This window comes from Scyliorhinus canicula, chromosome 3 (assembly GCF_902713615.1).
Source record: "Scyliorhinus canicula chromosome 3, sScyCan1.1, whole genome shotgun sequence".
Taxonomy (NCBI): Eukaryota; Metazoa; Chordata; class Chondrichthyes; order Carcharhiniformes; family Scyliorhinidae; genus Scyliorhinus; species Scyliorhinus canicula.
In genome coordinates this window covers 1,299,020-1,371,108 of record NC_052148.1, presented here as the reverse complement: position 1 = coordinate 1,371,108, position 72,089 = coordinate 1,299,020, and positions in this window count along the sequence as shown.

Genomic DNA, 72,089 nt, shown 5'->3' with positions numbered 1-72,089 from the left:
AGGTCGCACCGTCGGAGTGGATATTGAACAGACTGTCCTTGGGCTGAGGTCACACTGTCGGGGGGGGATATTGAACAGACTGTCCTGGGGCTGAGGCCACACTGTCGGGGAGGGGATATTGAACAGACTGTCCTGGGGCTGAGGTCACACTGTCGGGGAGGATATTGAACAGACTGCCCTGGGGCTGCGATCACAATGTCGGGGGGGATATTGAACAGACTGTCCTGGGGCTGCTATCACACTGTCGGGGAGGGGATATTGAACAGACTGTCCTGGGGCTGAGGTCCCACTGTCGGGTGGGATATTGAACAGCCTGTCCCGGGACTGAGGTCACATGTGGGGGACGGGATATTGAATAGACGGTCCTGGGGCTGCGATCACACTGTCGGGGAGGGGATATTGAACAGACTGTTCTGGGGCTGAGGTCACACTGTGGGGGAGGGGATATTGAACAGACTGTCCTGGGACTGAGGTCACACCGTCAGGGGGGATATTGAACAGACTGTTCTGCGGCTGAGGTCACACCGTCGGGGGGGATATTGAACAGACTGTCCTGTGGCTGAGGTCACACCGTCGGGTGGGATATTGAACAGACTGTCCTGGGACTGAGGTCACACCGTTGGGGAGGGGATATTGAGCAGACTGTTCTGGGGCTGAGCTCACACTGTCTGGGAGGATATTGAACAGACTGTCCTGGGACTGATGTCACACTGTCAGGGACATACTGAACAGACTGTCCTGGGGCTGAGGTCACACTGTCGGGTGGGATATTGAACAGACTGTCCTGGGGCTGCGATCACACTGTCGGGAAGGGGATATTGAACAGACTGTTCTGGGGCTGAGATCACACTGTCGGGGAGGGGATATTGAACAGACTGTCCTGGGGCTACAATCACACCGTCGGGGGGGATATTGAACAGACTGTCCTGGGGCTGAGGTCACACTGTCGGGGAGGGGATATTGAACAGACTGTCCTGGTGCTGAGGTCACACTGTCGGGGAGGGGATATTGAACAGACTGTCCTGGGGCTGAGGTCTCACTGTCGGGGGGGATATTGAACAGACTGTCCTGGGGCTGTGATCACAATGTCGGGTGGGATATTGAACAGACTGTCCCGGGACTGAGGTCACACTGTCGGGGAGGGGATATTGAACAGACTGTCCTGGAACTGAGGTCACACCGTCGGGGAGGATATTGAACAGACTGTCCTGGGGCTGAGGTCACACTGTCAGGGAGGGGATATTGAACAGACTGTCCTGTGGCTGAGGTCACACTGTCGTGGAGGGGATATTGAACAGACTGTCCTGGGGCTGCGATCACACTGTCGGGGGGGATATTGAACAGACTGTCCTGGGGCTGCGATCACACTGTCGGGGGGGATATTGAACAGACTGTCCTGGGGCTGCGATCACAATGTCGGGGGGGATATTGAACAGACTGTCCTGGGGCTGCGTTCACACTGTCGGGGAGGGGATATTGAACAGACTGTCCTGGGGTTGCGATCACACTGTCGGGGAGGGGATATTGAACAGACTGTCCTGGGGCTGAGGTCACACTGTCGGGGAGGGTATATTGAACAGACTGTCCTGGGTCTGCGATCACACTGTCAGGGAGGGGATATTGAACAGACTGTTCTGGGGCTGAGGTCACACTGTCGGGTGGGATATTGAACAGACTGTCCTGGGGCTGAGGTCACACTGTCGGGGAGGATATTGAACAGACTGCCCTGGGGCTGCGATCACAATGTCGGGGGGGATATTGAACAGACTGTCCTGGGGCTGCTATCACACTGTCGGGGAGGGGTTATTGAACAGACTGTCCTGGGGCTGAGGTCCCACTGTCGGGTGGGATATTGAACAGCCTGTCCCGGGACTGAGGTCACATGTGGGGTCAGGATATTGAATAGACGGTCCTGGGGCTGCGATCACACTGTCGGGGAGGGGATATTGAACAGACTGTTCTGGGGCTGAGGTCTCACTGTCGGGGGGGATATTGAACAGACTGTCCTGGGGCTGAGGTCACACTGTTGGGGGGGATATTGAACAGACTGTCCTGGGGCTGAGGTCACACTGTCGGGTGGGATATTGAACAGACTGTCCTGGGATTGAGATAACACTGTCAGGGACGGGATATTGAACAGACTGTCCTGGGACTGAGGCACACTGTTGGGGAGGGGATATTGAACAGACTGTCCTGGTGCTGAGGTCACACTGTCGGGGAGGATATTGAACAGACTGTCCTGGGACTGAGGTCACACTGTCGGGGAGGGATATTGAACAGACTGTCCTGGTGCTGAGGTCACACTGTCGGGGAGGGGATATTGAACAGACTGTCCTGGGGCTGAGGTCTCACTGTCGGGGGGGATATTGAACAGACTGTCCTGGGGCTGAGGTCACACTGTTGGGGGGGATATTGAACAGACTGTCCTGGGACTGAGGTCACACTGTCGGGGAGGGGATATTGAACAGACTGTCCTGGAACTGAGGTCACACCGTCGGGGAGGATATTGAACAGACTGTCCTGGGGCTGAGGTCACACTGTCGGGGGTGATATTGAACAGAGTGTCCTGGGACTGAGGTCACACCGTCGGGGTGGATATTGAACAGACTGTCCTGGGGCTGAGGTCACACTGTCAGGGAGGGGATATTGAACAGACTGTCCTGGGGCTGAGGCCACACTGTCGGGTGGGATATTGAACAGACTGTCCTGGGGCTGAGGTCACACTGTCGGGGGGGATATTGAACAGACTGTCCTGGGGCTGCGATCAAAATGTCGGGGGGGATATTGAACAGACTGTCCTGGGGCTGAGGTCACACTGTCAGGGAGGGGATATTGAACAGACTGCCCTGGGGCTGCAATCACACTGTCGGGGAGGGGATATTGAACAGACTGTCCTGGGACTGAGGTGACACTGTCGGGGAGGATATTGAACAGACTGTCCTGGGGCTGAGGTCACACTGTCGGGGGGGATATTGAACAGACTGTCCCTGGACTGAGGTCACACTGTCGGGGGGGATATTGAACAGACTGTCCTGGGGCTGAGGTCACACTGTCGGGTGGGATGTTGAACAGACTGTCCTGGGACTGAGGTCGCACCGTCGGAGTGGATATTGAACAGACTGTCCTTGGGCTGAGGTCACACTGTCGGGGGGGATATTGAACAGACTGTCCTGGGGCTGAGGCCACACTGTCGGGGAGGGGATATTGAACAGACTGTCCTGGAGCTGAGGTCACACTGTCGGGGAGGATATTGAACAGACTGCCCTGGGGCTGCGATCACAATGTCGGGGGGGATATTGAACAGACTGTCCTGGGGCTGCTATCACACTGTCGGGGAGGGGATATTGAACAGACTGTCCTGGGGCTGAGGTCCCACTGTCGGGTGGGATATTGAACAGCCTGTCCCGGGACTGAGGTCACATGTGGGGGACGGGATATTGAATAGACGGTCCTGGGGCTGCGATCACACTGTCGGGGAGGGGATATTGAACAGACTGTTCTGGGGCTGAGGTCACACTGTGGGGGAGGGGATATTGAACAGACTGTCCTGGGACTGAGGTCACACCGTCAGGGGGGATATTGAACAGACTGTTCTGCGGCTGAGGTCACACCGTCGGGGGGGATATTGAACAGACTGTCCTGTGGCTGAGGTCACACCGTCGGGTGGGATATTGAACAGACTGTCCTGGGACTGAGGTCACACCGTCGGGGAGGGGATATTGAGCAGACTGTTCTGGGGCTGAGCTCACACTGTCTGGGAGGATATTGAACAGACTGTCCTGGGACTGATGTCACACTGTCAGGGACATACTGAACAGACTGTCCTGGGGCTGAGGTCACACTGTCGGGTGGGATATTGAACAGACTGTCCTGGGGCTGCGATCACACTGTCGGGAAGGGGATATTGAACAGACTGTTCTGGGGCTGAGATCACACTGTCGGGGAGGGGATATTGAACAGACTGTCCTTTGGCTACAATCACACCGTCGGGGGGGATATTGAACAGACTGTCCTGGGGCTGAGGTCACACTGTCGGGGAGGGGATATTGAACAGACTGTCCTGGTGCTGAGGTCACACTGTCGGGGAGGGGATATTGAACAGACTGTCCTGGGGCTGAGGTCTCACTGTCGGGGGGGATATTGAACAGACTGTCCTGGGGCTGCGATCACAATGTCGGGTGGGATATTGAACAGACTGTCCCGGGACTGAGGTCACACTGTCGGGGAGGGGATATTGAACAGACTGTCCTGGAACTGAGGTCACACCGTCGGGGAGGATATTGAACAGACTGTCCTGGGGCTGAGGTCACACTGTCAGGGAGGGGATATTGAACAGACTGTCCTGTGGCTGAGGTCACACTGTCGTGGAGGGGATATTGAACAGACTGTCCTGGGGCTGCGATCACACTGTCGGGGGGGATATTGAACAGACTGTCCTGGGGCTGCGATCACACTGTCGGGGGGGATATTGAACAGACTGTCCTGGGGCTGCGATCACAATGTCGGGGGGGATATTGAACAGACTGTCCTGGGGCTGCGTTCACACTGTCGGGGAGGGGATATTGAACAGACTGTCCTGGGGTTGCGATCACACTGTCGGGGAGGGGATATTGAACAGACTGTCCTGGGGCTGAGGTCACACTGTCGGGGAGGGTATATTGAACAGACTGTCCTGGGGCTGCGATCACACTGTCAGGGAGGGGATATTGAACAGACTGTTCTGGGGCTGAGGTCACACTGTCGGGTGGGATATTGAACAGACTGTCCTGGGGCTGAGGTCACACTGTCGGGGAGGATATTGAACAGACTGCCCTGGGCCTGATGTCACACTGTCAGGGACATACTGAACAGACTGTCCTGGGGCTGAGGTCACACTGTCGGGTGGGATATTGAACAGACTGTCCTGGGACTGAGGTCACACTGTCGGGGAGGGGATATTGAACAGACTGTCCTGGGGCTGAGGTCACACTGTCGGGGGGGATATTGAACAGACTGTCCTGGGGCTGAGGTCACACTGTCGGGTGGGATATTGAACAGACTGTCCTGGGATTGAGATAACACTGTCAGGGACGGGATATTGAACAGACTGTCCTGGGGCTGAGGTCACACTGTCGGGGAGGATATTGAACAGACTGTCCTGGGACTGAGGTCACACTGTCGGGGAGGGGATATTGAACAGACTGTCCTGGTGCTGAGGTCACACTGTCGGGGAGGGGATATTGAACAGACTGTCCTGGGGCTGAGGTCTCACTGTCGGGGGGGATATTGAACAGACTGTCCTGGGGCTGAGGTCACACTGTTGGGGGGGATATTGAACAGACTGTCCTGGGACTGAGGTCACACTGTCGGGGAGGGGATATTGAACAGACTGTCCTGGAACTGAGGTCACACCGTCGGGGAGGATATTGAACAGACTGTCCTGGGGCTGAGGTCACACTGTCGGGGGGGATATTGAACAGAGTGTCCTGGGACTGAGGTCACACCGTCGGGGTGGATATTGAACAGACTGTCCTGGGGCTGAGGTCACACTGTCAGGGAGGGGATATTGAACAGACTGTCCTGGGGCTGAGGTCACACTGTCGGGGGGGATATTGAACAGACTGTCCTGGGGCTGCGATCACACTGTCGGGGGGGATATTGAACAGACTGTCCTGGGACTGAGGTCACACTGTCGGGTGGGATATTGAACAGACTGTCCTGGGGCTGAGGTCACACTGTCGGGGAGGGGATATTGAACAGACTGTCCTGGGACTGAGGTCACACTGTCGGGGAGGGGATATTGAACAGACTGTCCTGGGGCTGCGATCACACTGTCGGGGGTGATATTGAACAGACTGTCCTGGGCCTGAGGTCACACTGCCAGGGAGGGTATTGAACAGACTGTCCTGGGACTGAGGTCACACTGTCAGGGAGGGGATATTGAACAGACTGTCCTGGGACTGAGGTCACACTGTCGGGGGGGATATTGAACAGACTGTCCTGGGGACTGAGGTCACACCTGTCGGGGAGGGATATTGAACAGACTGTTCTGGGACTGATGTCACACTGTCAGGGGGACATATTGAACAGACTGTCCTGTGGCTGATGCTCACACTGTCGGGGGGATATTGAACAGACTGTCCTGGGGCTGAGGCTCACACTGTCGGGGACATACTGAACAGACTGTCCTGGGGCTGAGGTCACACTGTCGGGGGATATTGAATAGACTGTCCTGGGGCTGCGATCACACCGTCGGGGGGGATATTGAACAGACTGTCCCTGGGATGAGGTCACACTGTCGGGTGGGATGTTGAACAGACTGTCCTGGGACTGAGGTCGCACCGTCGGGGGGGATATTGAACAGACTGTCCTTGGGCTGAGGTCACACTGTCGGGGGGGATATTGAACAGACTGTACTGGGGCTGAGGCCACACTGTCAGGGAGGGGATATTGAACAGACTGTCCTGGGGCTGAGGTCACACTGTCGGGTGGGATATTGAACAGACTGTCCTGGGGCTGCGATCACAATGTCGGGGGGGATATTGAACAGACTGTCCTGGGGCTGCTATCACACTGTCGGGGAGGGGATATTGAACAGACTGTCCTGGGGCTGAGGTCCCACTGTCGGGTGGGATATTGAACAGACTGTCCCGGGACTGAGGTCACATGTGGGGGACGGTATATTGAACAGACTGTCCTGGGGCTGCGATCACACTGTCGGGGAGGGGATATTGAACAGACTGTTCTGGGGCTGAGGTCACACTGTGGGGGAGGGGATATTGAACAGACTGTCCTGGGACTGAGGTCACACCGTCAGGGGGGATATTGAACAGACTGTCCTGGGGCTGAGGTCACACTGTCGGGTGGGATGTTGAACAGACTGTCCTGGGGCTGAGGTCACACTGTCGGGTGGGATATTGAACAGACTGTCCTGGGGCTGAGGTCACACTGTTGGGGAGGATATTGAACAGACTGTCCTGGGGCTGCGATCACAATGTCGGGGGGGATATTGAACAGACTGTCCTGGGGCTGAGGTCACACTGTCGGGGAGGGGATATTGAACAGACTGTCCTGGGGCTGAGGTCACATGTGGGGGACGGGATATTGAACAGACTGTCCTGGGACTGAGGTCACACCGTCAGGGGGGATATTGAACAGACTGTCCTGGGGCTGCGATCACACTGTCGGGGGGGATATTGAACAGACTGTCCTGGGGCTGCGATCACACTGTCGGGGAGGGGATATTGAACAGACTGTTCTGGGGCTGAGGTCACACTGTGGGGGAGGGGATATTGAACAGACTGTTCTGGGGCTGAGGTCACACCATCGGGGGGGATATGTCGTGGTTCCCCAGGACGACAATTTGTTTGTACCTATTCAAATATTAAAACACAGAGAGTCTGAGGAGCGATCTTCCAAGCAGTGAACTTTATTTTTCTTAGCATGAGAAAAACAGAGCTGAGATTGTCCGGAGCAATCTAAAAAAGCTTCAGGGCTTACCGCCTTTTATGTGCATTTTAACTCCATGATTCAAACTCTTATCTTAATTTACAGCCCTCTTATCTTGCTTTCCTTACTTTGGCCACCACTGTTTATAGTGAGCCTCTATCTGTCTCAGTCAAGACTGGTCGTTTCTCTCTCTGCTTCGTCAACCATGGTAGCCATAAGTCAGTCCTTATCTTGTCTCTGTAAACTTTCCTGCTTGTGTCGTGGTTTTTGCTGACCAAGGCCGAATGTATACAAAAACAGGCTTCCTTCATTCCTGTCTTTTTATGGCCCTTATTTATGGCCAACCATTTTAGTTAAGCCCTGAGCCGTGTTCATTGTTTTCCCAAGTGACTGTTGTATTTTAAATGTTAGGTAAAGCTATACTCTTTTTCTGGGTCTTCTGCTTTAATCATATTAACTATACTTGATTACATTAGCTATACTTGATTACCTTAGCTATACTTGATTACATTAGCTATACTTGATTACATTAGGTCACACAAAGTTACCCTGGGTTACACACTCATCTCAATACTCACCTAAATCTACTTTATCATTTCACTAAAACCTATGATTCTAAACTTGGTACCTAACTCATACAATATCCAGTACAAATTCCCTTACAGATATTGAACAGACTGTCCTGGGGCTGAGGTCACACCGTCGGGTGGGATATTGAACAGACTGTCCTGGGACTGAGGTTACACCGTCGGGGAGGGGATATTGAACAGACTGTTCTGGGGCTGAGGTCACACTGTCAGGGACATATTGAACAGACTGTCCTGGGACTGATGTCACACTGTCAGGGACATACTGAACAGACTGTCCTGGGGCTGAGGTCACACTGTCGGGTGGGATATTGAACAGACTGTCCTGGGGCTGCGATCACACTGTCGGGGAGGGGATATTGAACAGACTGTCCTGGGGCTGAGATCACACTGTCGGGGAGGATATTGAACAGACTGTCCTGGGACTGAGGTCACACTGTCGGGGAGGGGATATTGAACAGACTGTCCTGGGGCTGCGGTCACACTGTCGGGGAGGGGATATTGAACAGACTGTCCTGGGGCTACAATCACACCGTCGGGGGGGGATATTGAACAGACTGTCCTGGGGCTGAGGTCACACTGTCGGGTGGGATATTGAACAGACTGTCCTGGGATTGAGATAACACTGTCGGGGAGGGGATATTGAACAGACTGTCCTGGGGCTGAGGCCACACTGTCGGGGGGGATATTGAACAGACTGTTCTGGGGCTGCGGTCACACTGTCGGGGGGGATATTGAACAGACTGTCCTGGGACTGAGGTCACACTGTCGGGTGGGATATTGAACAGACTGTCCTGGGGCTGAGGTCACACTGTCAGGGAGGGTATTGAACAGACTGTCCTGGGGCTGAGGTCACACTGTCAGGGAGGATATTGAACAGACTGTACTGGGACTGAGGTCACACTGTCGGGGGGGATATTGAACAGACTGTCCTGGGACTGAGGTCACACCGTCGGGGAGGGGATATTGAACAGACTGTTCTGGGGCTGAGGTCACACTGTCAGGGACATATTGAACAGACTGTCCTGGGACTGATGTCACACTGTTGGGTGGGATATTGAACAGACTGTCCTGGGGCTGAGGTCACACTGTCTGGGAGGATATTGAACAGACTGTCCTGGGGCTGAGGTCACACTGTTGGGGACATACTGAACAGACTGTCCTGGGGCTGAGGTCACACTGTCGGGGGGATATTGAACAGACTGTCCTGGGGCTGCGATCACAATGTCGGGGGGATATTGAACAGACTGTCCTGGGACTGAGGTCACACCGTCGGGGAGGGGATATTGAACAGACTGTTCTGGGGCTGAGGTCACACTGTCAGGGACATATTGAACAGACTGTCCTGGGACTGATGTCACACTGTCAGGGACATACTGAACAGACTGTCCTGGGGCTGAGGTCACACTGTCGGGTGGGATATTGAACAGACTGTCCTGGGACTGAGGTCACACTGTCGGGGAGGGGATATTGAACAGACTGTCCTGGGGCTGAGGTCACACTGTCGGGGGGGATATTGAACAGACTGTCCTGGGGCTGAGGTCACACTGTCGGGTGGGATATTGAACAGACTGTCCTGGGATTGAGATAACACTGTCAGGGACGGGATATTGAACAGACTGTCCTGGGACTGAGGCACACTGTTGGGGAGGGGATATTGAACAGACTGTCCTGGTGCTGAGGTCACACTGTCGGGGAGGATATTGAACAGACTGTCCTGGGACTGAGGTCACACTGTCGGGGAGGGGATATTGAACAGACTGTCCTGGTGCTGAGGTCACACTGTCGGGGAGGGGATATTGAACAGACTGTCCTGGGGCTGAGGTCTCACTGTCGGGGGGGATATTGAACAGACTGTCCTGGGGCTGAGGTCACACTGTCGGGGAGGATATTGAACAGACTGTCCTGGGACTGAGGTCACACTGTCGGGGAGGGGATATTGAACAGACTGTCCTGGTGCTGAGGTCACACTGTCGGGGAGGGGATATTGAACAGACTGTCCTGGGGCTGAGGTCTCACTGTCGGGGGGGATATTGAACAGACTGTCCTGGGGCTGAGGTCACACTGTTGGGGGGGATATTGAACAGACTGTCCTGGGACTGAGGTCACACTGTCGGGGAGGGGATATTGAACAGACTGTCCTGGAACTGAGGTCACACCGTCGGGGAGGATATTGAACAGACTGTCCTGGGGCTGAGGTCACACTGTCGGGGGGGATATTGAACAGAGTGTCCTGGGACTGAGGTCACACCGTCGGGGTGGATATTGAACAGACTGTCCTGGGGCTGAGGTCACACTGTCAGGGAGGGGATATTGAACAGACTGTCCTGGGGCTGAGGTCACACTGTCGGGGGGGATATTGAACAGACTGTCCTGGGGCTGCGATCACACTGTCGGGGGGGATATTGAACAGACTGTCCTGGGACTGAGGTCACACTGTCGGGGAGGGGATATTGAACAGACTGTCCTGGGGTTGCGATCACACTGTCGGGGAGGGGATATTGAACAGACTGTCCTGGGGCTGAGGTCACACTGTCGGGGAGGGGATATTGAACAGACTGTCCTGGGACTGAGGTCACACTGTCGGGGAGGGGATATTGAACAGACTGTCCTGGGGCTGCGATCACACTGTCGGGGGTGATATTGAACAGACTGTCCTGGGCCTGAGGTCACACTGCCAGGGAGGGTATTGAACAGACTGTCCTGGGACTGAGGTCACACTGTCAGGGAGGGGATATTGAACAGACTGTCCTGGGACTGAGGTCACACCGTCGGGGAGGGGATATTGAACAGACTGTTCTGGGGCTGAGGTCACACTGTCAGGGACATATTGAACAGACTGTCCTGGGACTGATGTCACACTGTCGGGTGGGATATTGAACAGACTGTCCTGTGGCTGAGCTCACACTGTCTGGGAGGATATTGAACAGACTGTCCTGTGGCTGAGGTCACACCGTCGGGGAGGGGATATTGAACAGACTGTCCTGGGGCTGAGGTCACACTGTCGGGGACATACTGAACAGACTGTCCTGGGGCTGAGGTCACACTGTCGGGGGGATATTGAATAGACTGTCCTGGGGCTGCGATCACACCGTCGGGGGGGATATTGAACAGACTGTCCCTGGGATGAGGTCACACTGTCGGGTGGGATGTTGAACAGACTGTCCTGGGACTGAGGTCGCACCGTCGGGGGGGATATTGAACAGACTGTCCTTGGGCTGAGGTCACACTGTCGGGGGGGATATTGAACAGACTGTACTGGGGCTGAGGCCACACTGTCAGGGAGGGGATATTGAACAGACTGTCCTGGGGCTGAGGTCACACTGTCGGGTGGGATATTGAACAGACTGTCCTGGGGCTGCGATCACACTGTCGGGGGGGATATTGAACAGACTGTCCTGGGGCTGCTATCACACTGTCGGGGAGGGGATATTGAACAGACTGTCCTGGGGCTGAGGTCCCACTGTCGGGTGGGATATTGAACAGACTGTCCCGGGACTGAGGTCACATGTGGGGGACGGTATATTGAACAGACTGTCCTGGGGCTGCGATCACACTGTCGGGGAGGGGATATTGAACAGACTGTTCTGGGGCTGAGGTCACACTGTGGGGGAGGGGATATTGAACAGACTGTCCTGGGACTGAGGTCACACCGTCAGGGGGGATATTGAACAGACTGTCCTGGGGCTGAGGTCACACTGTCGGGTGGGATGTTGAACAGACTGTCCTGGGGCTGAGGTCACACTGTCGGGTGGGATATTGAACAGACTGTCCTGGGGCTGAGGTCACACTGTTGGGGAGGATATTGAACAGACTGTCCTGGGGCTGCGATCACAATGTCGGGGGGGATATTGAACAGACTGTCCTGGGGCTGAGGTCACACTGTCGGGGAGGGGATATTGAACAGACTGTCCTGGGGCTGAGGTCACATGTGGGGGACGGGATATTGAACAGACTGTCCTGGGACTGAGGTCACACCGTCAGGGGGGATATTGAACAGACTGTCCTGGGGCTGCGATCACACTGTCGGGGGGGATATTGAACAGACTGTCCTGGGGCTGCGATCACACTGTCGGGGAGGGGATATTGAACAGACTGTTCTGGGGCTGAGGTCACACTGTGGGGGAGGGGATATTGAACAGACTGTTCTGGGGCTGAGGTCACACCATCGGGGGGGATATTGAACAGACTGTCCTGGGGCTGAGGTCACACCGTCGGGGGGGATATTGAACAGACTGCCCTGGGGCTGCGATCACACTGTCGGGGGGGATATTGAACAGACTGTTCCTGGGGCTGCGATCACACTGTCGGGGAGGGGATATTGAACAGACTGTTCTGGGGCTGAGGTCACACTGTGGGGAGGGGATATTGAACAGACTGTTCCTGGGGCTGAGGTCACACATCGGGGGGGATATTGAACAGACTGTCCTGGGGCTGCGGTCACACTGTCGGGGGGGATATTGAACAGACTGTCCTGGGGCTGCGATCACACTGTCGGGGGGGATATTGAACAGACTGTCCTGGGGCTGCGATCACACTGTCGGGGAGGGGATATTGAACAGACTGTTCTGGGGCTGAGGTCACACTGTGGGGGAGGGGATATTGAACAGACTGTTCTGGGGCTGAGGTCACACCATCGGGGGGGATATTGAACAGACTGTCCTGGGGCTGAGGTCACACCGTCGGGTGGGATATTGAACAGACTGTCCTGGGACTGAGGTTACACCGTCGGGGAGGGGATATTGAACAGACTGTTCTGGGGCTGAGGTCACACTGTCAGGGACATATTGAACAGACTGTCCTGGGACTGATGTCACACTGTCAGGGACATACTGAACAGACTGTCCTGGGGCTGAGGTCACACTGTCGGGTGGGATATTGAACAGACTGTCCTGGGGCTGAGATCACACTGTCGGGGAGGATATTGAACAGACTGTCCTGGGACTGAGGTCACACTGTCGGGGAGGGGATATTGAACAGACTGTCCTGGGGCTGCGGTCACACTGTCGGGGAGGGGATATTGAACAGACTGTCCTGGGACTGAGGTCACACTGTCGGGGAGGGGATATTGAACAGACTGTCCTGGGGCTACAATCACACCGTCGGGGGGGGATATTGAACAGACTGTCCTGGGGCTGCGTTCACACTGTCGGGGAGGGGATATTGAACAGACTGTCCTGGGATTGAGATAACACTGTCGGGGAGGGGATATTGAACAGACTGTCCTGGGGCTGAGGCCACACTGTCGGGGGGGATATTGAACAGACTGTTCTGGGGCTGCGGTCACACTGTCGGGGGGGATATTGAACAGACTGTCCTGGGACTGAGGTCACACTGTCAGGGAGGGTATTGAACAGACTGTCCTGGGGCTGAGGTCACACTGTCAGGGAGGATATTGAACAGACTGTACTGGGACTGAGGTCACACTGTCGGGGGGATATTGAACAGACTGTCCTGGGACTGAGGTCACACCGTCGGGGAGGGGATATTGAACAGACTGTCCTGGGACTGAGGTCACACCGTCGGGGAGGGGATATTGAACAGACTGTCCTGGGACTGATGTCACACTGTTGGGTGGGATATTGAACAGACTGTCCTGTGGCTGAGCTCACACTGTCTGGGAGGATATTGAACAGACTGCCCTGGGGCTGAGGTCACACTGTTGGGGACATACTGAACAGACTGTCCTGGGGCTGAGGTCACACTGTCGGGGGGATATTGAACAGGCTGTCCTGGGGCTGAGGTCACATTGTCAGTGGGAATATTGAACAGACTGTCCTGGGGCTAAGGTCACACCGTCAGGGGGGATATTGAACAGACTGTCCTGGGGCTGAGGTCACATTGTCAGTGGGATATTGAACAGACTGTCCTGGGGCTGAGGTCACATTGTCAGTGGGAATATTGAACAGACTGTCCTGGGGCTGAGGTCACATTGTCAGTGGGAATATTGAACAGACTGTCCTGGGGCTAAGGTCACACCGTCAGGGGGGATATTGAACAGACTGTCCTGGGGCTGAGGTCACATTGTCAGTGGGAATATTGAACAGACTCCTGGGGCTGAGGTCACATTTTCAGTGGGAATATTGAACAGACTCCTGGGGCTGAGGTCACATTGTCAGTGGGATATTAAACAGACTGTCCTGGGGCTGAGGTCACACTGTCGGGGAGGGGATATTGAACAGACTGTCCTGGGGCTGCGATCACACTGTCGGGGGTGATATTGAACAGACTGTCCTGGGCCTGAGGTCACACTGCCAGGGAGGGTATTGAACAGACTGTCCTGGGACTGAGGTCACACTGTCAGGGAGGGGATATTGAACAGACTGTCCTGGGACTGAGGTCACACTGTCGGGGAGGGGATATTGAACAGACTGTCCTGGGGCTGCGATCACACTGTCGGGGGTGATATTGAACAGACTGTCCTGGGCCTGAGGTCACACTGCCAGGGAGGGTATTGAACAGACTGTCCTGGGACTGAGGTCACACCGTCGGGGAGGGGATATTGAACAGACTGTCCTGGGGCTGAGGTCACACTGTCGGGGACATACTGAACAGACTGTCCTGGGGCTGAGGTCACACTGTCGGGGGGATATTGAATAGACTGTCCTGGGGCTGCGATCACACCGTCGGGGGGGATATTGAACAGACTGTCCTTGGGCTGAGGTCACACTGTCGGGGGGGATATTGAACAGACTGTACTGGGGCTGAGGCCACACTGTCAGGGAGGGGATATTGAACAGACTGTCCTGGGGCTGAGGTCACACTGTCGGGTGGGATATTGAACAGACTGTCCTGGGGCTGCGATCACAATGTCGGGGGGGATATTGAACAGACTGTCCTGGGGCTGCTATCACACTGTCGGGGAGGGGATATTGAACAGACTGTCCTGGGGCTGAGGTCCCACTGTCGGGTGGGATATTGAACAGACTGTCCCGGGACTGAGGTCACATGTGGGGGACGGTATATTGAACAGACTGTCCTGGGGCTGCGATCACACTGTCGGGGAGGGGATATTGAACAGACTGTTCTGGGGCTGAGGTCACACTGTGGGGGAGGGGATATTGAACAGACTGTCCTGGGACTGAGGTCACACCGTCAGGGGGGATATTGAACAGACTGTCCTGGGGCTGAGGTCACACTGTCGGGTGGGATGTTGAACAGACTGTCCTGGGGCTGAGGTCACACTGTCGGGTGGGATATTGAACAGACTGTCCTGGGGCTGAGGTCACACTGTTGGGGAGGATATTGAACAGACTGTCCTGGGGCTGCGATCACAATGTCGGGGGGGATATTGAACAGACTGTCCTGGGGCTGAGGTCACACTGTCGGGGAGGGGATATTGAACAGACTGTCCTGGGGCTGAGGTCACATGTGGGGGACGGGATATTGAACAGACTGTCCTGGGACTGAGGTCACACCGTCAGGGGGGATATTGAACAGACTGTCCTGGGGCTGCGATCACACTGTCGGGGGGGATATTGAACAGACTGTCCTGGGGCTGCGATCACACTGTCGGGGAGGGGATATTGAACAGACTGTTCTGGGGCTGAGGTCACACTGTGGGGGAGGGGATATTGAACAGACTGTTCTGGGGCTGAGGTCACACCATCGGGGGGGATATTGAACAGACTGTCCTGGGGCTGAGGTCACACCGTCGCGTGGGATATTGAACAGACTGTCCTGGGACTGAGGTTACACCGTCGGGGAGGGGATATTGAACAGACTGTTCTGGGGCTGAGGTCACACTGTCAGGGACATATTGAACAGACTGTCCTGGGACTGATGTCACACTGTCAGGGACATACTGAACAGACTGTCCTGGGGCTGAGGTCACACTGTCGGGTGGGATATTGAACAGACTGTCCTGGGGCTGCGATCACACTGTCGGGGAGGGGATATTGAACAGACTGTCCTGGGGCTGAGATCACACTGTCGGGGAGGATATTGAACAGACTGTCCTGGGACTGAGGTCACACTGTCGGGGAGGGGATATTGAACAGACTGTCCTGGGGCTGCGGTCACACTGTCGGGGAGGGGATATTGAACAGACTGTCCTGGGACTGAGGTCACACTGTCGGGGAGGGGATATTGAACAGACTGTCCTGGGGCTACAATCACACCGTCGGGGGGGGATATTGAACAGACTGTCCTGGGGCTGAGGTCACACTGTCGGGTGGGATATTGAACAGACTGTCCTGGGATTGAGATAACACTGTCGGGGAGGGGATATTGAACAGACTGTCCTGGGGCTGAGGCCACACTGTCGGGGGGATATTGAACAGACTGTTCTGGGGCTGCGGTCACACTGTCGGGGGGGATATTGAACAGACTGTCCTGGGACTGAGGTCACACTGTCAGGGAGGGTATTGAACAGACTGTCCTGGGGCTGAGGTCACACTGTCAGGGAGGATATTGAACAGACTGTACTGGGACTGAGGTCACACTGTCGGGGGGGATATTGAACAGACTGTCCTGGGACTGAGGTCACACCGTCGGGGAGGGGATATTGAACAGACTGTCCTGGGACTGAGGTCACACCGTCGGGGAGGGGATATTGAACAGACTGTCCTGGGACTGAGGTCACACCGTCGGGGAGGGGATATTGAACAGACTGTTCTGGGACTGATGTCACACTGTTGGGTGGGATATTGAACAGACTGTCCTGGGGTTGCGATCACACTGTCGGGGAGGGGGATATTGAACAGACTGTCCTGTGGCTGAGCTCACACTGTCTGGGAGGATATTGAACAGACTGTCCTGGGGCTGAGGTCACACTGTTGGGGACATACTGAACAGACTGTCCTGGGGCTGAGGTCACACTGTCGGGGGGATATTGAACAGGCTGTCCTGGGGCTGAGGTCACATTTTCAGTGGGAATATTGAACAGACTGTCCTGGGGCTGAGGTCACATTGTCAGTGGGAATATTGAACAGACTGTCCTGGGGCTGAGGTCACATTGTCAGTGGGAATATTGAACAGACTGTCCTGGGGCTAAGGTCACACCGTCAGGGGGGATATTGAACAGACTGTCCTGGGGCTGCGATCACAATGTCAGTGGGAATATTGAACAGACTCCTGGGGCTGAGGTCACATTTTCAGTGGGAATATTGAACAGACTCCTGGGGCTGAGGTCACATTGTCAGTGGGATATTAAACAGACTGTCCTGGGGCTGAGGTCACACTGTCGGGGTGGATATTGAACAGACTGTCCTGGATTCAAATCACACTGTCATGCTCATTTTGAACATATGTCATTGCTCTCACTGAGAGCTGGTTAAGAGCTACATAACGGGCTACAAAGCGAAGCCGTGCAGTATCTCCGGCAGCTGCGTACCGCCCCCCACCTCCCTTTTCGATGAACTCAATGCATTCTGTACTCAGTTCCTGCAGGAAACCAACAATCCGCTGTCGAGTGCCCCAGCAGCCCATAAGTCACCCATACTCACCATCACAGCTTCCGAAGTCAGATCGGCCTTCCTGAAAGCGAACCCTCGGCCCGGACAGGATCCCTGATCGTGCACTCAGAGCCTGCGCGAACCAGCTGGCAGAGGTGTTCGCGGGCATCTTTAACTTGTGTCTACTCCACTCCGAGGTCCCCATCTGCTTCAAGAAGACCACCATCATACTGGTGTCAAAGAAGAACCAGGAAACGTGCTTCAATGACTACCATCAGGTAGCTCTGACTTGTAATGAAGTGCTTCGAGAGGTTGGTCATGATGCGCATACCTCCATCCTCCCAGAACGCCTTGATCCACTGCCATTCGCATACCGTCGCATCTGGTACACAGCAGACGCCATTTCCCTGGCCCTACACTCATTACTAGAGCATCTCGAAAACAAGGAATCCGACATAACACTTATTTATTGACTACAGCTCTGCCTTCAACACCATAATCCCAGCCAAGCTCATGTCAAAGCTTCAAAACTTAGGACTTGGCTCCACACCTTGCAACTGGACCTTCGACTTTCTGACCCACAGACCACAATCAGTAAGAATAAACACCTCCTCCACAATAGTCCTCAATACCGGGGCCTCGCAAGGCTGTGTACTTTTACTTAGCCCCTACTCTACTCCCTGTACACACACGACTGCGTGGAAAAATTTGGTTCCAACTCCATCTACAAGTTTTCTAACGATGCGACCATAGTGGGCCGGATCTCAAATAACGACGAGTCAGAATACAGGAGGGAGATAGAGAACCTGGTGGAGTTGTGTAACGACAACAATCTCTCCCTCAATGCCAGCAAAACTAAAGAGCTGGTCATTGACTTCAGGAAGCAAAGTACTGTACACACCCCTGTCAGCATCAATGGGGCCGAGGTGGAGATGGTTCGCAGTTTCAAATTCCTAGTGGTGTACATCTCTAAAAATCTGTCTTGGTCCACCCACGTCGACGCTACCACCGAGAAAGCACAACAGCGCCTATACTTCCTCAGGAAACTAAGGAGATTCGGCATGTCCACATTAACCCTTACCAACTTTTACAGATGCACCATAGAAAGCATCCTATCGGGCTGCATCACAGCCTGGTATGGCAACTGCTCGGCCCAGGACCGCGATAAACTTCAGAGAGTTGTGAACACAGCCCAGTCCACGAACCTGCCTCCCATCCATGGACTCCATCTACTCCTCGCGCTGCCTGGGGAGAGCGGGCAGCAGAATCAAGGATCCCTCCCACCCGGCTTACTCACTTTTCCAACTTCTTCCATCGGGCAGGAGATACAGAAGTCTGAGAACACGCATGAACAGACTCAAAAACAGCTTCTTCCCCACTGTCACCAGACTCCAAAACGACCCTCTTATTGACTGACCTCATTGACACTACCCCTGTGTGCTTCACGCGATGCCGGTGTTATGTAGTTACATTGTGTATCTTGTGTTGCCCTATTGTGTATTTTCTTTTATTTCCTTTTCATTTCATGTACTTAATGATCTGTTAAGCTGCTCGCAGAAAAATACTTTTCATTGTACTTCGGTACACGTGACAATAAATAAAATCCAATCCAAGCGAGGGCAGGGTTGGCAAGTCAATATTCCCAGATACCGGAGCTTCAGGCAAGATAGGGAAGGAGGTAAAAGAGGAGGGGTGTCGCAATTTTGATCAGGGAAACAATTGCAGCAGTGAGATGGGACGACATCTTAGAAGGCTCTTTAACTGATGCCATCTGGGTAAAAGGTTAAATCCAGAAAGGTGTGATCACATTGCTAGCGGTGTTCTACAGGTCCCCGAACAATGTGAGAGAACATAGAACATAGAACATAGAACATAGAACGATACAGCGCAGTACAGGCCCTTCGGCCCTCGATGTTGCACCGACATGGAAAAAATCTAAAGGCCATCTAACCTACACTATGCCCTTATCATCCATATGCTTATCCAATAAACTTTTAAATGCCCCCAATGTTGGCGAGTTCACTACTGTTGAGGAACAGATGTGTCGGCAAATCTCAGTTTCGTGAAAAACGAATAGGGTAGTGATAGTGGGGGATTTCAACTTTCCCAATATGCCCAATGCATCCAGGAGAACATCTTAAGCCAGTATGTAGAAAGTCCTGTAAAATCGGGGCAGTCCTGAACCACATGTTCAGTAACAAAGCTGGGCAAGTTGCACAAGTTCCTGGTTCCCGTACCAGCCTCCCCGGACAGGCGCCAGAATGTGGCGACTAGGGGCTTTTCGCAGTAACTTAATTGAAGCCTACTCGTGACAATAAGCGATTTTCATTTAATTTCATAAGGAGAAGATCCTAAGGTGGGCCAGGGCGAAGCGAGTCTGTGATTGCGATTTACCAGGACATTGGCGTGGAGCTGGCAAAAAGGCGAGCGGGTTTCAATAAGGCGAAGGCGGTATTGTACAGATGACAGATTCTGTTTGGGGTGCTGTACCTGGTAAGACTCTGGGTAATGCATGATGGCTGGGAGTATTATTTTGAGACGCCAGAGGAGGCGAATGACTTTATCAGGGGCCATACGTTGGGGGAGAACTGAGAGGTGGTGTGGGATGGAGGAGTTAAGTTCCCAATAGTTGGGAGTTTCTGTTGTTTTGTGTTGCCAAAGGGGGGGTATTTTCAAAGCTGTAAGTTCGTCAGAAAGGGCGATCGATTGTTTTTTGGGAGGAGGTTATTTGTGAATTCTGGCGTTTTTCCATGTAAGGGGTATGTTGAATGGGGCCCTTTGTATCTAGTTGATGGTTTTGTCGATATTCAGGGGGTTAGACCATAAGACATAGGAGCAGAATTAGGCCACTTGGCCCATCGAGTCTGCTCCGCCATTCAATTATGCCTGATATTTTTCTCATCCCCATTCTCCTGCCTTTTCCCCATAGCCCCTGATCCCCTTAATAATCAAGACCTATCCATCTCTGTCATAAAGACACTCAGTGATTTGGCCTCCACAGTCTCCTGCGGCAAAGAGTTCCACAGATTCACCACCCTCTAGCTGAAGTAATTCCTCCTCATCTGTGTTTTAAAGGATCGTCCCTTTAGCCTGAGATGGTGTCCTCTGCTTCTAGTTTTTCCTACAAGTGGAAACATTCTCTCCACGTCCACTCTGTCCAGGCCTCGCAGTACCCTGTAAGTTTCAATAAGATCCCCCCTCATCCTTCTAAACTCCAACGAATACAGACCCAGAGTCCTCAACCGTTCCTCATACGACAATCTCTTCATTCCAGGGATCATTCTTGTGAACCTCCTCTGGACCCTTTCTATGTCCAACACATCCTTCCTTATGGAGCCTAAAACTGCTCACAATACTCCAAATGGGCTCTGACTATCTCTGGGGCTGGTTTAGCACAGTGGGCTAAACAGCTGGCTTGTAATGCAGAACAATGCCAGCAGCGCAGGTTCAATTCCCATACCAGCCTCCTCAAACAGGCGCCGGAATGTGGCGACTCGGGGCTTTTCTTTCTTTTTTTAAAATAAATTTAGATTACCCAATTATTTTTTCCAATTAAGGGGCAATTTTAGCGTGGCCAATCCACCTACTCTGCACATTTTTGGGTTGTGGGGGCGAAACCCACGCAGACACGGGGAGAATGTGCAAACTCCACACGGACAGTGACCCAGAGCCGGTATCGAACCATGGACCTCAGCGCCGTGAGGCGGTTGTGCTAACCACTAGGCCACCGTGCTGCCCCCTCGGGACTTTTCTCAGTAACTTCATTGAAGCCTACTTGTGACAATAAGCGATTATTATTATTATTATGACCAAGCCTTATACAGCCTCAGAAGTACATCCCTGGTCTTGTATTCTAGTCCTCTTGACATGAATGCTAACATTGCATTTGCCTTGTTAACTGCCAACTGAAACTGCACGTTAACCTTAGACAATCGTGAACAAGGACTTCCAAGTCCCTTTGTGCTTCTGATTTACTAAATATCTCTCCATTTAGAAAATAGTCTATGCCTAAATTCCTCCTTCCAAAGTGCATAACCTCACACTTTTCCACATTGTATTCCATCTGCCACTTCATTGCCCACTCTCCTAGCCTGTCCAAGTCCTTCTGCAGCCCCCTTGCTTCCTCAATACTACCTGTCCCTCTACAGATCTTTGTATCATCTGCAAACTTAGCAACAGTGGCTTCAGTACCTTCTTCCAGATCATTAATCTATATTGTGAAAAGTTGTGGTCCCAGCACCGACCCCTGAGGCACACTGCTAGTCTCCAGCTGATGTGTTGACAGCCACGTTTTGGGAAACTTTGAAGGCAGTGGTTCGAGGTGAGATTATTTTGTTTCAGGCTCATAGGTATAGGAGGAGGAGGGAGGAGCACAGGCAGTTGTTAGGCGAGATAGAGGAGGTGGCTTGAAGATACTTGGTGGCCCCCACAAAGGAGTTGTTGGCGGAGAGTTTGCAGAGGCAGTTTGACAGGCTGACGATGGGCAAGGTGGTGGGGCAGCTGTGGAGGGCGAGAGGAATGGAGTTTGAGTACAGTGAGAAGGCAAGTCATATGCTAGCCCGCCAATTGCGGCAGCCGGCATCTAGGGAGATTTTAAAGGGAAGGGCGGAGAAGAGGGAGCTGGTATCCGAGCCGGGGACGATAAATGAAGTATTGAGGGCGCACTACGAGAAGTTACATAAGGCCGAGCCAGGTGGAAAGGTGGGGGATATGGGACGGTTTCTGGATGGTTGAAGTTCCCAGAGTTGGAGGAGAGGAAGAGGCAGGCATCGGAGGAGCCGTTGGGGGAGGGAGGTGAAGGATAGTATCAAGAAAATGCAGTCGGGGCAGGCCATGGGGCCAGAGGGCTTTCAGGCAAAGTTTTACAAGCAGTTTGCAATAAAGTTACATAAGAACATAAGAACTAGGAGCAGGAGTAGGCCATCTGGCCCCTTGAGCCTGCTCCGCCATTCAATGAGATCATGGCTGATCTTTTTGTGGACTCAGCTCCACTTACCCGCCCGCTCACCATAACCCTGAATTCCTTTACTGTTCAAAAATCTATCTATCTTTGCCTTAAAACATTGAACAAGGTAGCCTCAACTACTTCACTGGGCAGGGGATTCCACAGATTCTCAACCCTTTGGGTAGAGAAGTTCCGCCTCAACTCAGTCCTAAATCTACTCCCCCTTATTTTGAGGCTGTGCCCCCTTGTTCTAGTTTCACCCACCAGTGGAAATAACCTCCCTGCTAATATCCTATCTATTCCCTTCACAATTTTATATGTTTCTATCAGATCACCCTCATTGTTCTGAATTTCAGTGAGTATAGTCTGAGTCGACCTCGTCTCTCCTCATAAGCCAATCCTCAACTCCGGAATCAACCGAGTGAATCTCCTCTGCACCCCCTCCAGTGGCAGTACATCCTTTGTCAAGTAAAGAGACCAAAACTGTACACAGTACTCCAGGTGTGGCCTCACCAGCACCCTATGCAGCTACAAAATAACCTCCCGGCTTTTAAAATCCATCCCTCTCGCAATGAAGGACACAATTCCATTTGCCTTCTTAATTACTTAATTCTTTTTTAAAATTTGTTTTTATTCAAAATTTTTCAATAATTTTTACAAGCCACTACAAAAAGAAAAACAACAAAAAGAAAACATAACAGTAAAACAGAAAACAACGTAACCATTTAACAGTTTAACAATTTAACAAAATAAGGTGGGGTATTTGCCCTTTACAAATGAAATCCATCCTCCGCCCAAACCCCCCGTCTATTCTACCGGAAACGAACCTGTGATTATTCTGTATCGGGGCCCAGACTGAAGCCATTAACCCTCCCCCCTGTGCCGTCTCCACTGCCCCCAGATCCTCAATGTCGCCGCCACCGCCGGGCTCGTGGTATACCGCTCGGTGGAAGCGGCAACGGTGCCGTTATCAGTGCCCCCAAGCCAGTATCTTTACAAGACGCCGCTTCCATGCCACCCCTTCTCCCTTCCCTACCCATTTCGCTGCCCAGTAATAGCTGCAAAAGTTCGGCAGCACCAACCCCCGCCCCCCCGACTGCGCTCCAAGAACAGCCTCTTAACACGCGGGGTCTTATTTGCCCACACAAATCCCGCAATAATCCTATTTACCCGCTTGAAAAAGGACTTGGGGATGAGGATGGGAAGGCACTGGAAGACAAACAGGAACCTGGGGAGGACCGTCATCTTAACGGACTGCACCCTGCCCGCCAGGGAAAGCGGTAGCATGTCCCACCTCTTAAAAGTCCTCCTCCATCTTATCCACCAGCCGCGCTAAATTGAGCTTGTGCAGGGCACCCCAGCTCTTAGCCACCTGAATGCCCAAGAAGCGAAAGCTACTCGCCACCATCTTAAGCGGTAACTCTTTCAGTCTCTTTTCCTGGCCCCTCGCCTGTATCACAAAGAGCTCGCTTTTTCCAACATTCAGCTTATACCCCGAAAAGTCTCCAAAATTCCTAAGAATCTGCATGACCTCCCCCAGCCCCTCCACCAGATCCGCAATATACAGGAGCAGGTCATCCGCATACAGTGAAACACGATGCTCCTCCCACCCCCGAACCAGCCCCCTCCAGTTTCTGGACTCCCTCAACGCCATGGCCAGCGGCTCAATTGCCAGGGAAAACAGCAGGGGGGCTGGGGGCACCCCTGCTTCGTCCCTCAATGTAATCTGAAGTACCCTGACCGCAACCGGTTCGTCGATACACTCGGAGCACGATACAACAATTTGACCCATCCTATAAATTCCTCTCCAAACCCAAATCTGCCTAACACTTCCCACAGGTACTCCCACTCCACCTGATCGAAAGCTTTCTCCGTGTCCATTGTCGCCACCACGTCTGCATCCTCCCCTTCCGAGGGTATCATGATCACATTCAGGAGCCTCCGTACATTCGTATTCAACTGCCTGCCCTTCAAAACCCTGTCTGATCCTCATTAATCACTCCCGGGACACAGTCCTCAATCCTAGTGGCCAAAATCTTGGCCAACAGCTTGGCATCCACATTAAGGAGCGAAATCGGCCTATAGGAGCCACATTGCAACGGGTCCTTGTCTCGCTTGAGGATAAGCGAGATCAGAACCTGCGACATCGTCGGGGGAAGGGTTCCCTTTTCCTTAGCCTCATTGAAAGTCCTCAACAACAGCGGACCCAGCAGCTCCGAGAATTTCCTATAAAACTCTACGGGATACCCATCCAGTCCCAGGCCTTGCTCGCCTGCATGCCCTCTGGCCCCTTAACCAGTTCCTCCATCTCGATCGGGGCCCCCAATCCCTCTACTCGTCCCTCCTCCACCTGTGGAAACCTCAGTTGGTCCAGGAACTGCCTCACACCCTCACACACACCCCCCCCCTCCCCCCCAGGGGGGCGCTGACTCGTACAGTTTGCCATAAAAGTCCTTGAAGACCTTGTTAATCCTTCCCAAGCTCAGTCGATTTTCCCTCTTTCTACCGTCCTGCCTTTTTGTTGGTATAAACCTTTGCTGAGCACTGTGAAAAATTGCTTGGAAGGTTCTCCACTGTTCCTCAACTGTTCCATAAAGTCTTTGCTCCCAGTGTACCTTAGCTAGTTCTTCTCTCATCCCATTGTAATCTCCTTTGTTTAAACACAAAACACTAGTATTTGATTTTACTTTCTCACCCTCCATCTGTATTTTAAATTCCACCATATTGTGATCGCTCCTTCAGAGGATCCCTAACTATGAGATCTTGAATTTGAAGAATAAAGGGAGTAAGGGTTACGGTGTTTGGGCCGGAGAGTGGAGCTGAGTCCACAAAAGATCAGCCATGATCTCATTGAATGGCGGAGCAGGCTCGAGGGGCCAGATGGCCTACTCCTGCTCTTAGTTCTTATGTTCTTATGTTCTTATTACACAGGACAAGATCTAGGACCGTTTGTTCCCTCGTAGGTTCCATTACATACTGTTCTGGGAAACTATCGCGGATACATTCTATAAACTCCTCCTCAAGGTTGCCTTGACCGACCTGGTTAAACCAATCGACATGTAGATTAAAATCCCCCATGATAACTGCTGTACCATTTCTACATGCATCAGTTATTTATTTGTTTATTGCCTGCCCCACCATAACGTTACTATTTGGTGGCCGATAGACTACTCCTATCAGTGACTTTTTCGCCTTACTATTCCTGATTTCCACCCAAATGGATTCAACCTTATCCTCCATAGCCCCGATGTCATCCCTTACTATTGCCCGGATGTCATCCTTAAATAACAGAGCAACACCACCTCCCTTACCATCCACTCTGTCCTTCCGAATCGTTTGATACCCTCGGATATTTAACTCCCAATCGTGACCATCCTTTAACTATGTTTCAGTAATGCCCACTAAATCATAGCCATTCACGATGATTTGTGCCATCAACTCATTTACTTTATTCCGAATACTACGAGTATTCAGGTAAAGTACCCTTATGTTGGTTTTTTTTCCCCTCTGTTTTGAACCTGAACATCTCCAGTTTTATTCCTTTTAGTATTACTGGGCCTATTCACTGAGCTCCCCTCAGTCACTGTACCTTGTACTGTCGCCCTTTTTGATTTTTGACTATGTCTTCTCTGCCTTGCACTTTTCCCTTTACTTCCTTTTGCTTCTGTCCCTGTTTTACTACCTTCCAACTTCCTTCATCGGTTCCCATCCCCCTGCCACATTAGTTTAAACCCTCCCCAACAGTTCTAACAAACACCCCCCCAGGACATCGGTTCCAGTCCTGCCCAGGTGTAGACCGTCCGGTTTGTACTGGTCCCACCTCCCCCAGAACCGGTCCCAATGCGCCAGGAATTTGAATCCCTCCCTCTTGCACCATCTCTCGAGCCACGCATTGATCCTATCTATCCTGACATTCCTACTCTGACTAGCTCATGGCACTGGTAACAATCCTGAGATTACTACCTTTGAGGTCCTACTTTTTAGTTTAACTCCTAACTCCCTGAATTCCACTTGTAGGACCTCATCCTGTTTTTTACCTATATCGTTTGTGCCTATGTGCACCATGACAGCTGGCTGTTCACCCTCCCCCCCAGAATGTCCTGCAGCCGCTCCGAGACATCCTTGACCCTTGCACCAGGGAGGCAACATACCATCCTGGAGTCTCGATTGCGTCCACAGAACCGCCTGTCTATTCCCCTTACGATCGAGTCCCCTATCACTATAGCCCTGCCATTTTTCGTCCTGCCCTGCTGTGCAGCAGAGCCAGCCATGGTGCCATGATCCTTGCTGCTGCCTTCCCCTGGTGAGCTATCTCCCCCAACAGTATCCAAAGCGGTATATCTGTTTTGCAGGGAGATGACCGCATGGGATACCTGCACTGCCTTCCTACTCTTGCTCTGTCTTTTGGTCGCCCATTTTCTATCTCCCTCAGTAACTTTCACCTGCGGTGTGACCAACTCGCTAAACGTGCTATCCACGACCTCCTCAGCATCGCGGATGCTCCAAAGTGAGTCCATCCGCAGCTCCAGAGCCGTCAAGCGGTCTAACAGGAGCTACAACTGAACACACTTCTTGCACGTGAAAGAGCCAGGGACAGTGGACGTGTCCCTGAGCTCCCACATCGCACACGAGGAGCATGACACGGGTCTGGGATCTCCTGCCATATCTTAAACCTTAGGTAAACTTATACAACTACAATTTCAAAATAAAAATGAATAAATTAGACAATGAAAAGGAAGAAAAAGAAAAAACTACTTACCAGTCACTTAGAAGGGTTAAAAAGCACCTCCAAAAAAGCACCTTCTCTCATTCTGCACCAAATTACCTCACTGTACCAAATTACCAAGTTGCAATTCCCACTCTGGATGTACCTTACTCCGGCTGTGTCTCCTTGACAAGCGCAGAAGGAAGAGGGTACCAGTAGAAGGGTGTTTTTCTGAATGGAAGGTTGTGACTAGTGGTGTTCCACGGCCTCGGTGCTGGAGCCTCTGTCGTTTGTAGTATACATAAACGATTTGGAGGAAAATGTTGTTTGCCTGATTAGTAAGTTTGTGGATGACACCAAAGTTTGTGGATTGGCAGATAGTGTTGAGGATTGTCACGATACAGCAGGACATAGATAGGTTGGGGACTTGGGCAGGGAAATGGCAAATGGAGTTTAATCGGACAAAGGTGAGGTTATGCATTTCGGTAGGTCAAACATCGAGGGGAAATATACCATAAATGGCAAAACTCTTAGGAATATAGAAAGTCAGAGAGATCTGGGTGTGCAGGTCCACAGATCCTTGACGGTGGCAACACAAGTGGACAAGGTAGTCACAAAAGCACATTGGATGGCCATGATGTGGAGATGCCGGCATTGTTGGACTGGGTGGGCAGAGTAAGAAGTCTTACAATACCAGGTAAAAGTCCAACAGGTTTATTTTAATCCCTAGCTTTCCGAGCGTCACTCCTTCATCAGGTGAGTGAAGAGGTAGGTTACACAAACACATATATAGACAAAGCCAATGATGCAAGATGATACTTTGAATGTGAGTCTTTGCAGGCAATTAAGTCTTTACAGGTCCAGACGGTGCGACTGGAGAGAGGGATAATCACAGGTTAAAGAGATGTGAATTGACTCAAGCCAGGGCAGTTGGTAGGATTTTGCAAGCTCAGGCCAGATGGAGGGGGGGGGGGGGGGGGGTTAATGTAGTGAGATATGAATGCAAAGTCCCAGTTGAGGCCGTACTCATGGGTGCGGAACTTGGCTATCAGTTTCTGCTCGGCGATTCTGCGCTGTTGTGCGTCCTGAAAGTGGCCTTGGAGAACGCTTTGTCATGTGAGAGTACCTTTAAGAAATAGGAGTTTGTTACTGCAGTGATGTCAGAGAGTGGGTGGAGCTGGGCTGTCTGTCAGCTTTTTACTTTCGTTTTTGGCTGTTTGCCGCAGGGTGTGTTTTAGTTTTGTTTTCAGAGCTGGATAGCTACAGTCACAGTCAGAAGATGTATTAGAGTCTCTCTCTGTAATCTAAAGACTGTAAATCGATGCTGGCAATTAAAAACTATTTACAGTCGTGACATTAACCTGTCTTATGGATGTTGAAAGAAAAGCTTAAAGGATTACCTAGTGTTGTATTTTTTGGGGGTTGTATTTGAATTAATGGTTGCTAAGATGTTCACTGTACGTTTTAAAAAGGTTACCTTGAGCTCATAGAATAAACATTGTTTTGTTTTAAAAAAAATACTTATCCATTTCTGCTCTGCCACATCTGTAGAGTGGGCCGTGTTCTGCCCACACCACAATCGAGTAAAAGTTGTGGGTCAGGTGAACTCCATGATGCACTTTGGGATTCTCTAAACACTAGCCAATAACAAATTGGTGGCTCGTCCGGGATAAGAGTCTATCTATTGGATTGGCTTAAACACAGTGAACTTAAACACAGTGAGGGGTGAGCATATTTTAGTTGCTTTTCAGGTGTGGTATTTTAGTTTAAGTAGGGAGTCTGTTGTGGACAATGGCTCTTGCAGAGGCTCAGAGGCTTTTGGAATTGGAGAATGTCACATGCAGTACCTTAAGGACAGAGTCAAAAAGCAGACGTTAGATTTGGCAAAAACATTGCAGTTAACATTATCTGACAAAATGCGAAAAGATGAGGTAATTATGGCGGGGGTTAAGCATTTAAAGTTGCCTGAGATACAGTTTGACTCATTGGAAATGGCAAACATTCAGTTACAAATTAAACAAATGGAACATGAAAAAGAATTAAGGCAGGTTGAATATGAAAGAGAGAGAGAGGAAAAAGAGAGAGAAAGAGGAAAAAGAGAGAGAAGAAAGGAAAACAGAAAGAATAGTCTGAGCAGAACAAAAAGACAGAGAAAGGGAAATACAGATCAGGGAAAAATATAAAGAGAGAGAGTTTGAACTTCAGAAAATGGCCATGAAACATGGGAGTCAGTTAAAATTGGCAGACGTAAAGGGATATGTACAGTTGGTGGATAGTGATAAGGATAATGAGAAAGTGTGTCATAGTCGAAGGCTTGGTAGGAATCTAAATATGTTCAAGCATTGCCAATGTTTGACGAGAAGGAGGTAGAAGCCTTTTTCATTTCATTTGAGAAGGTGGCTGAACAAATGAAATGGCCACAGGACATGTGGGTATTACTGATTCAAACAAAGCTGGTAGGAAGGACGAGTGAAGTGTTTGCATCACTACCGGAGGAGGTATCTGGAACGTATGAGGAGGTGAAAAAATCCAGCTTAGATGCATATGAACTAGTGCCTGAAGCCTGCAGACAAAGGTTTAGAAATTTAAGTCATTTTGTAAGTAATTTTGGTCAAACATACATGGAGTTTGAAAGGATCAAACAGATTAATTTTGATAGGTGGATAAGGCTTTGAAAATCGACTTCTGGAGGAGTTTAAAAATTCAATTCCTGATGGAGTGAGAACTCGTGTGGAAGAGCAGAGGGTTAAAACCGCGAGATTAGCTGCAGAAATGGCAGATGATTATAAATTAGTTCATAAATAAAAGCTTGTTTTCCAACATCAGTTTCAGTCTGTGAGGGATAGAAACTGGGGGCATGAGAAATATTCAAGTGGTTAAGGTAAAGGTGATCTGATGGGAGATAATAAGGAGAGTGTACCTCAGGTTAAAAAAGAAATCCAGGAGGGTGGAAAAGAAATGAAAAGTTTCAAATGTTTTCACTGTAATAAACTAGGCCATGTAAAGTCACAGTGTTGGTGGTTGAAGAAAAGCACTGGGAAGACTGATGTGGTAAAACAGGATAAGACAGCAGGGTTTGTTAAAGTGGTAAAGGAAAGCCCAAGGGAAGCGAAGGAGGTGCAAAAGACTGTACAGCTTGATCAAAAGGGATTGATAAGAAGGTGCCAGATCTCATCAAAGAATTTACTTGTGTGGGTAAAGTTTACTCATGTGTATCAGGAGGAGCAGGTAAAGAAGTCATAGTTTTAAGAGATACGGGAGCTAGTCAATCTTTAATGGTAAGAGATGAGGAGTTATGTAGTTTGGGAAGAATGTTGCCAGAAAAGGTGGTACTGTAATATGTGGAATTTAGGGTGAGAAGAGTAGTCTTCAATTATATATAAGGTAAGGTTGGAAAGTCCAGTCAAGAGTGGTGAAGTGATAGTAGGAGTAATAAAGAAACTATCTTATCCAGGAATACAGTTTATCTTGGGGAATGATATAGTTGGATCGCAGGTGGGAGTGATGCCGACTGTGGTTGATAAGCCAGTGGAAAATCAGACAACTGAATTGTTGAAGGACGAATATCCTGGGATTTTTCCGGATTGTGTAGTAACAAGGTCGCAAAGTCATAGGTTAAGACAAGAGGAGAAATCAAAGAGTGAAGATGAGGTTGAAGTGCAATTATCAGAAACGATTTTTGATCAGATGGTTGAAAAAGAACAAGAACAGATGGAGGATGAGGCGGATATTTTTAGTTCAGGAAAATTGGCAGAGTTACAACAGAAACATATATAAATAAAACAGATGTATCAGAAAGCATACACGGAAGAGGAATCTGCGTGTATACCAAAGTGTTATTACCATAAAAGTAATGTCTTGATGAGAAAATGGAGACCTTTACATATGCAGGCGGATGAAAAGTGGGCAGAAGTTCATCAAGTAGTATTGCCAGTAGGGTATAGAAAGGAGGTGTTGCGAGTTGCACATGAGGTAGCAGTGGGAGGTCATTTGGGAATAAGGAAAACTGGGAATCAATATCTTTTGACGATAATGGATGTGTCTACTAGGTTTCCAGAGGCCATTCCAGTATGTAATATTACAGCTAAAAAGTTTGTGGAGGAGTTACTTAAATTCTTTATTAGATATGGACTACCCACAGAAATACAATCGGATCAAGGATCAAATTTTACCTCCAGGTTATTCAAAGAAGTTATGGATAGTTTAGGAATAAAAATCTTTAAATCCAGAATCGCAGGGAGCGTTATAAAGGTGGCATCAGACATTAAAGACAATGTTGAGGGCTTATTGTCAAGATTGTCCAGAGGATTGGGATAAAGGAATTCCATTCATACTGTTTGCAATTAGGGATGCACCTAATGAATCAACCAAATTTAGTCCTTTTGAACAAATTTTTGGTCATGAGGTAAGAGGACCAGTTAAATAGATTAAGGAAAAATTGGTGAGTGAAAAATCGGAAATTACATTATTGGATTACATGTCAAATTTCAGGGAACGATTAAATAGAGCAGGTAAATTGGCTTGACAACATTGAAAAGTCGCACAAAATGTGATAAACGGGTAGCGGACAAGAAATCCAAAGTTCGTAGTTTTGCCAGTGGAGATAAAGTTTTAGTGTTGTTGCCAGTGGTAGGTGAACCTTTAAAAACAAAGTTTTGTGGACCTTATCAGATTGAAAGGAAATTAAGTGAGGTGAATTATGTGGTGAAAATACCAGTTAGAAGGAAAACTCACCGAGTGTGTCATGTGAATATGCTTAAAAGGTACTTTGAAAGGGAAGGAGAGAAAAGGAGGTGGTTTTAATGATTCTAACTCAAAGTGACAAACCAAATCCAGATGACTGTAAATTTGACATACTTCAAATTCAATTGGAAAACGAGGATGTTCTTAAAAATTGGGATAAATTGTTGAGTTACCTTCCAGAAGAAAAACAAACCGACCTGAAAGTTATTGATATCACATGGGCAAGTTTGTGGAGATAAATTTGGAAGTACTAAAATGGCTATACATGATGTAGATGTGGGAAATGCTGTTCCAATCAAACAACATCCATACAGACTTAACCCGTTGGAATTGGCACAGGTTAACAAAGAGATTGTGAGTATGCTTAAAGATGGCATAATTGAAGTTGGTTGCAGCCAATGGAGCTCACCTTTAATAAAAAAGAAAAATTACAGCACAGGAACAGGCCCTTAGTCCTTCCAAGCCTGCGCCGATCCAGATCCTATATCTAAAACTGTCACCTATTTTCTAAGCATCTCTATCCCTCTGCTCCCTGCCCATTCACGTATCTATCTAGATACATCTTAAATGACGCTACCGTGCCCACCTCTACCACCTCCGCCGGCAATACGTTCCAGGCACCCACCACCCTTTGCGTAAAGAACTTTCCACGCATATCTCCCTTAAACTTTTCCCCTCTCACCTTGAACTCGTGACCCCTAGTAATTGACCTGGGACTTGTCCACCTTAATGCCTTTTAGAATACCCAACACATCCTCCCTCTTTATGCCAACTTGACCTAGAGTAATCAAACATCTATCCCTAACCTCAACATCCGTCATGTCCCTCTCCTTGGTGAATACCGATGCTAAGAACTCGTTAAGAATCTCACCCATTTTCTCTGACTCCACGCATAATTTTCCTCCTTTGTCCTTGAGTGGGCCAACCCTTTCTCTCGTTACCCTCTTGCTCCTTACATGTGAATAAAAGGCTTTGGGATTTTCCTTAACCATGTTTGCTAAAGATATTTCATGACCCCTTTTAGCCCTCTTGATTCCTCGTTTCAGATTGGTCCTACATTCCCGATATTCTTCCAAAGCTTCGTCTGTCTTCAGTCGCCCATACCTTATCTATGCTTCCTTTTTCCTCTTAGCTAGTATCACAATTACACCTGTTATCCATGGTTCCCTAATCTTGCCATTTTATCCCTAATTTTCACAGGGACATGTCTGTCCTGCACTCTAATCAACCTCTTTAAAAGCCTCCCACATATCAAATGTGGATTTACCTTCAAACAGCTGCTCCCAATCCACATTCCGCAGCTCCTGCCGAATTTTGGTATAGTTGGCCTTCCCCCAATTTAGCACTGTTCCTTTAGGACCACTCTCGTCTTTGTCCATGAGTATTCTAAAACTTACGGAATTGTGATCACTATTCCTAAAGTAATCCCGGACTGAAACTTCAACCACCTGGCCGGGCTCATTCCCCAACACCAGGTCCAGTATGGCCCCTTCCCGAGTTGGACTATTTACATACTGCTCCAGAAAACCCTCCTGGATGCTCCTTACAAATTCTGCTGCATCTAGCCCTCTGACACTAAGTGTATCCCAATCAATGTTGGGAAAATTAAAATCTCCTATCACCACCACCCTGTTGCTCCTCCATCTTTCCATAATCTGTTTACATATTTGTACCTCTGTCTCACGCTCGCTGTTGGGAGGTCTGTAGTACAGCCCCAACATTGTTACCGCACCCTTCCTATTTCTGAGCTCTGCCCATATCGCCTTACTGCTCGAGTCCTCCATAATGCCCTCCTTCAGCACAGCTGTGATATCCTCTCTGACCAGTAATACTACTCCTCCACCCGTTTTATCTCCCCCTCTATCCCGTCTCAAGCATCAATATCCTGGGATATTTAGTTGCCAATCATGCCCTTCCCTCAACCAAGTCTCAGTAATAGCAATAACATCATACTCCCAGGTACTAATCCAAGCCCTAAATTAATCTGCCTTACCTACTACACTTAGAACATAAGAACATAAGAACTAGGAGCAGGAGTAGGCCATCTGGCCCCTCGAGCCTGCTCCGCCATTCAATTAGATCATGGCTGATCTTTTGTGGACTCAGCTCCACTTTCCGGCCCGAACACCATAACCCTTAATCCCTTTATTCTTCAAAAAACTATCTATCTTTACCTTAAAAACATGTAATGAAGGAGCCTCAACTGCTTCACTGGGCAAGGAATTCCATAGATTCACAACCCTTTGGGTGAAGAAGTTCCTCCTAAACTCAGTCCTAAATCTACTTCCCCTTATTTTGAGGCTATGTCCCCTAGTTCTGCTGTCACCCGCCAGTGGAAACAACCTGCCCGCATCTATCCTATCTATTCCCTTCATAATTTTAAATGTTTCTATAAGGACCCCCCTCATCCTTCTAAATTCCAACGAGTACAGTCCCAGTCTACTCAACCTCTCCTCATAATCCAACCCCTTCAGCTCTGGGATTAACCTAGTGAATCTCCTTTGCACACCCTCCAGTGCCAGTACGTCCTTTCTCAAGTAAGGAGACCAAAACTGAACACAATACTCCAGGTGTGGCCGCACTAACACCTTATACAATTGCAACATAACCTCCCTAGTCTTAAACTCCATCCCTCTAGCAATGAAGGACAACATTCCATTTGCCTTCTTAATCACCTGTTGCACTTGTAAACCAACCTTCTGTGACTCATGCACTAGCACACCCAAGTCTCTTTGAACAGCGGCATGCTTTAATGTTTTATCGTTTAAATAATAATCCCGTTTGCTGTTATTCCTACCAAAATGGATAACCTCACATTTGTCAACATTGTATTCCATCTGCCAGACCCGAGCCCATTCACTTAACCTATCCAAATCCCTCTGCAGACTTCCAGTATCCTCTGCACTGTTCGCTTTACCACTCATCTTAGTGTCATCTGCAAACTTGGACACATTGCCCTTGGTCCCTAACTCCAAATCATCTATGTAAATTGTGAACAATTGTGGGCCCAACACGGATCCCTGAGGGACACCACTAGCTACTGATTGCCAACCAGAGAAACACCCATTAATCCCAACTCTTTGCTTTCTATTAATTAACCAATCCTCTATCCATGCTACTACTTTACCCTTAATGCCATGAATCTTTATCTTATGCAGCAACCTTTTGTGTGGCACCTTGTCAAAGGCTTTCTGGAAATCCAGATATACCACATCCATTGGCTCCCCGTTATCTACTGCACTGGTTATGTCCTCAAAAAATTCCACTAAATTAGTTAGGCATGACCTGCCCTTTACGAACCCATGCTGCGTTTGCCCAATGGGACAATTTCTATCCAGATGCCTCACAATTTCTTCCTTGATGATAGATTCCAGCATCTTCCATATGTTGTGGCCATTTCAGAGACATGGATAGAGCAGGGACAGGAATGGTTGTTGCAGGTTCCGGGGTTTAGGTGCTTTAGTAAAGTCAGAGAAGGGGGCAAAAGAGGGGGAGGTGTGGCGCTGCTAGTCAAGGACAGTATTACGGTGGCAGAAAGGGTGCAAGATGGGGACTCTTCTTCCGAGGTAGTATGGGCTGAGGTTAGAAACAGGAAAGGAGAGGTCACCCTGCTGGGAGTTTTCTATAGGCCACCTAATAGTTCTAGAGATGTAGAGGAAAGGATGGCGAAGATGATTTTGGAAAAGAGCGAAAGTAACAGGGTAGTTGTTATGGGAGACTTTAACTTTCCTAATATTGACTGGAAAAGATATAGTTCGAGTACATTGGATGGGTCGTTCTTTGTACAATGTGTGCAGGAGGGTTTTCTGACACAATATGTCGACAGGCCAACAAGAGGTGAGGCCACTTTGGATTTGGTTTTGGGTAATGAACCAGGCCAGGTGTTAGATCTGGAGGTAAGTGAACACTTTGGAGACAGTGACCACAATTTGGTGACCTTTACATTAGTGATGGAAAGGGATAAGTATACCCCGCAGGGCAAGAGTTATAGCTGGGGGAAGGGCAATTATGATGCCATTAGACATGACTTAGGATGTGTAGGTTGGAGAAGTAGGCTGCAATGGTTGGGCACACTGGATATGTGGAGCTTGTTCAAGGAACAGCTATTGCGTGTTCTTGATCAGTACGTACCAGTCAGACAGGGAGGAAAGGGTAGAGCGAGGGAACCGTGGTTTACCAAAGAAGTGGAATTTCTTGTTAAGAGGAAAAAGGAGGCCTATGTGAAGATGAGGCGTGAAGTTTCAGTTGGGGCGCTTGATAGTTACAGGGAAGCGAGGAAGGATCTAAAGAGAGAGCTAAGACGAGCAAGGAGGGGGACATGAGAAATCTTTGGCAGGTAGGATCAAGGAAAACCCAAAAGCTTTCTATAGGTATGTCAGGAATAAAAGAATGACTAGGGTAAGAGTAGGGCCAGTCAAGGACAGTGGTGGGAAGTTGTGTGTGGAGGCTGAGGAGATAAGCGAGATACTAAATGAATACTTTTGTCAGTATTCACTCAGGAAAAAGATAATATTGTGGAGGAGAATGCTGAGACCCAGGCTATTAGAATAGATGGCATTGAGGTGAGTAGGGAAGAAGTGTTGGCAATTCTGGACAAGGTGAAAATAGATAAGTCCCCGGGGCCTGATGGGATTTATCCTAGGATTCTCTGGGAAGCCAGGGAAGAGATTGCTGAGCCTTTGGCTTTGATTTTTAGGTCATCATTGGCTACAGGAATAGTGCCAGAGGACTGGAGGATAGCAAATGTGGTCCCTTTGCTCAATAAGGGGAGTAGAGATAACCCCGGTAACTATAGGCCGGTGAGCCTAACATCTGTGGTGGGTAAAGTCTTGGAGAGGATTATAAAAGATACGATTTATAATCATCTAGATAGGAATAATATGATTAGGGATAGTCAGCATGGTTTTGTGAAGGGTAGGTCATGCCTCACAAACCTAATCGAGTTCTTTGAGAAGGTGACTGAACAGGTGGGCGAGGGTAAAGCAGTTGATGTGGTGTATATGGATTTCAGTAAAGCGTTTGATAAGGTTCCCCACGGTCGGCTATTGCAGAAAATACGGAGGCTGGGGATTGAGGGTGATTTAGAGATGTGGATCAGAAATTGGCTAGTTGAAAGAAGACAGAGAGTGGTGGTTGATGGGAAATGTTCAGAATGGAGTTCAGTTACGAGTGGCGTACCACAAGGATCTGTTCTGGGGCCGTTGCTGTTTGTCATTTTTATAAATGACCTAGAGGAGGGAGCAGAAGGATGGGTAAGTAAATTTGCAGACGACACTAAAGTCGGTGGAGTTGTAGACAGTGCGGAAGGATGTTGCAGGTTACAGAGGGACATAGATAAGCTGCAGAGCTGGGCTGAGAGGTGGCAAATGGAGTTTAATGTGGGGAAGTGTGAGGTGATTCACTTTGGAAAGAATAACAGGAATGCGGAATATTTGGCTAATGGTAAAATTCTTGGTAGTGTGGATGAGCAGAGGGATCTCGGTGTCCATGTACATAGATCCCTGAAAGTTGCCACCCAGGTTGATAGGGTTGTGAAGAAGGCCTATGGTGTGTTGGCCTTTATTGGTAGAGGGATTGAGTTCCGGAGCCATAAGGTCATGTTGCAGTTGTACAAAACTCTAGTACGGCCGCATTTGGAGTATTGCGTACAGTTCTGGTCGCCTCATTATAGGAAGGTCGTGGAAGCTTTGGAACGGGTGCAGAGGAGATTTACCAGGATGTTGCCTGGTATGGAGGGAAAATCTTATGAGGAAAGGCTGATGGACTTGAGGTTGTTTTCGTTAGAGAGAAGAAGGTTAAGAGGTGACCTAATAGAGGCATACAAAATGATCAGAGGGTTAGATAGGGTGGACAGCGAGAGCCTTCTCCCACAGATGGAGGTGGCTATCACGAGGGGACATATCCTTAAATTGAGGGGTAATAGATATAGGACAGAGGTCAGAGGAGGGTTTTTTACGCAAAGAGTGGTGAGGCCGTGGAATGCCCTACCTGCAACAGTAGTGAACTCGCCAACATTGAGGGCATTTAAAAGTTTATTGGATAAGCATATGGATGATAAGGGCATAGTGTAGGTTAGATGGCCTTTAGTTTTTTTTTCCATGTCGGTGCAACATTGAGGGCCGAAGGGCCTGTACTGCGCTGTATCGTTCGATGTTCTATGTTCCCTACTACCGAAGTTAAGCTCACTGGCCTATAATTTCCTGCTTTCTGCCTACCTCCTTTTTTAAACAGTGGCGTCACGTTTGCTAATTTCCAATCCACCGGGACCACCCCAGAGTCTAGTGAATTTCGGTGAATTATCACTAGTGCATCTGCAATTTCCCTAGCCATCTCTTTTAGCACTCTGGGATGCATTCCATCAGGGCCAGGAGACTTGTCTACCTTTAGCCCTATTAGCTTGCCCATCACTACCTCCTTAGTGATAACAATCCTCTCAAGGTCCTCACCTGCAATAGCCTCATTTCTATCCGTCGCTGGCATGTTATTTGTGTCTTCCACTGTGAAGACCGACCCAAAAAACCTGTTCAGTTCCTCAGCCATTTCCTTATTTCCCATTATTAAAACTCCCTTCTCATCCTCTAAAGGACCAATATTTACCTTAGCCACTCTTTTTTGTCTTAAATATTTGTAAAAACTTTTACTGTCTGTTTTTATATTCTGAGCAAGTTTACTCTCATACTCTATCTTACTCTTCTTTATAGCTTTTTTAGTAGCTTTCTGTTGCCCCCTAAAGATTTCCCAGTCCTCTAATCTCCCAGCAATCTTTGTCACTTTATATGCTTTTTCCTTGAATTGGATACTCTCCCTTATTTCCTTAGATATCCACGGTCGATTTTCCCTCTTTCTTCCGTCCTTCCTTTTTGTTGGTATAAACCTTTGCTGAGCACTGTGAAAAATCGCTTGGAATGTTCTCCACTGTTCTTCAACTGTTCCACCATAAAGTCTTAGCTCCCAGTCTACCTTAGCTAGTTCTTCTCTCATCCCCTTGTAATCTCCTTTGTTTAAACACAAAACGCTAGTATTTGATTTTACTTTCTCACCCTCCATCTGTATTTTAAATTCCACCATATTGTGATCGCTCCTTCCGAGAGGATCCCTAACTATGAGATCATGAATCAATCCTGTCTCATTACACAGGACAAGATCTAGGACCGCTTGTTCCCTCGTAGGTTCCATTACATACTGTTCTAGGAAACTATTGCGGATACATTCTATAAACTCCTCCTCAAGGTTGCCTTGACCGACCTGGTTAAACCAATCGACATGTAGATTAAAATCCCCCATGATAACTGCTGTACCATTTCAACATGTATCAGTTATTTCTTTGTTTATTGCCTGCCCCACCATATCGTTACTATTTGGTGGCCGATAGACTACTCCGATCAGTGACTTTTTCGCCTTACTATTCCTGATTTCCACCCAAATGGATTCAACCTTATCCTCCATAGCACCGATGTCATCCCTTACTATTGCCCGGATGTCATCCTTAAATAACAGAGCAACACCACCTCCCTTACCATCCACTCTGTCTTTCCGAATAGTTTGATACCCTCGGATATTTAACTCCCAGTCTTGACCATCCTTTAACCATGTTTCAGTAATGGCCACTAAATCATAGTCATTTACGATGATTTGTGCCATCAACTCATTTACTTTATTCCGAATACTACGAGCATTCAGGTAAAGTACACTTATGTTGGTTTTTTTACCTCTGTTTTGAATCTTAACATCTCCAGTTTTATTCCTTTTGTTATTACTGGGCCTATTCACTGAGCTCCCCTCAGTCACTGTACCTTGTACTGTCGCCCTTTTAGATTTTTGACTATGTCTTCTCTGCCTTGCACTTTCCCCCTTACTTCCTTTTGCTTCTGTCCCTGTTTTACTACCTTCCAACTTCCTGCATCGGTTCCCACAACTTCTTGCATTAAAACAAATGCACCTCAGACCACCATTACCTTTGCGTTCATCATCTGCTCCCTGCCTACTCTTCCCCTTAGTCACGCTGACTTCATGATCTTGTTCCTTACAGGCTTTAGTTACTACCTCCTTACTGTCCACTAACCTCCTCATTTGGTTCCCATCCCCCTGCCACATTAGTTTAAACCCTTTCCAACAGCCTTAGCAAAAGCACCCCCAAGGACATTGGTTCCAGTCCAGCCCAGGTGTAGACAGTCCAATTTGTAGTAGTTTCACCTCCCCCAGAACCGGTTCCAATGTCCCAAAAATCTGAACCACCTCCCTCCATCTCTCAAGCCACGCATTCATCCTGCCTATTCTTTCATTTCTACACTGACTACCACGTGGCGCTGGTAGCAATCCTGAGATTACTACCTCTGAGGTCCGACTTTTTAACTTGGCTCCTAACTCCCTGAAATCTGCTTGTAGGACCTCATGCTTTTTTTTACCTATATCATTGGTGCCTATCTGCAGTATGACAACTGGCTGTTCACCCTCCCCCTTCAGAATGTTCTGCAGCCGATCTGAGACATCCCTGATTCGTGCACCTGGGAGGCAACATACCATGCGGGTCTCGTTTTCGACCACAGAACCGCCTATCTACTCCCCTTACAATTGAATCCCCTATGACTATAGCCCTTCCACTCTTTTTACCAGCTACTGCTGCCTTCCCCTGGTAAGCCATCTCCCCAACAGTATACAAAACGGTATACCAGTTTTGGAGGGAGATGACCGGAGGGGACAACTGCACTGCCTTCCTGCTTTTTCTCTGACTTTTGGTCACCTATTCCCTTTCTCCCTCAGCAATCCCAATCTATGGTGTGACCAATTCGCTAAACGTGCTATCCACCACCTCCTCAGCATCGCGGATGCTCCAAAGTGTCCATCCACAGCTCCAGAGCCATCATACGGTCTATCAAGAGCTGCAGCTGGACACACTTCCCGCACGTGAAGGAGCCGGGGACATCAGCCATGTCTCTGAGCTCCCACATTGAGCAAGAAGAGCATAATACGGGTGTGAGATCTCCTGCCATTTTTAATCTTAAACTTAACTTAGTCCAACTATAATATCAAATAATAGATAAATTAGAAAGGAAAAAAAAAGAAAAATTGTTACCAATCACACGATAAAAGCATACAGAAATAGAAAAACCTTACCTTATCAACACACCTCAAGGAAAAGAACAACTACTTACCAGTCAATCACTTACCTGCTGGCTGTGACGTCACGGTTCAACTTCTTTCTACTTCTACCTGCCCTCAAGTCTCCCTCTTGATCTTTACTTGGCTGGGATCCTTACAGTGATTGTTTTTTTTTTGTTAGAGGAGGAGGTATGGAGGGAAATACTGAAGAAGTGGTTGGGGTTTAACTGTCACTTGACAACAGCTCCTCCACAAACCATCTTCTGGATACAGTGACCACAATGCATTGATGCAAATTTCCCCACAACAGCCAATCAGCGGTTCCGCTCTGCTGCTCTCTGCTGGATATTTGCCTTTACTTGAACACGGAGGGTGTCTTGCTCAGGTACACCTTCTGGATACAGTGACCGCAATGCACTGATGCTCCGCTCTGCTGGTTGATGGTATAGTGATGGAACCAAAAACAGACGGTACCCAACGGTTGTGTGTGGACTATAGAAAGGTGAATGCAGTTACAAGAACGGACTCTTATCCTATCCCACATTTGGAGGATTGTATTGAGAAAGTGGGACAATCCGCTTTTATTTCCAAACTGGATTTACTTGAAGGTTACTGGCAGGTACCTTTATCCTAAAGGGCAAAGGAGATTTCAGCTTTTGTGACTCCAGATGATATATACCAATTCAAAGTTATGCCATTTGTCCTCGTAGCTACCAATTATTGACTTTGCAGATTATGAACCACAAAACGGATTTTCAAACCATAAAAGTGATAGAAGTTGCAAAGATTTACTGACCTCATCCGAGACTTACCAATCAGTTCTCTCTCTCTTTTCGCCTTTTCTTCCAGTTCCACCTAACTCCCTCTTTCCACCCACCTCCAAAAGCACTTTCACTCAGCCAACCAGCCCTCAGTGCAGACAAGCCAGCACTTTGAGAGCTCTGCTTTTGTAGGTTTCAAATTAAATCTGTGTGGGGTTTCCTCCGAGTGCTCTGGTTTCCTCCCACAGTCCAAAGATGTGCAGGTTAGGTGCATTGTCCATGCTAAATTGCCCTTAGTGTTCAAAAGGTTAAGTGGTGTTGCTGGGTTACGGGGATACGATAGAGGCATGGGCTTAGGTAGGGTGCTCTTTCCAAGGGTCACTGCAGAGTCAATGGGCTCAATGGCCCCCTTCTGCACTGTAAATTCTATGATTTATGATTGAATTAAAGAACTAATTTAGTTAAACCTGAAAGCAAGTTTAATTACTACTTACGGCCTGATAACCCACCACTTGAATTCCCTGTTTCCACCCAGCTCGGAAAGCCCTCTTACTCAGACAACCAACATTCAGTTCAGACAGCGCAAAGAGAACAGAGTGGACAAACCTGCCACCGGCTGCAGGTTTTGCTGTCACGGGGACTTGGAGGGCATCCACTGCATATATCGCTAAAAGTGACTGCAGTGCTCATTTTTTACATCAGTGCCTCCTTCCAGAGCTCCATAGTTGACCTCTACAGCCTCTTGCAAGCCTCCACACACAAATGCATCCAGGTGGTTACGGATGCAATCTTTGTGAAGGCACACAGCTTAGTTTTAGAATACTCATGGACAAAGACGAGAGTGGTCCTAAAGGAAGAGTGCTAAATTGGGGAAAGGCCAAGTATAATAAAATTCGGCAGGAGCTCGGGAATGTGGATTGGGAGCAGCTGTTTAAAGGTAAATCCATATTTGAAATGTGGGAGTCTTTTAAGGAAAGATTGATTAGAGGACAGACATATCCCTGTGAAAATCAGAGATAGAAATGTCAAGATTAGGGGACCATGGATGACGGGTGGAATTGTGAGACTAGCTAAAATGAAAAAGGAAGCATACATATGATCGAGGGGACTTAAAACTGATGGAGCTTTGGAGGAATATCGGGAAAGTACGACAAATCTCAAACGTGCAATAAAGACGGCTAAAAGGGGTCATGAAATATCTTTGGCTAACAGGGTTAAGGAAAATCCCAAAGCCTTGTATTCGTATATAAGGAGCAAGCGATAACTAGAGAAAGGATTGGCCCACTCAAAGACAAAAGAGGGAATTTATGCGTGGAGTCAGAGGAAATGAGTGAGCTTCTTGTTGACAAATGTGAGGTTATCCATTTTGGTAGGAATAACAGCAAACGGGATTATTATTTAAACGATAAAATATTAAAGCATGCCGCTGTTCAGAGAGACTTGGGTGTGCTAGTGCATGAGTCACAGAAGGTTGGTTTACAGGTGCAACAGGTGATTAAGAAGGCAAATGGAATTTTGTCCTTCATTGCTAGAGGGATGGAGTTTAAGACTAGGGAGGTTATGTTGCAATTGTATATGGTGTTAGTGAGGCCACACCTGGAGTATTGTGTTCAGTTTTGGTCTCCTTGAGAAAGGACATACTGGCACTGGAGGGTGTGCAGAGGAGATTCACTAGGTTAATCCCAGAGCTGAAGGGGTTGGATTATGAGGAGAGGTTGAGTAGACTGGGACTGTACTCGTTGGAATTTAGAAGGATGAGGGGGGATCTTATAGAAACATTAAAAATTATGAAGGGAATAGATAGGATAGATGCGGGCAGGTTGTTTCCACAGGCGGGTGAAAGCAGAACTAGGGGACATAGCCTCAAAATAAGGGGAAGTAGATTTAGGACTGAGTTTAGGAGGAACTTCTTCACCCAAAGGGTTGTGAATCTATGGAATTCCTTGCCCAGTGAAGCAGTTGAGGTTCCTTCATTACATGTTTTTAAGGTAAAGATAGATAGTTTTTTGAAGAATAAAGGGATTAAGGGTTATGGTGTTCGGGCCGGAAAGTGGAGCTGAGTCCACAAAAGATCAGCCATGATCTAATTGAATGGCGGAGCAGGCTCGAGGGGCCAGATGGCCTACTCCTGCTCCTGGTTCTTATGTTCTTATGTTCTTAATGAGTACTTTGCATCGGTATTCACCAAGGAGAGGGACATGACGGATGTTGAGGCTAGGGATGGGATGTTTAAATACTTTAGGTCAAGTCGGCATAAGGAAGGGGGAAGTTTTGGGTATGCTGAAAGGCATTAAGGTGGACAAGTCCCCAGGTCCGGATGGGATCTATCCCAGGTTTTGAGGGAAGCGAGGGACGAAATAACTGGGGCCTTAACAGATAACTTTGCAGCATCCTTGAGCACGGGTGAGGTCCCGGAGGACTGGAGAATTGCTAATGTTGTCCCTTTGTTTAAGAAGGGTAGCAGGGATAATCCAGGGAATTATAGACCTGTGAGCTTGACGTCAGTGGTAGGCAAACTGTTGGAGAAGATACTGAGGGATAGGATCTATTCACATTTGGAAGAAAATAGACTTATCAGTGATAGGCAGCATGGTTTTGTGCAGGGAAGGTCATGTCTTACAAACCTAATAGAATTCTTTTAGGAAGTGACAAAGTTAATTGATGAGGGAAGGGCTGTAGATGTCAGATACATGGACTTCAGTAAGGCGTTTGATAAAGTTTCCCATGGCAGGTTGATGGAAAAAGAAAAAGTTCAGGGTGTACGAGCCAGATGGATAAAGAACTGGCTGGGCAACAGGAGACAGAGAGTAGTGGTGGAAGGCAATGTCTCAAAATGGAGAAAGGTGACTTGTGGTGTTCCACAGGGATCCGTGCTCGGACCACTGTTGTTTGTGATATACATAAATGATCTGGACGAAGGTATAGGTGGTCTGATTAGCAAGTTTGCAGATGATACTAAGTTTGGGGGAGTTGCAGATAGCGATGAGGACTGTCAGAGAATACAGCAAAATATAGATAGATTGGAGAGTTGGGCAGAGAAATGGCAGATGGAGTTCAATCCAGGCAAATGCGAGGTGATGCATTTTGGAAGATCTAATTCAAGAGCGGTCTATATGGTAAATGGAAGAGTCCTGGGGAAAATTGATGTCCAGAGAGGTCTGGGAGTTCAGGTCCATTGTACCCTGAAGGTGGCAACGCAGGTTGATAGAGTGGTCAAGAAGGCATACAGCATGCTTGCCTTCATCGGACGGGGTATTGAGTACAAGAGTCAGCAGGTCATGTTACAGTTGTATCGGACTTTGGTTCGGCCATATTTGGAATACTCTGTGCTGTTCTGGTCGCCACATTACCAGAAGGATGTGGATGCTTTAGAGAGGGTGCAGAGGAGGTTCACCAGGATGTTGCCTGGTATGGAGGGGGCTAGCTATGAAGAAAGGTTGAGTAGATTCGGATTGTTTTTGTTGGAAAGTCGAAGGTTGAGGGGGGGGCTGATTGAGGTCTACAAAACTATGAGAGGTATGGACAGGGTGGATAGCAACAAGCTTTTTCCAAGAGTGGGGGTGTCAATAACAAGGGGTCACGATTTCAAAGTGAGAGGGGGAAAGTTTAAGGGAGATGTGCGTGGGAAATTTTTTACGCAGAGGGTGGTGGGTGCCTGGAACGCTTTGCCAGCGGAGGTGGTAGAGGCGGGCACGATAGCATCATTTAAGATGCATCTAGACAGATATATGAGCGGGCGGGGAACAGAGGGAAGTAGATCCTTGGAAAATAGGGGACAGGTTTAGATAAAGGATCTGGATCGGCTCAGGCTGGGAGGGCCGAAGGGCCTGTTCCTGTGCTGTAATTTTCTTTGGCAATAAAACAGGGTCATATCATGGGGATGCAGAGGGAAAACGTTACCGTCTCCCTAACCCAAGGCGTCCTTTGTGAGCTGAACCTTCAGGACCAGTGTCACTGGAGAAAAGCTGATGAGGTGGAGGACAAGCCACACCTCAAAGGTGCAAAGAGCACACAGGGAGAATGACCGAACGCTGTGGGAGGGATATACTGCGCCTGTTTTCTGGGGGTGGGGGGGGGGGGGATCGGCAGTGGACACAGAAAATCCCTTGGAAGTCCCAAAACAGTTTACACTGGCGGGATTTCCCTTTCCAATTTTCTCTGCCACTGTCAATGACGCAACGGGATTCTTAATGTTCCCCTTTTGAATTAATTTAAATATAATTATCAGGACCCTTGTTTTAGATTCTCCCTCAGTGGCAAGGGGTTGTGCCGAGGAGGGGGGTTTATTGTGAAGAGGGGAAGTTCAGTGAGGAGGGGTATTCCATGAGAGGGTTCGGGGGAGGGCTCTTTAATAGTCCACATGGGACCCATGAAGTGAGAATAATTATCTTCCCCGTGGTCCTTGCTGAGTACGAGTTCCCCCGCTAAGGTGGGAAATCTCTATTAGTCTCTGTATGAAAGGTCAACCAGTAAGGCAGCTACCAGAACAGGAATGAGAGGATTCTACCGGGCAGTGCACATATCATGTTGTAAATAAAATGACCTTTCTTTATTTTACTCGGTGTGGACTCCCTGTATCCCTATTAAAGGCTCCTTGGGGTTTCTGTTGATGGGGACATGGCCATGGGGATGGGTGTTTCATGGGCTGGGGGGTTGTTCCATGGGCGGAGTGTTCCATTGGAGGGGGGGGGGGGGGGTTGTTCTGTTGTGAGGGTTTTATTTTTAATTGTTAGTATCAGAACTCGTTTTTAAAATGACAGCCAATCTTTTAAATCCAAAAATGTACTGCAAAGGAAGCCACCCTTGGGTTCAGCTCCTTCCATGGCATTATTCCTGCCCGCTGTGCCACTCTGCAAATAAATGAGAACATTCCGCCCAGTGATGCCAGCTCAGGACATTCTGGCAGCAATGATAAGTCTCATCATAATGCAGGCATGACTGATGTGATCATTTACCATGAAGGTGCGCAAGCAATGTGCTTGGAAGGTTGCACAAAGCTCAGGGGCAGGCTCTGTACTGAGATACCTGCCTTTATTTCAGAATGGCAGGATCACCACTCATAATAACAAGGAGACACAAACAGGGAGATAATGCTGTAAGTTAAACATAGAAACTAGGAACAGAGTGGACCCTTTGTCCCTTCAAGCCTGCTCCACTATTCAATATGATCATGTCTGATCTTCGATCTCAATGCCATATTCCCGCTTTTTCCCCATATCCCGTGGTGCTATTAAAATCTAAAAAATTATCTATCTCATCCTTGAATCAGTTTATTTACACGGCTAACATTATGTACAAGTGATTAACACCCTACCTGTTCAGGTACATCTTCTTGACCTTTTTTACCCTGCCGCTATATCTTGGAGCATCCCCAGCATCCATAGCGGAGTCAGCTTGCTGTCTGCCATGCTCTCTTGTCTATGATGACATTGCCAGGTGTCCTGTCGAGGGCCATGATCTGGAGGCGCCAGCCTGCTATTGTCCTGCTGCTGTATGGCGGTGGAACCCTCTTCGGCTTGTGGAGCTGGAGCAGAAGGGATCACAGGGAGAATGGATTTGGATAGGCCGGACACTCCTGGAGTTACCTGGGTGGATAGCCCGGGATGTGCACCTGCTCATCCTTCTTACCATGAGTGCCTGAGAGCCCTTGGCTGATCTTTGAGCGAGAGTGGTAGCTCGGGAAGCCCGCACACAGGACGAAGTTCTGCACCGTGGTCGCCATCTTACCACTGTTAATCTCAGTATTTACATCCTGTAATGACCTCCAATTAGCATTATTGTTTGGCCAATTGGAGTATGAGCTCCCTCAATGATAGCTCATTGAGGGGGCCCATATAATCACCTGTGTAGGCTTTGTGATCCAGTCTTAAATTGACTGGAATGCGAGCAGCACTGTTGGAGCTGCTGTTGTATATAGTTATTGGCAATAAATATTGGTGTGGTGACGGGACTCCTGCGTCCTGTGGATTATTACAGTGGCGACGAGGTAAACAAAGAACTTTGCGGCGACCAGCTGCCGCACTCGGAGGGTAAGCCTTGCTATTTCAAAAATGCCGTTTTTTGGGAGGTTAGATGTATTCGACCCGACTATTGAGGACTGGTCCCAGTATGTGGAGAGAATGTGTTACTTCTGGGCCAATGATATAACTCCGGACGAAAGGAAACAGGTTATCCTGCCGTCGGCGTGCGGACCCTCAGCTTTCGTCATTATACGTAGTCTAACTTATCCCGATGCGCCGGACATGAAACCTTTCCAAGAATTAACGGAATTGGTGAAAGAGCACTACGACCCAAAACCACCCCACATTTTGAGTAGGTACAGATTCTACACAGCGAAGCGGGAAGACAGGGAGTCAGTCACGAATTTCTTGACCCGCCTAAGAAGGCTGGCGGAAAAATGTGAGTTCGGCCCGACACTAAATGAAATGCTTCGGGACCGGTTAGTGTGTGGCATAAACAACCTCACAATACAGAAGTGCCTATTGGCGGAAACGCAGCGAGACTGCAGGCAGGCGTTACAGCTCGCACTGTCCCTAGAAAAGGCAGCAAGTGGGGCGCAGGAACTACAGGGCACGCCAATGGAGGTAGATACCTGTGAGAGGGACTACCACAACGGGTCCAGCTACCAGATAGCCGCTCTCGGGAAAAGCCTGAGGAATAGAGGGCCAAAGGAAAACCCCAGAACTGCCCCCAAGTCTGCTAGGACCAACTGGAGACAGAGGGAAGTCCCGGCTGAGGCTCCCCCAACAGAGAAGGACCGTTTCTGGCACCAGACAGAGTGGGGTAACAGCGACAGAAACCCTAGAAGGAGGTGGCAAAAGAGGAATAGCAGGTGGGGACGCAGGGAAGTACACAACCTAGACACCCATCCTCCTTCGAAGGGGAACAATTATATAATATTGCGATGAAGAAAGCAGAACCTATTAAGATTACCCCACGGGTGAACGGTCGGCCGACAATAATGGAAATAGACACGGGGGCGGCCGTATCAGTAATGGGAGTGGCAGCATTTTAAAAAATCAAAGATGGGCTCCAGCCACTAACCCTAACAAAAACATCGATGAAACTTAAAACCTACACGGGGGAACCCCTGGAAGTTCTAGGCACGACTCATGTACCCGTGGAATATGAGAAACAATTGCTCAGATTACCGTTGACGATAGTAGAGGGGTCTGGACCGAGCTTAATTGGACGGACCTGGCTGAAAGACCTAAAATTAGATTGGATGAAAATTTTCCAGAGTGGAAGCGGGCAGTTGAGTGGAGCACTCTAAAAATACCCGGAGGTCTTCCAAGAAGGTTTGGGGGAAATCATCGGCGCCAAAGCAACTTTGCATGTGGACCCAGAAGCCCTTCCAAAATTTTGTAAGGCCAGGGCCGTACCTTTCGCGTTAAGGAAGAAAGTAGAGGTCGAAATAGAAAGGTTATGGCGCGATGGCATTATCAGACCAGTACAGTTCTCGGAATGGGCAGCGCCGGTGGTACCAATTTTAAAGCCAGACGGCTCGATACGTCTCTGTGGCGATTTCAAACAGACGGTAAACAAATACGCACTGCTGGACAAATACCCAATCCCGAAAATAGACGACCCATATGCCAAATTGGCAGGTGGGCTTGTGTTCACGAAACTGGACATGAGCCACTCCTACCTGCAGTTAAAACTGGACAAGGACTCCCAGAAGTTCGCTTCGATAAACACCCTGAAGGGCCTTTTTCGTTATACTTTTGGAGTGTCATCAGCCTGCGCTATATTCCAGCGTACGATGGAAAATATTCTGCTGGGACTACCGCAGGTGGCGATTTATTTGGACAATGTCTTAATCACGGGTAGGACGAACAGGGAACACTTAAGGAACCTGGAGGAAGTTCTCAGGCGTTTCGCAAAGGCAGGGATATAAAGTAGACGAGTCTGGCTTACACCCATTGGAAGACAGAGTAAGGGCAATAAAAGAAGCCCCAGCTCCCATCACGGTCCAGGAGCTACGATCATTTCTAGGGTTGGTAACCTATTATGGCAAATTTATTGAAAATAGGGCGTCCATCCTAGAACCCCTCCACCAGCTACTAAAAAAGGGGCAAGAATGGAAATGGTCCGCCCACCAAAACCGAGCATTTAGGGACATTAAGGAACAGCTGTCATCCGAAAATGTCCTAGAGCATTATGACCTAAGGAAGGAGTTGGTGGTCACTTGTGACGGATCCCCTTACGGGATAGGAGCAGTCTTAGCCCATAGAGGACGGAATGAGGAAGAACGGCCAATAGCCTATGCTTCGAGGACCTTAGCGATGGCTGAGAGGAAGTATGCCCAAATCGAGAAGGAAGGACTGGTGGTAATATTTGCAGTAAAAAAATTTCACCAGTATCTGTACGGACGGAAATTCACCATAGTGACGGACCATAAGCCGTTATTAGATTTATTAAAAGAAGACAAGTCACTACACCCGATCGCATCAGCTAGAATCCAACGCTGGGCGTTGCTACTGGCGGCGTATAGATACGTTCTGGAGCACAGACCGGGAACGCGAGTAGCAAATGCAGATGCTTTGAGCAGACTTCCCCCCCCCGGACACCCCGCCGCTAATACCGAAAGTAGAGGAGACAGTAATGACTAAATGTTTTGGACTCCCTACCAGTGGACACACAACATATTCGGTTGTGGATGCAAAAATACCCAGTTTTAGCCAAGATGAAGCTTTTACTGCTAACAGGGGAACTGGAAAGACCAGGGGAGCCCCAGATGCACCCATACTGGAGCAGAAGGGACCAAATAACCGTAGAAGACGGTATCCTATTATGGGGAGCCCGGGTAATCGTCCCAGCTCAGGGCCGTCAGGCAATCTTAACTGAGTTACATCACGGACACCCAGTGGTGTCTAAAATGAAGATGCTAGCTCGAAGCTACGTTTGGTGGCCAGGATTGGACACAGACATAGCAGCCTTGGTACGTCGGTGCCAGGAGTGCCAACAGGGGCAAAGAGTGCCACCAGCTGCGCCATTGCACCCGTGGGAATGGCCAGGCAGACCGTGGACCCGCCTGCATATTGACCACGCCGGCCCTTTCATGGGCTCAATGTTTTTGGTGATAGTGGACGCCCACTCCAAATGGTTGGACGTCCACCGGGTAAACACAGCAAGCACAGCATCGACAATTGAAAAGCTCAGGGCCTCGTTTGCAACACATGGACTTCCGGAGGTATTGGTGTCGGACAACGGAGTGGCATTCACAAGTGTGGTATTTGGAAAATTCCTAAAAGAAAATGGATTCGCCACATCAAAACGGCCCCTTACCATCCAGCAACCAACGGCCTGGCAGAGAGAGCGGTCCAGACACTAAAAGCGGGACTCAAGAAACAGCCGGCAGCGTCAATGAACACAAAGCTCTCCCACTGGCTGTTTGATTCCAGGACCACACCGCATTCCACAACGGGCATACCGCCAACTGAACTCTCAATGGGAAGGCGGCTGCGAACGAGGCTGAGTCTCCTTTTCCCAAATTTAACGGGGAAAGTGGAGAAACAACAGGAGGCCCAACGCAGGGGGCATGATAATAGTCGGCAGCAGAGACATTTCCAGGTGGGGGCACCGGTTTGGGTCAAGAATTATGGGAATGGACCAACATGGGTCAAAGGCACGGTAGAGTCCCAAACAGGGCCCATATCCTATGAGGTTTCAATAGGAGGTAAGGTGCTGAAGAAACACCTAGACCAAATAAGGGCAGCGGAACCACACCTGGAGGCAGGCGAAGCAGGACCGCCTCAAGCTGGGATAGCCCAGACGGAAAGGATACCCACACCCCAGCCCCGAGCAATTTCTCCAGACCCCGTCATCCAGTTGTCAGAGTCGGAGATGGACATGTTCGACGAGGCCGCCGTGACTCCTCTCCCCGAGGAGGAGGAAGAACAACGTCCAAGGAGGTCGTCAAGGAAAAGATGGGCACCTATAAGGTACATCCCGCCCACTTCGGAGAACGACCCGGCGGACGACACAGAGGTGACAGACCCGGGCATGAGGAGTAGGAAGACGCTCAGAGGAATGCCAGCTGGCAGGAATTCCTCGGACCTTGGGGGGGAGGGGTGTAATGACCTCCAATTAGCATTATTGTTTGGCCAATTGGAGTATGAGCTCCCTCAATGATAGCTCATTGAGGGGGCCCATATAAGCACCTGTGTAGGCTTTGTGAGCAGTCTTAAGTTGACTGGAATGCGAGCAGCACTGTTGGAGCTGCTGTTGTATATAGTTATTGGCAATAAATATTGGTGTGGTGACGGGACTCCTGCCTCCTGTGGATTATTACACATCCCGTCGAGATTTTTGTGAGCTTGTCCTTGCAGCTCCAGCAAATAAGGAATGACTGAGTCCAGGGAATCCTCATCTGACTCCGACTTAGATTGATCTCCAGCAATCCTCCGGGTGCCGGCATGCCCCCTGCTGTGAATCAAACAGTGTGCTGTGCTCACCAGACTATAACCTCGAGGCTACTCTTGAACAATAATACCTTCCTTAGCGCACTGGGCTAAATTGCTGGCTTTTAAAGCAGACCAAGGCAGGCCAGCAGCATAGTTCAATTCCTGTACCAGGCGCCGGAATGTAGTGACTCGGGGCTTTTCACAGTAACTTCATTTGAAGCCTACTTGTGACAATAAGCGATTTTCATTTAGCAGCGGCTGGTTTAGCACAGGACTAAATCGCTGGCTTTTAAAGCAGACCAAGGCAGGCCGGCAGCACGGTTCAATTCCCGTACCAGCCTCCTCGAACAGGCGCTGGAATGTGGCGACTAGGGGCTTTTCACAGTAACTCCATTTGAAGCCTACTTGTGACAATAAGCAATTTTCATTTTCATTTCAACTTAGTCCCGCTGAGGTGTGTGTGTGGAGGGTGTGGGTGACTACTGTGACGGGTCTAAACTTTGCTGTCTGGAGATTGCTCATTGGCATGGGCTGGAGTCCAGGATCTGGTTCATGGACCCCCTCGGCTGGTTCCCAAATATGCCTTCAAAAGAAGTGAGATCATTAGTGTGTGGAAGTAACCTGTGAAGCAAGACCATTCACAGCATGTTTGTGTGATAGATGTTGCAGTGCAGAATCTTCACTTAGTTGTGAGCCATTGATTTCACCATCAGCACATGATGGTCCACATCCTCACCAGCCAGCTGAATCACTTTATCCTCAAAGTCTGTGCGAACCATGAGTTTAGCCATTCCACTACCACTCTGAACACTCCCCCTTTTGTTGTGTGCCAGCTTGTCCAGTATGAAGACAGATGTAGAAAGTATAAAAGGACACATGCCAGGGCAGATGATAAGGATGCCATGTGTGGGTGGTGAGTGGGGCTCTGGATGGGATGAGGACAAGATCCACGGGGAGATGGAGGTGTGTTTGGGAGAGCGAGTGATGGTATCCATTGAGCTCACATTGAGTGATGGGTGTGTGAGTTGAGAGTGATGAAAAGAGTTACTTAACTTGGCAGAATGGAGGAGATCATTCATCCTGTTTTTGGCACTGGATGGCTGTCCTCTTTTGTACTGACCACCGCTGCCACCACCTCCCCTGCTGGATTGGTGTCCTTGATTGGTGGTCTTGCCTGGAGCTGAGGTAAAGACATGCTGCACACTGCCACTGCGTCCGCTCAAGGGCGATGTAGCTATATATGGGGGCATTTTCTAGCTTTGGCAGCTATGAGTTCCTTGCAGCTTTCCAACCCTTGGAGAGTGCTAGTTCTGTTCAGAGGCAACCTTTAAATTTGGTGCCCGATGAATGAACCTCTGAGGTCACAATGTTGCGGGTGGGGGATTGGAGTGTCAGAGGCCACCCCGCCAGCGATATGACGTGAAACCCATATCTGTCCATATTTTGCATTGAGTGTCAAACAATATGGCAGATAGATCAATCATTGGTGCCGTCAGATCCAACCCCTCTTTCCCCACCCAACATCGGATATTGTCAATCTCTGGGAAAATTCCACCCTGAGTGCTGTCCTCCCTGAGTACAGAGGAATGCACTGTTAGTGGGGTAACCCTATACCCCCAGAAGTGTAGCGTCACATTGACATTGCTGAGAAACCGCAGCAGTACTGTTACACATAGGCTTTGAATGTTGCATTCACCTTGAAGTCACAGCAAAGTGAGGGCTATCAGCTGCATACACCTTATATCTGGATGCAATTTAGACTGGTCTAATTTTCTGCTGGTTTGCATGTAACTGGTAGAGGGAGACATGTTTCCAGCGTGTAGTGTTTTTAACGAGTAGTCGTGACATGGTAATGCATCCAGATGCTGTTCCTAACATGTATCAGCCAGATATCAGCCCTGCCAGATATCAGCCCTGCCATCAGCCCTGCCAGATATCAACCCTGCCATCAGCCCTGCCAGATATCACCCAGATATCAGCCCTGCCATCAGCCCTGCCAGATATCAGCCCTGCCAACAGCCCTGCCAGATATCAGCCAGATATCAGCCCTGCCAACAGCCCTGCCAGATATCAGCCAGATATCAGCCCTGCCATCAGGCCTGCCAGATATTAGCCCTGCCAGATATCAGCCCTGCCAGATATCAGCCCTGCCATCAGCCCTGCCAGATATCAGCCCTGCCAGATATCAGCCAGATATTAGCCCTGCCATCAGCCCTGCCAGATATCAGCCAGATATCAGCCCTGCCAGATATCAGCCCTGCCAGATATCAGCCCTGCCAGATATCAGCCAGATATTAGCCCTGCCATCAGCCCTGCCATCAGCCCTGCCAGATATCAGCCAGATATTAGCCCTGCCATCAGCCCTGCCATCAGCCCTGCCAGATATCAGCCCTGCCAGATATCAGCCAGATATCAGCCCTGCCATCAGCCCTGCCAGATATCAGCCCTGCCATCAGCCCTGCCAGATATCAGCCAGATATCAGCCCTGCCAGATATCAGCCAGATATCAGCCCTGCCAGATATCAGCCCTGCCAGATATCAGCCCTGCCATCAGCCCTGCCTGATATCAGCCCTGCCTGATATCAGCCCTGCCAGATATCAGCCCTGCCATCAGCCCTGCCAGATATCAGCCAGATATTAGCCCTGCCAGATATCAGCCAGATATCAGCCCTGCCAGATATCAGCCAGATATCAGCCCTGCCAGATATCAGCCCTGCCATCAGTCCTGCCAGATATCAGCCAGATATCAGCCCTGCCATTAGCCCTGCCAGATATCAGCCAGATATCAGCCCTGCCATCAGCCCTGCCAGTTATCACCCAGATATCAGCCCTGCCAGATATCAGCCCTGCCAGATATCAGCCCTGCCATCAGCCCTGCCAGATATCAGCCCTGCCATCAGCCCTGCCATCAGCCCTGCCAGATATCAGCCCTGCCGTCAGCCCTGCCAGATATCAGCCCTGCCATCAGCCCTGCCAGATATCAGCCAGATATCAGCCCTGCCATCAGCCCTGCCAGATATCAGCCAGATATCAGCCCTGCCATCAGCCCTGCCAGTTATCAGCCAGATATCAGCCCTGCCGTCAACCCTGCCAGATATCACCCAGATATCAGCCCTGCCATCAGCCCTGCCAGATATCAGCCAGATATCAGCCCTGCCGTCAACCCTGCCAGATATCACCCAGATATCAGCCCTGCCATCAGCCCTGCCAGATATCAGCCAGATATCAGCCCTGCCGTCAACCCTGCCAGATATCACCCAGATATCAGCCCTGCCATCAGCCCTGCCAGTTATCACCCAGATATCAGCCCTGCCATCAGCCCTGCCAGATATCAGCCCTGCCATCAGCCCTGCCAGATATCAGCCCTGACATCAGCCCTGCCATCAGCCCTGCCAGATATCAGCCCTGCCAGATATCAGCCCTGCCGTCAGCCCTGCCAGATATCAGCCCTGCCAGATATCAGCCAGATATCAGCCCTGCCATTAGCCCTGCCAGATATCAGCCAGATATCAGCCCTGCCGTCAGCCCTGCCAGATATCACCCAGATATCAGCCCTGCCATCAGCCCTGCCAGATATCAGCCAGATATCAGCCCTGCCGTCAGCCCTGCCAGATATCAGCCAGATATCAGCCCTGCCAGATATCAGCCCTGCCGTCAGCCCTGCCAGATATCAGCCCTGCCATCAGCCCTGCCAGATATCAGCCCTGCCATCAGCCCTGCCAGATATCAGCCAGATATCAGCCCTGCCGTCAGCCCTGCCAGATATCACCCAGATATCAGCCCTGCCATCAGCCCTGCGGTCAGCCCTGCCAGATATCAGCCCTGCCGTCAGCCCTGCCAGATATCACCCAGATATCAGCCCTGCCATCAGCCCTGCGGTCAGCCCTGCCAGATATCAGCCCTGCCATCAGCCCGCCATGAAAGTGGTGAGGACAAAATTCCAAAGTAATTTCCCGCTGCAGGAATTCACTGTGGGTCTTGTTCTGAATTTTCCGCTTCCACCCACCATGAAACCTGCTGTTGGTAAGACTGGAAACTTACACCCTATGGTTATACAGATTACACAGATTTAAAGTAATTAGAAACAAATCCACAGTGTCATGGAGGAAAATAGAGTAATGCAGTAAGTTGTTGGGATCTAGAACTGCCTGAAAGGGTGATGGAGGCAGTTTGAATAATACTTTCAAAGCATTTGCATAAATACTTTAATAGCAACAATTTTCAGAGCAATGGGAATATTACACAGGCGATACGCTTTAGAAAGAGTTCACACAGGTATGATTGACTAAATCTGATTCTCTAATTCATAGTGTCTTAATAGTGAACTGTTCCTAATCAGGTGTGTTTTAATTCTTTACAATAACAGCTGTTGAAGGTAATGAATACAGTTTAACATCCAGATGTGCACCAGGTAAGATAATTCGCCAATCAACTACTTGTCATTTAAAGCAATTGCATGAATATATATATATATCTTTAAAAGAGAGCAGGAAAACTTGCATTTACAGTCAGTTAGGAGAGGTACTGGTCGATCCAATCTGCAAATAAGGAGAAATCTCTTCATTCAGAGTGGTCAGAATTTGTAACTTGACACCACAGAAAATGGTTGAATCAAATTGCTAAGCTGCGGGATTCTCCGGTCCACCAGCCGTGTGTTCCTCGGCGGCGCATCCTCACCGTCCGCGGGATTCTCCATTCCTGCCACCTGATAATGGGATTTCCCGCCGGGAAACTCAAGAACGTGGGTGCACTACCAGCAGAGCGGAGAATCCCACCGATGGAGAATTCCAGCCAAGATATTTTCAGGAGAAACAAGATGAACAAAAGAAAAGAGAATTCCACGATATGCTGAAAGGCTCAGAAGAGGCAGGTAGAATGGTTGGAAAATTGAATGGAATATAAATACTAAAATAGCAAAGTTCAGCTGACTGTTTCAATGCTTCATGAAGATTGGTTGGGTGATGAATAATGAAGAAAAAGGTCTGAGGTTACAGGAGGATAAAGACAGATTGGTCAGATGGGCAAATCAGTGGCAGATGAAATTTTACCTTGAAAGATGCGAGGTGATGCAAAGGAGTAACACGGCAGGACATTAGGAAGCTCAGAGGAACAGAGGGATCTTCGGGTGCTTGTCCACAGATTCCTGAAGGCAGCAGGACAGGTTAATAGAGGTACTTACGAAGGCATACAGCTCACGGCGCCAAGGTCCCAGGTTCGATCCCGGCCCTGGGTCACTGTCCATGTGGAGTTTGCACATTCTCCCCGTGTTTGTGTGGGTTTCGCCCCCACAACCTAAAAGTTGTGCAGGTTAGGTGGATTGGCCATGCTAAATTGCACCTCAATTGGAAAAAATGAATTGGGTACTCTAAATTTAATTTTAAAAAAGAAGGCACACAGGACACTTGTCTTTATCACTGGTGGCATAGATTTTTAGAGCAGGGAGGTTATGGTGGAGCTGTACAAAACCTTGGTTCGACCACAACTTTAGTACTGTGTTCAGTTCTGGTCAGCGCACTATAGGAAGGATGTGATTGACTGGAGAGGGTGCAGAGGAGATTCACCAGGATGCTTTCCTGCGATGGAGCAGTTGAGCTATGGCGAGAGGCTGCACAGGGTGGGGTTGGTTTCTTTGGAGCAGAGAAGGCTGAGGGGGACCTGATTGAGGTGGAGAAGATTAAATGAAATGAAATTTGCTTATTGTCACAAGTAGGCTTCAAATGAAGTTACTGTGAAAAGCACCTAGTTGCCACATTCCGGCGCCTGTTTGAGGAGGTGGGTACGGGAATTGAACCGTGCTGCTGGCCTGCCTTGCTTGGTCTGCTTTAAAAGCCAGCTCTTTATCCCTGTGCTAAACCAGCCCCTTTAAATGTAAAGTCACCAAAGCCCCAGATGGCCATAGGCTGCGTTCCCATTGAGCTGGACAGCTGACTGGTGAATGAAATGAAATGAAAATCGCTTATTGTCACGAGTAGGCTTCAATGAAGTTACTGTGAAAAGCCCCTAGTCGCCACATTCCGGTGCCTATCCGGGGAGGCTGGTACGGGAATCGAACCGTGCTGCTGGCCTGCTTGGTCTGCTTTAAAAGCCAGCGATTTAGCCTTGTGAGCTAAACCAGCGGTTTAACCTGAGGATCACCACACCTCAGACAGGGGGCAAGGGAGAGAAGGCAGGGCCTTCATGAATAACCTCACCTCAGGCAAGGGGCAAGGTAGAGAAGACAGGGCCTTCATGAATAACCTCACCTCAGGCAAGGGGCAAGGTAGAGAAGACAGGGCCTTCATGAATAACCTCACCTCAGGCAAGGGGCAAGGTAGAGAAGACAGGGCCTTCATGAATAACCTCACCTCAGGCAAGGGGCAAGGTAGAGAAGACAGGGCCTTCATGAATAACCTCACCTCAGGCAAGGGGCAAGGTAGAGAAGACAGGGCCTTCATGAATAACCTCAGCATGTACGGGAATTGGAAACTTCACTGTTGGACTTGCTCGGCATCTGTCCAGTCAACCTAGCTGTGAGGGGGACAGGGTGGATAGGGAGCAGTTCTTCCCCTAAGTTGAAGGGTCAGTTGCAAGGGGACACAAGTTCAAGATAAGGAGTGGAAGGTTTGGGGGGGATTTGCGGAAAAACCTTTTTACCCCAGCGGGTGGTGATGGTCTGGAATAGTGACTTTTAAAGGACGCCTTGAAAAATATATGAATAGGGTGAGAATCGAGTGATTTGGACCCTGGAAGGATAGGGGGTATTAACTCAGACGGAAGGCATGGCTGGTGAAGGCTTGGAGGGTCGAAGGGCCTGTTTCTGTGCTGTAATTCTATTTGTTCTTAAGCCACCAACACTGCGATTTCATGTGTCCAACTATATTACAATGAAAACAGTTAAGTTTGGATTTGGATTTTGTTTATTGTCACGTGTACAGAAAGTATTTTTCTGCGAGCAGCTCAGCAGATCGTTAAGTACATGTAAGAAAAGAAAAGAAAAGAAAATACATAATAGGGCAACACAAGGTCCACAATGTAACTACAAAACACCGCCATTGGGTAAAGCATACAGGGGTGTTGTGTAAATCAGGTCAGTCCATAAGAGGGTCATTTAGGAGTCTGGTAGCAGTGGGGAAGAAGCTGATTTTGAGTCTCTTTGTGCGTGCTCTCAGACTTTTGTATCTCCTGTCTGGTGGAAGAAGTTGGAAGAGTGAATAAGCCGGGTGGGAGGGTCTTTGATCATGCTGCTCGCTTTCCCCAGGCAACGGGAGTTGTTTCCCACAACATGGAGTAGGATAAATATATGCTTAGAGAAATATAAGTTAATACTAGCCAGTCCTAGAAGGATGTGGATGCTTTAGCGAGGGTGCAGAGAAGGTTCACCAGGATGTTGCCTGGTATGGAGGGTGCTAACTATGAAGAAAGGTTGAGTAGATGAGGATTGTTTTCGTTGGAAAGACGGAAGTTGAGGGGGGACCTGATTGAGGTCTACAAAATTATGAGAGGTATGGACAGGGTGGATAGCAACAAGCTTTTTTCAAGAGTGGGGGTGTCAATTACAAGGGGTCATGATTTCAAGGTGAGAGGGGGAAAGTTTAAGGGAGATGTGCGTGGAAAGTTTTTACGCAGAGGGTGGTGGGTGCCTGGAACGCTTTACCAGCGGAGGTGGTAGAGGCGGGCACGATAGCATCATTTAAGATGCATCTAGACAGATATATGAATGGACGGGGAACAGAAGGAAGTAGATCTTTGGTAAATAGGCGACAGGTTTAGATAAAGGATCTGGATCGGCGCAGGCTGGGAGGGCTGAAGGGCCTGTTCCTGTGTTGTAATTTTCTTTGTTCTTTGTTCTTAGTCAACATGGCATTGTCCAGAGAATGTTGTGCCTGACAAATAGCACATGGAACATACAGTGCAGAAGGAGGCCATTCGGCCCATCGAGTTTGCACCGGCCCACTTAAACCCTCACTTCCACCCTATCCCCGTAACCCAATAACCCCTCCTCACCTTTTTTGGTCACTAAGGGCAATTTAGAATGGCCAATCCACCTATCCTTTGGCTTGTGGGAGGAAACCGGAGCACCCGGAGGAAAGCCACGCAGACACGGGGAGAACGTGCAGACTCTGCACAGACAGTGACCCAGCAGGGAATCGAACCTGGGACCCTGGCGCTGTGAATCCACAGTGTTCATCACTTGTTCTACCGTGCTGCCCATGTAATTGAATTATTTGACCAGGTGACAAAGGCAGCACATGAGGCTGGTGTTGTGGATGGTGTAAATTTGGACTTTCAGAAAGCATTTGACACAATGCCACATGGCAGGTTGGTTTGCAAACTAGAAATGTTTTGGGTTGATGGATCCTTGGCAGCATGGATTAGAAGTTGGCTGATAGGAAACAGAGGGTAGGTATAGATGGGCATTTCTCAGACTGAAGACAAGATGAAAGTGGTGTTCCCAGGGGCTCAGTGTTGGGACCCTTGCCTTTTCTGATTTATATAAATGATTTAGAAGTGGGTGTTGAGGGCAAAATCTCTAAATTTGCAGGTGATACTCAGCAAGGGAGAATAGTGAAGTGTGAGGATGACGCTGAGTGACTTCAGAGGGACATTGACAAGTTGACCAAATGGGCAGACATCTGGCAGACGAACTTCAATGCAGCGAAATGTGGGGTGATGCACAGGGTAGAAGAAACATGGAGAGACAATATAGACTCAATGGTACAACTTTGAGGGGAGTACGGGAGCAGAGGGACCTCGAGGTTCAAGTGCATAATTCTCTGAAGGTGGCCAGACAAGTTGAAACAGTTGTTGAGAAGGCTTATAGCCCCGGCCATGGCGTTGAGGGAGTCGAGGAATTGGAGAGGTCCTGTGTGGGGTGGGGAGGAGCACCGAGTGTCACTATACGCAGATGACTTGTTGCTATATGTGGCGGACCCAGTGGGGGGAATGCCGGAGGTGATGAAGATTCTTAGGGAATTTGGGGGCTTTTCAGGGTACAAGCTCAACCTGGGTAAAAGTGAGCTGTTCGTCGTGCACCCGGGGGATCAAGAAGAGGGGATTGGTAGGCTCCCAGTGAAACGGGCAGGGAGGAGCTTTAGGTACCTGGGAGTCCAGGTGGCTTGGAGCTGGGGGGTCCTACACAAACTTAACCTCACTAGGCTGGTGGAGCAAATGGAGGAGGAGTTTAAAAGATGGGACATGTTGCCGCTGTCGGGCAGGGTGCAGTCAGTCAAGATAACGGTGCTCCCGAGGTTTTTGTTCCTGTTCCAGTGCCTCCCCATCCTTATCCCAAAGGCCTTTTTTAGGAGGGTCAATAGGAGTGTTACGGGATTTGTATGGGCGCATGGGACTCCGAGGGTGAGAAGGGTGTTTTTGGAGCGGGGCAGGGATAGGGGGGGCTGCCGCTGCCCAACCTCTGTGGGTACTATTGGGCTGCCAACGCAGCGATGGTGCGTAAGTGGGTAATGGATGGGGAGGGGCAGCATGGAAGAGGATGGAGATGGCCTGTGTGGACACGAGCCTGGAGGCGCTGGTAACGGCGCCGTTGCCGCTCCCTCCAACGAGATATACCACCAGCCCGGTGGTGGCGGCTATATCTGGGGGCAATGGAGACGGCATAGGGGGGAGGTGGGGGGCTCGATGGAGTCCCCGATACGAGGGAACCACCGGTTTGTACCAGGGAGCATCGATGGCGGGTTTCTTGGCTGGCACAGGGTAGGTATTAGGAGGTTGAGGGACCTGTTTGTGGATGGGAGGTTTGCGAGCCTGGGTAAGTTGGAGGGCAAGTTTGGGCTCCCCCCCGGGTAACATGTTTAGGTACATGCAGGTTAGGGCCTTTGCCAGGCGGCAGGTGGCGGGGTTCCCTCTGCTGCCCCCACGTGGGGTACGGGACAGGGTGCTCTCGGGGGTGTGGGTCAGAGGAGGGAGGATTTCGGACATATACCGGGTAATGCAGGACGTAGGCGAGGCCTCGGTGGAGGAACATAAGAACATAAGAACTAGGAGCAGGAGTAGGCCATCTGGCCCCTCGAGCCTGCTCCGCCATTCAATTAGATCATGGCTGATCTTTTGTGGACTCAGCTCCACTTTCCGGCCCGGACACCATAACCCTTAATCCCTTTATTCTTCAAAAAACTATCTATCTTTACCTTAAAAACATGTAATGAAGGAGCCTCAACTGCTTCACTGGGCAAGGAATTCCATAGATTCACAACCCTTTGGGTGAAGAAGTTCCTCCTAAACTCAGTCCAAAATCTACTTCCCCTTATTTTGAGGCTATGTCCCCTAGTTCTGCTGTCACCCGCCAGTGGAAACAACCTGCCCGCATCTATCCTATCTATTCCCTTCATAATTTTAAATGTTTCTATAAGATCCCCCCTCATCCTTCTATATTCCAACGAGTACAGTCGCAGTCTACTCAACCTCTCCTCATAATCCAACCCCTTCAGCTCTGGGATTAACCTAGTGAATCTCCTCTGCACACCCTCCAGCGCCAGTACGTCCTTTCTCAAGTAAGGAGACCAAAACTGAACACAATACTCCAGGTGTGGCCGCACCAACACCTTATACAATTGCAACATAACCTCCCTAGTCTTAAACTCCATCCCTCTAGCAATGAAGGACAAAATTCCATTTGCCTTCTTAATCACCTGTTGCACTTGTAAACCAACCTTCTGTGACTCATGCACTAGCACACCCAAGTCTCTCTGAACAGCGGCATGCTTTAATATTTTATCGTTTAAATAATAATCCCGTTTGCTGTTATTCCTACCAAAATGGATAACCTCACATTTGTCAACATTGTATTCCATCTGCCAGACCCGAGCCCATTCACTTAACCTATCCAAATCCCTCTGCAGACTTCCAGTATCCTCTGCACTTTTCGCTTTACCACTCATCTTAGTGTCATCTGCAAACTTGGACACATTGCCCTTGGTCCCCAACTCCAAATCATCAATGTAAATTGTGAACAATTGTGGGCCCAACACGGATCCCTGAGGGACACCACTAGCTACTGATTGCCAACCAGAGAAACACCCATTTATCCCAACTCTTTGCTTTCTATTAATTAACCAATCCTCTATCCATGCTACTACTTTACCCTTAATGCCATGCATCTTTATCTTATGCAGCAACCTTTTGTGTGGCATCTTGTCAAAGGCTTTCTGGAAATCCAGATATACCACATCCATCGGCTCCCCGTTATCTACTGCACTGGTAATGTCCTCAAAAAATTCCACTAAATTAGTTAGGCATGACCTGCCTTTTACGAACCCATGCTGCGTCTGCCCAATGGGACAATTTCTATCCAGATGCCTCGCAATTTCTTCCTTGATGATAGATTCCAGCATCTTCCCTATTACCGAAGTTAAACTCACTGGCCTATAATTTCCTGCTTTCTGCCTACCTCCTTTTTTAAACAGTGGCGTCACGTTTGCTAATTTCCAATCCACCGGGACCACCCCAGAGTCTAGTGAATTTCGGTAAATTATCACTAGTGCATCTGCAATTTCCCTAGCCATCTCTTTTAGCACTCTGGGATGCATTCCATCAGGGCCAGGAGACTTGTCTACCTTTAGCCCCATTAGCTTGCCCATCACTCCCTCCTTAGTGATAACAATCCTCTCAAGGTCCTCACCTGTCATAGCCTCATTTCTATCAGTCGCTGGCATGTTATTTGTGTCTTCCACTGTGAAGACCGACCCAAAAAACCTGTTCAGTTCCTCAGCCATTTCCTCATTTCCCATTATTAAAACTCCCTTCTCATCCTCTAAAGGACCAATATTTACCTTAGCCACTCTTTTTTGTCTTATATATTTGTAAAAACTTTTACTGTCTGTTTTTATATTCTGAGCAAGTTTACTCTCATACTCTATCTTACTCTTCTTTATAGCTTTTTTAGTAGCTTTCTGTTGCCCCCTAAAGATTTCCCAGTCCTCTAATCTCCCAGCAATCTTTGCCGCTTTATATGCTTTTTCCTTCAATTTGATACTCTCCCTTATTTCCTTCGATATCCACGGTCGATTTTCCCTCTTTCTTCCGTCCTTCCTTTTTGTTGGTATAAACCTTTGCTGAGCACTGTGAAAAATCGCTTGGAATGTTCTCCACTGTTCCTCAACTGTTCCACCATAAAGTCTTAGCTCCCAGTCTACCTTAGCTAGTTCTTCTCTCATCCCCTTGTAATCTCCTTTGTTTAAACACAAAACGCTAGTATTTGATTTTACTTTCTCACCCTCCATCTGTATTTTAAATTCCACCATATTGTGATCGCTCCTTCCGAGAGGATCCCTAACTATGAGATCATGAATCAATCCTGTCTCATTACACAGGACAAGATCTAGGACCGCTTGTTCCCTCGTAGGTTCCATTACATACTGTTCTAGGAAACTATCGCGGATACATTCTATAAACTCCTCCTCACGGTTGCCTTGACCGACCTGGTTAAACCAATCGACATGTAGATTAAAATCCCCCATGATAACTGCTGTACCATTTCTACATGCATCAGTTATTTCTTTGTTTATTGCCTGCCCCACCATCTCATTACTATTTGGTGACCGATAGACTACTCCTATCAGTGACTTTTTCGCCTTACTATTCCTGATTTCCACCCAAATGGATTCAACCTTATCCTCCATAGCACCGATGTCATCCCTTACTATTGCCCGGATGTCATCCTTAAATAACAGAGCAACACCACCTCCCTTACCATCCACTCTGTCCTTCCGAATAGTTTGATACCCTCGGATATTTAACTCCCAGTCGTGACCATCCTTTAACCATGTTTCAGTAATGGCCATTAAATCATAGTCATTTACGATGATTTGTGCCACCAACTCATTTACTTTATTCCGAATACTACGAGCATTCAGGTAAAGTACACTTATGTTGGTTTTTTTACCTCTGTTTTGAATCTTAACATCTCCAGTTTTATTCCTTTTGTTATTACTGGGCCTATTCACTGTGCTCCCCTCAGTCACTGTACCTTGTACTGTCGCCCTTATGGATTTCTAACTATGTCTTCTCTGCCTTGCACTTTTCCCCTTACTTCCTTTTGTTTCTGTCCCTGTTTTACTACCTTCCAACTTCCAGCATTGGTTCCCATCCCCCTGCCACATTAGTTTAAACCCTCCCCAACAGCTCTAGAAAACACCCCCCCTAGGACATCGGTTCCAGTCCTGCCCAAGTGCAGACCGTCCGGTTTGTACTGGTCCCACCTCCCCCAGAACCGTTCCCAATACCCAAGGAATTTGAATCCCTCCCTCTTGCACCATCTCTCAAGCCACGCATTCATCCTATCTATCCTGACATTCCTACTCTGACTAGCTCGTGGCACTGGTAGCAATCCTGAGATTACTACCTTTGAGGTCCTACTTTTTAGTTTAACTCCTAACTCCCTGAATTCCGCTTGTAGGACCTCATCCCGTTTTTTACCTATATCGTTGGTGCCTATGTGCACCACGACAGCTGGCTGTTCACCCTCCCCCCCCCAGAATGTCCTGCAGCCGCTCCGAGACATCCTTGACCCTTGCACCAGGGAGGCAACATACCATCCTGGAGTCTCGATTGCGTCCACAGAACCGCCTGTCAATTCCCCTTACGATCGAGTCCCCTATCACTATAGCCCTGCCATTTTTCTTCCTGCCCTGCTGTGCAGCAGAGCCAGCCACGGTGCCATGAACCTGGCTGCTGCTGCCTTCCCCTGGTGAGCCATCTTCCTCAACAGTATCCAAAGCGGTCTATCTGTTTTGCAGGGAGATGACCGCAGGGGACACCTGCACTGCCTTCCTACTCTTGCTCTTTCTTTTGGTCACCCATTTTCTATCTCCCTCAGTAACCTTCACCTGCGGTGTGACAATCTCGCTAAACGTGCTATCCACGACCTCCTCAGCATCGCGGATGCTCCAAAGTGAGTCCATCCGCAGCTCCAGAGCCGTCAAGCGGTCTAACAAGAGCTGCAACTGAACACACTTCTTGCACGTGAAGGAGCCAGGGACAGTGGCCGTGTCCCTGAGCTCCCACATCGCACACGAGGAGCATGACACGGGTCTGGGATCTCCTGCCATGTCTTAAACCCTTGGTAAACTTAAACAACTAGAATTTCAAAATAAAAATAAATAAATTAGACAATGAAAAGAAAAAGAGAGACTACTTACCAGTCACTTACCAGGGTTAAAAAGCACCTCCTCACACTCTGCACCGATTTACCTCACTGCACCAAATTACCAAGTTTCAATCCTCACTCTGTATGAGTCTCACTCCGGATGAGTCTCCTGGAAAAGTGCTCGCTTACTGCGTGCGCTCTCTGTCTGTCTTTTATACAGACCTCAGCTAACCGATGACTCAAAAAAAACCTTAACTTCAAAGAGAATAATACAATGTGCCCCTAAACAGGCCTCAACAGGCCTCAGGTGATTGACAGATAACTGCCTCTCAGCAATTAGGGTGGGGGCAGCTTCAACCAATCAGACACTAAGCTCCACACTGCACTTTTAACTGAAAAACAGCAGAATTAGATTTTCCACTTACCTTTGCTGATTTACCTCACTGCACCAAATTACCAAGTTTCAATCTCTCACTCTGTATGAGTATGAGGAGCTGAAGGGTAAATGGGAAGAGGAGCTGGGTGAGGAGATGGAGGAGGGGACGTGGGCGGATGCCCTGGAAAGAGTGCATTCCTCCTCTTCCTGTGCGAGGCTTAGCCTCATACAGTTCAAGGTGCTACAAAGGGCCCACATGACTGGGACGAGGATGAGTAGGTTTTTCAGGGGGCGAAGACAGGTGTGCTAGGTGCTCGGGGAGCCCAGCGAACCATGCCCATATGTTCTGGGCATGCCCGGCGCTGGGGGAATTTTGGAAGCGGGTAGCAAGGACGGTGTCGAGGGTGGTAGGATCCAGGGTCAAGCCAGGCTGGGGACTCGCAATTTTTGGGGTTGCAGTGGAGCCGGGAATGCAGGAGGCGAGAGAGGCCGGTGTTCTGGCCTTTGCGTCCCTAGTTGCCCGGCAGAGGATCTTGCTTCAATGGAAGGATGCGAGGCCCCCCAGCGTGGAGGCCTGGATCAATGATATGGCGGGGTTCATCAAATTGGAGAGGGTGAAATTTGCCCTGAGCGGATCAGTACATGTGTTTTTTAGGCGGTGGAAGCCTTTCCTTGACTTCCTGGCAGAACGGTAGGAAAAGAGGCCGGCAGCAGCAGCAACCCGGGGGCGGGGGGGGGAATTGGTTTCGGGGGAGGGGAGGAATGTGTACATGTGTTTATTGAATATGCCGGGTGCTTACCTAGAACATGCTGCTACATAGAACGATACAGCGCAGTACAGGCCCTTCGGCCCTCCGTGTTGCACCGACATGGAAAAAAAAACTAAAGGCCATCTAACCTACACTCTGCCCTTATCATCCATATGCTTATCCAATAAACTTTTAAATGCCCTCAATGTTGGCGAGTTCACTACTGTTGCAGGTAGGGCATTCCACGGCCTCACCACTCTTTGCGTAAAAAACCCACCTCTGACCTCTGTCCTATATCTATTACCCCTCAATTTAAGGCTATGTCCCCTCGTGCTAGCCACCTCCATCCGCGGGAGAAGGCTCTCGCTGTCCACCCTATCTAACCCTCTGATCATTTTGTATGCCTCTATTAAGTCACCTCTTAACCTTCTTCTCTCTAACGAAAACAACCTCAAGTCCATCAGCCTTTCCTCGTAAGATTTTCCCTCCATACCAGGCAACATCCTGGTAAATCTCCTCTGCACCCGTTCCAAAGCTTCCACGTCCTTCCTATAATGAGGCGACCAGAACTGTACGCAATACTCCAAATGCGGCCGTAGTAGAGTTTTGTACAACTGCAACATGACCTCATGGCTCCGGAACTCAATCCCTCTACCAATAAAGGCCAACACACCATAGGCCTTCTTCACAACCCTATCAACCTGGGTGGCAACTTTCAGGGATCTATGTACATGGACACCGAGATCCCTCTGCTCATCCACACTACCAAGAATTTTACCATTAGCCAAATATTCCGCATTCCTGTTATTCTTTCCAAAGTGAATCACCTCACACTTCTCCACATTAAACTCCATTTGCCACCTCTCAGCCCAGCTCTGCAGCTTATCTATGTCCCTCTGTAACCTGCAACATCCTTCCGCACTGTCTACAACTCCACCGACTTTAGTGTCGTCTGCAAATTTACTCACCCATCCTTCTGCGCCCTCCTCTAGGTCATTTATAAAAATGACAAACAGCAACGGCCCCAGAACAGATCCTTGTGGTACGCCACTCGTAACTGAACTCCATTCTGAACGTTTCCCATCAACTACCACTCTCTGTCTTCTTTCAACTAGCCAATTTCTGATCCACATCTCTAAATCACCCTCAATCCCCAGCCTCCGTATTTTCTGCAATAGCCGACCGTGGGGAACCTTAGCAAACGCTTTACTGAAATCCATATACACCACATCAACTGCTCTACCCTCGTCTACCTGTTCAGTCACCTTCTCAAAGAACTCGATAAGGTTTGTGAGGCATGACCTACCCTTCACAAAACTATGCTGACTATCCCTAATCATATTATTCCTATCTAGATGATTATAAATCGTATCTTTTATAATCCTCTCCAAGACCTTACCCACCACAGACATAGAACATAGAACATAGAACGATACAGCGCAGTACAGGCCCTTCGGCCCTCGATGTTGCACCGACATGGAAAAAAAAAACTAAAGGCCATCCAACCTACACTATGCCCTTATTATCCATATGCTTATCCAATAAACTTTTAAATGCCCTCAATGTTGGCGAGTTCACTACTGTTGCAGGTAGGGCATTCCACGGCCTCAACACTCTTTGCGTAAAAAAAAAAACCCACCTCTGACCTCTGTCCTATATCTATTACCCCTCAATTTAAGGCTATTTCTTCTTTTTGTAGTTGCTGGGGAAGGGGGGTTGGGGGTTATTGTGTTTTTTCTCTTTTTTTTGTTGTTAATACTGTTTTCTTGTTATTTTCTGTTTTTGATAGTTTTTGAAAATCGCAAAAATTATTTTTTTTTAAGAAGAGAAGGCTTATAGCATCCTTGGGTTTATAAATAGGGGCGTAGAGTACAAAAGCAAGGAAGTGATGCTGCACCTCTACACATCATTGGTAAGACCACATTTGGAGTATGTGTTCAGTTCTGGGTATCTTATTTAATGAAGGATGTTAAATTCCTGGAGAGAGTGTAGAGGAGATTTACTAGAATGATCTTGTTCTTAAAGTGGAAAAGTTTAGGAAGTGACCTAATTGAGGTGCTGAAAATAATGAACAACTTTGGCACGGTAATTAAGGATATTGGGCGTGATTCTCCGCCCCCACGCCGGATGGGAGAATAGCGGGAGGGCCTACCGACATTTTTCACGCCCTCCCGCTATTCTCCCCCCCCCCACGCCCGAACCACGCCACGAATCGCCGCTTGCCGTTTTTACGGCGAGCGGCGATTCTCCGAGGCCGATGGGCCGAGCGGCCGGCCCTTCACGCACATTTCAACACGGCAGCAAACACACCTGCTCGCTGCCGTCGTGAAACGGGCGCCAGATGCCCGTTTGGGGCATCTAGAGGCCCGATTGGTACGGGAGCACCACAACTGTGCTCGGGAGGGGACAGGCCCACGATCGGTGCCCACTGATCGTCGGGCCAGCGTCCGAAACAGACGCACTCTTTCCCCTCCGCCGGCCAGCAAGATCAAGCCGCCACGTCTTGCCAGGCGGCTGAGGAGAAAGACGCCAACTGCGCATACGCGGGTTGGCGTTGTCCAACCTGCGCATGCGCGGCTGACGTCATCGGCCGCGTCAGCCGCCGTGACGCTTGACGTGCGGCCTTGACGACCGTCGTCAAGACTGCGCCGCCGTGACGCACGGGGCCGCGCTCCTAGCCTCGCCTGGGGGGGGGGGGAGAATCGGCCCCGGAAGTGGCCGTGAAGGCTGCCATGGGTCACGGCCTGTCCCACGGCAGCATTTACAATTCTCCACATTTCCGGAGAATCGCGCCCATTCTGTTTCCACTAGTTGGTATATCAGTGACTAGGGGTCACGATTTCAAGCTGGTCAGCAAGAAAGCTCGACACAAAGGTTGGTGGAATTGCGGATAGCGATGAAGACTGTCAGAGGACTGACAGCAGGATTTAGATCGTTTGGAGACTTGGGCAGAGAGATGGCAGATGGAGTTTAATCCAGCCAAATGCGCGGTTATGCATTTTGGAAGGCCTAATACAGGTAGGGAACATACAGTGAATGGTAGAACCCTCAAGAGTATTGACAGTCAGAGAGATGGAGGTGTACAGGTCCACAGGTCACTGAAAGGGGCAACACAAGTGGAGAAGGTAGTCAAGAAGGCATACTGCATGCTTGCTTTCATTGGCCGGGGCATTGAGTATAAGAACTGGCAAGTCATGTTGCAGCTGTATAGAACCTTAGTTAGGCCACACTTGGAGTATAGTGTTCAATTCTGGTCGCCACACTACCAGAAGGATGTGGAGGCTTTAGAGAGGCGGCAGAAGAGATTTACCAGAATGTTGCCTGGTATGGAGGGCATTAGCTATGAGGAGAGGTTGAATAAACTCGGTTTGTTCTCACTGGAACGACGGAGGTTGAGGGGCGACCTGATAGAGGTCTACAAAATTATGAGGAGCATAGACAGAGTGGATAGTCAGAGGCTTTTCCCCAGGGTAGAGAGGTCAATTACTGGGGGCATAGGTTTAAGGTTTGAGGGGCAAGGTTTAGAGGAGATGTACGAAGCAAGTTTCTTACACAGAGGGTAGTGGGTGCCTGGAACTTGCTGCCGGAGGCGGTAGTGGAAGCAGGGATGATAGTGACGTTTAAGGGACATCTTGACAAATACATGAATAGGATGGAAATAGAGGGATATGGACCCCGGAAGTGTATAAGATTTTAGTTTAGACAGGCAGCATGGTCGGCACAGGCTTGGAGGGCCGAAGGGGCTGTTCCTGTGCTGTACTTTCTTTGTTCTTTGAGGAGAAACGCCTTTACTCAGAGAGTTTTGGGGGTTTGGAATGTGCTGCCTGGGAGAGTGGTGGGGGTGGATTCCACAGGCGGTTTCAAAAGAGAGCTGGATATATTTGAAAGTGATGAATTTAGAGGGCTGCAGAGATAGGGCTGGGAAATGGAATCAGCTCGGCAGCTATTTAAGGAACCGGTGCAGACATGATTGCCCAAATGGTCCCCTTCTCTGCTGTGAAATCTGATGATTCTATAAGTTTTCTTTTTTTTTCATAGAATTTACATTGCAGAAGGAGGCCATTCGGCCCATCGAGTCTGCACCGGCTCTTTTGAAAGAGCACCCTACCCAAGCCCACACCTCCACCCTATCCCCATAACCCAGTAACCCCACCCAACACTAAGGGCAATTTTGGACACTAAGGGCAATTTAGCATGGCCAATCCACCTAACCTGCACATCTTTGGACTTCCAATATCTCTTGCACTATCGTAGGCTTCTTTTTTAACCTGAGGCAAACTCTTCTTAACATCACCAGCTAAAGCATGTTGTTTGGGTCTTCTGAACCTGATGTGTTATTACTGGGCGGCGAATGTGGAGAAAGTGCGGAGCTGGGTCAGAGGGGTTGATTCCCAGTGGGTCAGAATGGAGGAGAGTTTGTGCAAGGAGTCGGGATTGAAGGTGCGCCGGTCTCGATGGCCCCGGGGAAATATTCAGGGAGTCCAGTAATAATAGTTTCATTGAGAATTTGGAGGCAGTTTCGCCAACACTTCAGGTTGGGGGCAGTGTCAAGGGAAATGCCGATTTGGGGGAATCACAGATTTGAGTCAGGGAAGTGGAACGGAAGTTTTCGGAAATAGGAGGAGAAGGGGATTAAGACACTAAAAGATTTGTTTCTTGGGGGTCGGTTCGCAGGGTTGAAGGTGCAGGAAGCGAAGTATGGGCTGATGCAGGAGAAAATGTTTAGATGGGGCAGCACGGTAGCATTGTGGATAGCACAATTGCTTCACAGCTCCAGGGTCCCAGGTTTGATTCCCGGCTTGGGTCACTGTCTGT